At 41.1% G+C, this 72089-nt stretch overlaps 2 protein-coding genes across 2 annotated transcripts; both read left to right on the top strand.

Annotated features, from left to right (window-relative positions):
- The first annotated feature begins 336 nt into the window (after positions 1-336).
- Positions 337-2214, top strand: CLDN12 (claudin 12). Its single transcript, XM_009819926.2, has one exon. The coding sequence runs from the start codon at positions 337-339 to the stop codon at positions 1072-1074; it is 738 nt and encodes a 245-aa protein (XP_009818228.1). The 3' UTR covers positions 1075-2214.
- Positions 2215-17007: 14793 nt separating this feature from the next.
- LOC104259249 (pituitary tumor-transforming gene 1 protein-interacting protein) lies at positions 17008-48671 on the top strand. Its single transcript, XM_059818816.1, has 7 exons — positions 17008-17122; positions 20195-20247; positions 24370-24478; positions 28331-28439; positions 33035-33103; positions 40253-40299; positions 47127-48671. Exons 1-7 carry the CDS (start codon positions 17008-17010, stop codon positions 47174-47176), a joined length of 552 nt encoding a protein of 183 aa, XP_059674799.1. The 3' UTR covers positions 47177-48671.
- Positions 48672-72089: the final 23418 nt, after the last annotated feature.

The following is a 72089-nucleotide window of genomic DNA, read 5'->3' on the forward strand; positions in this document are numbered from 1 at the left end:
TAATGCAGTATAATGATTTGGAAGACATTTCAGTAGGAGTTTATGACTTAATGGCTCTCAGATTTTTCAAAGTTTCTGCTCATTTTTAGTGTCCTGCTTCAAGTACGCTCTGGGGTGGATGGGATGCTCAGTGCCTGTTATGTATTCAGCCTCTTTAAAGTATCTTGAGCATCCAGAGATGGGATTACTCAAATCGAGTCTACCAGCTACCACACAAGCTTATTAACCTGGCACAAGTCAACTGTAGTCAGTCCTGTGTCCATAAACTTGCATCTACCGATTTTTAATTTTTTAATTTTTCTTTTTAATTGCAGGAGACAACTTCTGTGGGCAAGCATGGGCTGCCGGGATGTTCATGCAGCAACTGTACTGGCCTTCCTCAGTGGAACAGCCTCAGTAGCTGGACTCCTTGCAGCAGTTCTGCTTCCAAACTGGAGGCAAATGAGACTGTACACATTCAACAAGAATGAAAGGAATGTGACCGTTTACACTGGACTCTGGATTAAGTGTGCTCGCTTTGATGGGAGCAGAGACTGTGTGATATATGACCCACAGTGGTACACTGCTGTTGATCAACTGGATTTGCGTGTTCTTCAGTTTGCCCTTCCGCTGAGTATGTTAACTGCTGTCTCAGCTCTGTTTCTCTGCTTGATTGGCATGTGTAACACAGCCTTTGTATCCAGCGTGCCAAACATCAAATTGGCCAAATGCCTCGTAAACAGTGCAGGCTGCCATCTCGTGGCTGCTCTCTTGTTCCTGCTTGCATGTGCCATTTGTCTCACTCCATCGATCTGGGTCATTTTTTATAACAGTTATCTGAACAGAAAATACGAGCCTGTTTTTAGCTTTGACATCTCTGTATTTATTGCCATTGCCAGTGCTGGTGGTCTGTTTTTCACTTCCGTTCTGCTGTTTCTGTGGTACTGCGCGTGTAAAAGCCTACCTTCTCCTTTCTGGCAACCCCTCTATTCCCACGCCCCTAGCATGCACAGCTATGCCTCTCAGCCGTATTCTGCACGCTCTCGCCTCTCTGCCATAGAAATTGACATTCCTGTTGTGACACGTGCATCTTAAGAAGACGAAGTCTTGGAAGCCAAGTTCGTGTGCTCATTCAAACCGTGAAAATCGCAGGCTTGATTCTCTCTGCTGCCTTGCACTGAGCATAATAATTTGTAAGGTCAAGTTTCCCAAGGTGCAAAGCAATGGAGACCTGAGTTCAGCAAGTCCGTTGCTGTTCTTGTGTGTTACTTCCTGACAAACTTTTTTTTTTTTAACTCTGAGCTCACTACAGACAAAATTGCTGCTAATGCCGGGACAGTACACTAACAGTAGTATCTGTTCATCCTTCTGCTTACTGAGATCAAAGCAGGTTTGAAACTTTTTGCTATTTGATAAGTTATTATTAGATTCTGACCACAGTGTAAAAGCTACATAGGCGGACCCTTGCACCTGTGCATTACCCAAATGCAGGCAGTGGAACTGAGTGTAGGGGGTTCACTGAGTTTCTTGTTCATCTAGACACACGTGTTTTAAGATGTGATGTCTGAAAAGGGTATTTGGCAGATTAATTCAGTTCTGTAGCACTGTTCGTTGTTTTCCACTGTATGCACAAAAAGCTACCTGCTTATGAACTTCTGCAACAGAATTAGTGTCAAATTACCCTTTATTTTCAAAGTAGCTATCAGGAAAAATAAAACTGATTTAACTAATAATGTTCTTCTGTACTGTAATAGCATTTTGTGAATTACTGGAGGCTAGAAACTTGTGAATTTTATTTCTAGTCTGTTTTTTAATGTTAGCAAATTCACTATATCTATTTTGTGATTAAAACAAAAACCACTTGTATTTAAAAATTCTGTTTAGAAGCTTGAATATTTCATTTGAAGGCCATCTTCAAGGTGGATTTTTGAGTAGGCTTTAAAAGTATTATTCAGTTCTGGAGAGAAATGTCACTCACTGCAAAATGGATTAGGAAAACCATGAAGAATTCTGAAGGCTATGAAAGACTCTTTTGGAACACTGTATGCAAGCTATAACAGCATCTCTCTAGGAAGGGGATTATAACCCTGGAAAGAGATTATTAAATCTAGATTGTTGTGGGGTTTTTAATGTATGTACAAGTAAAATGAGCTTGTGTATTTTTGCGAGTTGATCTCTATGGTTATTGGACTTCTCATGCTGTAGCTTATTTAATTACTGATTAAGACTTAACCTTTTCAGCCTTGTTCTTCAACACCTTTCAAGTTGAGCTATTTTAAAATCCAATTATTTTCTATGCTGTCTCCTCACAACTGGAGAAAGCTTCCCATTCCTATTTTCTGTAACATGAGGTTTTGAATAACTTCTGAGCTTTACCTTGTAGCTCTACAAGGATGAGGAAGGATTACAAATTTCCAACCTGGGATGTTTCTAAATAATTTTTTTTTCCTTCTAAAATGCAGAGCAGGTCAGTCCTAAGGATCAAAGCTTTTCAATATGGGCTTGGAAATTTGATGACAGTGAGTGTTATAATTAAGGCAGGTATTTGATTTGCTCAGATTTTGGCAAATTGAGATCTTGTGTTCAAGATGTCATTCCAGTAAGGAAAGTTATTTTGATTCTGGAGCTCAGTGGATATTTGTATTTCATTAATCCCAGAACAAATTTGCTTTGCTAAAAAAAAAAATCAAAGTTTTTTAATGCCATTTCTGCAAACTCATCCAAGGTCCTGAAAATCAGTTGATTTCCTTTTCCATGCTTTAGAAATAGGAACAAATACTGTGCTGGGCAAATCTTGTTCTGTTACAATCTGTGCGATAACAGTATATTAAGAGAAATAATTTTGTCTTAACTGGTAGGCCTCAGACTTTAGTGGACTAAGTGAGGAAGCTAAGCTCTGCCATAAATTCCGAGCATAGTCAGTAAAGTGACAGGCCTTTCAGAGTGCTTGATTAAATTGCAGTCTGAGGAATTAACACTGTAGATGATAAGAGAATCCTTAAGGAGAGATAGGCCTCTAAAGTTACATGAATTTAATACCCTCTTGGGTTTTAGAGGTATGATGTTAGATGAAGTTATCTTTTTTTTTTTCTTTTGATCAGCTCATGACTTGTATGGGATTAGAACATGTATAATGACATGCAAGCCAACTTTTTTTTCTTCAAAATTGGGCTTTGCTTTACAGTTGCTCTGGTTGTCCAACCATAGATATTGTTGCTGTTTCAGCTACCCATATCCTTAGATGCTTTGTCAGGTCAAAGCAAAGGGGCCGCTGGTTTGTGATTCTACGTCAGCTCACTTTCCCCATCGCTCCAGTGTCTTTTTTTCTTTGTGCCTTGCTTAAGTTATGAGTTGGCCAGTAAATGTTAGTTTACAGTCACCATCTGGTATGCTTTTTGAGCCTGCATTTACGAAACATTTTGATCATTTTGGAGGGACGATGAATAAATACATCTCTCAGTGACTTTAAAAGGCGCTGAATCTTCTACATCTCCAGAACAAGAAAGGCAGCCTGGCATACTGATGTTTTCTATGAAGAGTAAATGCAGCCAGTGTTTTGTTCTGTACACTTTAAATAGCAGGTGTCCCTGACAGATCTTTTGTGTTCTGACTTTGATTTTTATGCACTAAACTTTCAATCAGTATTTGCTGCTGCCTAAGCTGATGACTTGTTGCTTTGAAAATTATGTCTTTCCAAAAGTCTGAGATGGATCTGAGTTATGAAAAGTGGGGATCCAAAAGTTAGTGGATTCCAGTATAGGTTTCAGTTAAGGTCATCTTTATAAAAAAGACTGTTGCATCATGTTGTATCACCAAAGCACGGCTGGGTTTCTTTCAACAGTGCTGTTAATGTGAGTTTCTGCTGGATCCTAAGTGAAATTAACTGGAAGTGCTGTGCTGTTTTCCTCCTTCTTTACAGAAAGAGGTAGCCAACCTGTGACACTTGAGCTGCATACCACTCCAGCATTTCTCTTGCTAAAGTTACCATTGTGCCCAGTGGCAGGGCTGGGGAGTGACAAGCCTCCCTGGATTTGGGGAGAAGAATGCATGTGTCCTGCATGTAGCTCTGGCAGGGAACGCCGTTGTAAAGCAGTTAGCACCCCTGCCTCGGACCAGCTGCTCTTTCCTGGGCACTTTGCCATGTGCAGGACAGGCACTCTGGGTCTTGAACATGGGAAGACTTTAATTGGTGGCTCATGCAGTCAAAGGTTGGGTGCTCTGTGATTATGGGAATCTGTTTTTTTTTCCAAGCAATTCCTGTCCAACTTAAGTTGTGTTTAATTACAGTGTTGGTTCTTTTTATGTGAAACAGAAGATACGTATTTTTAATAAAACATTCTCATACGGATGCAGTTTATTTTAGTTAATTTTGTGGAAAACGGTAACTGCTAGAATATGAAAGACTTTACTTGTTTTGATATTGATCGCCAGACTGTTTCAGATGCCTTAACAGGCTTAAAATGTTGTGTATACTGCATTTTAACTCCCTAATTTTATAGGACTCCTGCTTTAAACAAAAAAACAAACAAACAACAAAAAAGCAACCCTTCTGTCACCTTCTGAAAGCTTGACTGTTATTTATAATTTCCCTTTATTTTTTATTGTAAGCTAGTCGTAAGAAGTACTAGGATTCCTTTTCCCTTTAAGAGGAGGAGAGTAATTTCCCTTAATCTAGATGATTCCCCTTCTCTGCCTGTGGCCTGGATGCGGGCTGGGGGCCAGGATCTTGTTCAGCCCCAGAGCAGAACCAAAGTATCAGTGTGACATGGAAGAGAGAGGACAGTCCTCACCCTGCGCCCAAAGCCCTGTCTCTCCCTGTGTCAGTTCTGCTGCTCGCTCAGCCATCGCTCGCCCAGTGCAGCTTGCTAACCCATCTGAAAACTTCTGTGCTGGTTTAGTTTTTGCCTAGACTGGTAAGATTGCCTAGACTGGTAAGATTTTGGACTTAATGATCTTTCAGGTCTTTTCCAACCTTAGTGATTCTGTGATTTGCATTGTGTTAGTGTCACACAAGAAAGGTGGTGGTGGTGGTATTAGCCATCCTCCTGCTCTCCCCTCTGCTGTGCCAGCTGTGCTGTCAGCTGGAGAATATGCTCCTGCCTTACATCTGGAAGTTGTTTGGGCGTCCCAGGGACTTGTGACAGTCCAGAACAACAGTAATGGTTAGTGATGCTTTGTTTCTGTTGTGTGCTGCTCCTGGCAACTACAGCTCAGCAGCGTTATGGCGATGCAATACTGAGTCTTTCCCCATTGCTACCGGGCAAAATACAAACCCTTTGGGTGTTAGAAATGCTGATGCCATAGTGCAAGTTCACGAACCCGTCTGAATTATTTATGCAGAATATCATGAGACTCACTGGTAATTCCTCTGTAGATTTCTAGCATAAATAATAGTAAGTTGGGTTTTTATCTGTTTGGGGAAGTAGTGTTTATATGAGAACAATTCTCATGGAGTAGGCACAGTATAAAGCAGTCGTTGCTAGTACTACAACTCACCTGAGAGGGTGGAAAAATGATTTTATATTTTCTGCTTCTGTGGGTTCATTTCCTCCTTTGCTGTCACTTTCAGACAGGCCTCCTGTTTCCGAGAGCTGGTATAAACCTAGGAACTAGTTAGGTGTTGACATAAAAAATGTGATGTAGAGAACTCAACTTCTCCCAAAACATGGGAGTGCCTCATTTTTTTTCATATTAAAATTCCTAAAAACCTGCCCCATATATTTGTGCTCACTGAAAACAAATCTCCTGGCAGATTTTCCCATTTTATTTCATAGGAATTGAGTTCACGTATGTGGTTCAGTAGGTATATAATGTTACTTATCCCTCCATGTACCTACTGAGCAGGCAGGTAACACACCTCAGATGGAGCATAAAGTTCTTTGTACCTTTTTTGTTCTACTGGTGCATCAGCATTCAGCAAGCTGGACACACAGAGGCCTCATCAAAGGGTAAGAGGGTGGTTGCTGATTTCAAAACTGCTTTTTATCTATGTTCCAAACAGTCAATTTGCTCATTCAGGTATTAGGCTGCTAGGGATGGGGGCTTTGTCTTTTGGGTGTAGCAGCTGCAAGGAGATGTAAAGGCTGAGCACAGGGCAGTAGAAATTGTGGTGAGCTGGAGGATATGAGTGGTTAAGGCTCCTTTGAGGGGAGAGACCAGAAAGCTGGACTGCAAGGGCAGGGTTGTTGTCCTAGTTTCTGTTCTAACGAAGAGAAAAATACGTAATTAAAGCTCTATGTATTTCAGTAAGCTTCACTCAGCACCAAAGACTCCCAGAATATGATAAGCAAATTTTGAAAACACAGCGTATGAATACTGCCCAAGCAGAATGTGTCCTTGGGAACCACAGATGTTGACCGAAGTGCTGAGCACCACTTCCTAGCTACGTGCCATGCCAGAAGCTGCTGTGTAGCCACCACTGCACAAGGTGGCATTTTAGCACAAAAGCTTGGCACTCTCCAGTCTCTCTGTAGTTTCACTACCCTGTATTACAACACTTCCACCAGTTAGAGGGTCTGTAACAATTGATACTGCACTAGTTTTGTTCCCAAAGCCACAACCTATTCATAAACAAATAGGTAAGATAATTTACAAATTCACATTGGAGTTTAAATAAATACCAGCTGTTATGTCAGAAATAAGTGGAGTGTTTCCTAAAACAGGACCTGGATGTATCTTAACTCACTGCAGACACTTTCTGACCTACTATTCAAAAGGCTTCAGCATGTGATTTTTGATGGGCTTAAGCAGATGTAAATATTGTCTACTAACAGAAGATGAAATGCCATCTTCTTGCTCTTTTTGCTATTTATCTTCTCCTCTGCTTATTTAGTTTTCAGCCTCCCAGGCGGCTAATCTGGTCTGCCTCCTGGTCACGAGCTCTACTGCCAACACAAAGGAGGCAGCGGGAATATGTGAGTGCAAGTAGAAGGGCAGGATGGCAGCCTCAGGTTGATTCTTCATGAAGCCTTACTTTGAGACCTTTATTTTCTCACTTAATGAGCAATTTACATTAGAAAGACTGTGTTAATTTGAAATTTTTTTAAGGTTGGTTGTGTTTATTAATTGTAGAAGTTGTTGAAAAATGCTGCATTTCGAGAAAAACACTGAACATTTATTAGCAAGGCAAAAAATGTTTCAAAGCATTTCAAAGTTTGTTCCCTTTTCTTTCATCCTAATTCACTTAGAAAGAGAAGGTATGGCAAGGAAAAAAGGCAATGAAACATAAAAAGTTGACTTATTGAATTTGAAGATTACACTGCTTTAAACTATGCATGTCTTAAGAAATCTGAACTGATAATGATATTAGTAAGGAAAAGAGCTAATTTTTTAATAGATTAATAGTGCCAGATATTAAGATATTTGCATTAGCTTATAGGTTAGATCTGAATGGTTTAGTGTTATCTCTGTTTGAAGAGTCATTATCATGGATGACTATTACTGCACTGTTTTGACTCTATTCAAGTCAGCAACAATAAAATGCTCAGGTTCTTTCTACTGCTGTGCTAAGGTGTTCTATAGACAGGTTGAATTTCCTGGCAAAAGTATCACCTTGGGAAGCAGCTGACAAGGAATTACATTCCCACAAAATAGGCTCAGTGGGAGGGCTTTTTTTTACAGTACAGCTGCAGATAAATCAGACTGCAGAAATTTGGCTGCCTTCTGTGGCTGCCTATTCTGCTTGATTCAATTACACATCTCCCAGAGAAGGCCTTGAGAATACAAGCCCAGTCATCAAAAAAAAAAAATAAAATTCACCTTTCTGTACTTTCTCAGGCTTGCGGTGCAGGCACCTTCAGATCTGACTTGCCATCTGCAACTGTAACCAAATGCTGTTGACTTCTGCAACTGCAGAGGTGAGGACATTTCTCTTGCAAGGAATTGGGAAAGTCAGACTAAAAACTGGGAAAGAGCTGGCTCTGCAAGCTTGGTGGCACACAGGCAGCCACAACACATGAGGTTTCTGGCATTGCGGCTGAGCAAATACTGAGGTGACAGTGGGGCTTTCAGCAGTTCGTCAGCTGCCGCTGCGTTACAGGATTCATCATTCATTATGGTACATCAGTTCCAGTTAGTTTGCATGTACACTTTCAAACGCCATGTGGCTGCACCTTAATTAGCCAAGGAGTTATGAGAACTTTGGGAACCACTAATCTCAGCAGCTGATGCCTATATGCCTCACTTGAGAAGTCATCTGAGAGCTATAATTCTCTCAGGCTCTCAGCACTAATCTGCTTAGAGCTCCTGTAAGAGATCTTGAACGCTGGGCAGAACAGAATTTGCTTGGACTAGATTTCACCACTCACAGTAAGATTCAAATACATCACAGAGACCTGTTGGTTTAAAACACAGGAAAAGAACTCAAAAAGGTCTTATTAGATAACACAAAACCAATATAATTTGATGAAATATGCCTCTGAGCTGCTTATGTATGCATACTTAAGTACAAAAAACCCTGCAGCTCTTGAGTTTGACACTCAAGTCAGCTAAGTAAATTACCATTTCTTGAGAAGAAAGGTTGCCTTTGAGAGTTTCTGTCCCTAGAAAATTGTCCTTTTCTTCTAAGACCCTTTCTATGCACCATAGCTGTCTTTGTTTCATGGGCAGCTCCATTCCCGAAAGAATTCCAGGCTCTTCTCCCTGCTTTCCTAGCCTGGGCAAGTCAGTTCTCTGGGTCCGGATTTCCACAGCAGCCCTCCAGTAGGCATCTTTTACAAGACCAGGTCTCAGGTGACACCTCCTGTTTTTTTGCAGGGCACCAGAGGTGGCATGAGGGTCTGTAGAAGCTTCTGTATGGTCTATTATAGATAACACAGCCTATGATTGGATTTGCTTCAATACTATTGCAAATTAGCAAACTAAAATTGATCATGCTTCCTGGGTTGGTCCTGGAAATTATTTCTTCTCACAGCTATTTTTACAATGTTTTGCATTTCATTTTGTTATTGATAATCCTCTACTGTAGTAATTTAACACATTTTCTTTGGTTTATTTCTGTGCCCAGTTGTCATACCTTTCTCCTAACAGGAATAAACACAAGTTCCTAATGGCTGAAAGCTCTTCATTTGTCTTCTTGAGCTCTTAAACTTGAAGCCTGAAGTGACTATTATATTTCCTGAAAATACTGTCTCTGTCCAACCACCACGCGTTTTGTGTCTCTTGCTGGGTAAGTGCATAACTGTGACTGAACATAAGAAGGGAGAATGTAGAGAAGGCAGGACTTCCTTTTCCATTCGCACAGGGATGGAGGAAGACACCAGAAATTTGGACATCAGGTTTGAACTAAAAATACCCATTCGGTATATGACCCAGCAGTAAACAAATCTGTCACCCACTGTTTAGAAAGAAATGGTCTGTAAATCAAAACAAGGATTTGATCAGAGTTGTTTTGAAAATGTCTGGTGTGTAAAGGCCCAAATTCTCGACATCACAGATCCATACCACAAGCAAGGAGATTTGGGCAGGATGCTGTGTCCGCTGGAACACTTGTAATGCTACTACCTTCTGAAACAGTAGTTCTCTGCTTTGGATAATACAGGTGAGTCTATATTGCAAAACTTAGTAACATGGTAATCAGCATTAATTTCTCTGTATCTTAACTTCTTCAAAGGAGCAAGATACAAGTGATTGCTACAGTCAGGGTACCAGGTTAAGTAATTCTAGGATGTGTGCTGGAATGATACATTCCTGTTTTTAAATAGGGGTATTTTATATTGCATATGGAAGAATAGAAAGGATTCCTTTTCTGTGACAGTGTAGAACTGGTATTGCACAAAAGTCCTGAAAAATAACTAGATACAGATACAGTTTCTTCTTAATTAGCCTGAATTAAGGCAATGAAGAGGGGAAGATAGATCAAAACTACAGCAAGATGTTTTGGTATTAGGGTTCTTGAATTACTTCAGTTGATTCAAGCAGAAAATTACATTAGCACTTTATATTGAAAATAACCAGAGCAAAGATATATGAGATAACAGTACTACAGTCTTTTCAAAGCTATATAGCATTCTGAACCAAATCTGAGTCTACAGCAAGGGGAAGAAAACCTGAAGTGCTGACAAGCCAGGAAATACACAGTATCAAGAAAAAGATCCAGTGTCCAACTGAAACAGTATGTTAACTCGTATGATATAGATTGTGAAATGCCAAGAGAAAACCTGGTCCCCACACGGTTTAGAAAATGGACTAAATAAGACCAGTTGTGTGGGTAAATACTTCTCCCATACTTTGGCATTAAATTGTTAGCTGATCTTTATCAGTTTTAACAAAATAAATTTTTCAGAAATTAGGTAAGGCCTGGGAAATAGCAGCCAAGGGATATTTTCAGTCAGTTTGTTAAGCCAATAGCTTCAATCAAGTAGAGTTATTCATTGCTGGAATGCAACAGGATCCTTCTTTTGTTGGGCTGTTTCATTTTGTGACTCTCCTGTTTACCCTACCCCAGTTGACTGTAGCTCTACAATGTCTCTTTTGCCCCAGCTATGACTGAGGAGATTTAATAAAGCAAAGCCCATGATAAATACAAAATATGCAATTAAGTCGTATTACATTAATTCATTCTGGGGAAAAAAAGCAGAATCTTGGAAACAGATTTCTCTAGAGAGCAACAGCAATGTTAAACAGCAGAAAGCAAAACAGCGGGATCCGTGTGGCATTATAGCCATGTTCCCAGGGAAAGCCTGGGCCTGGTTAAACCACAAGACAGAAGGCAACCTACAGGAAATCATGAGTTGCCTATCTCATTTCACAGCTGGATGAATGCTGTTCAGCACGGTTTTCAATTACAGAGGTGCTGTGGCAAGAGCTGTGGAATTTAGATTTTGAGAAACATACGGATGAAAGTCAAGTCATCCTTTAGTTATAATTGTGGTGTAGCTGAGTCATAGGGATGTCCCTGTGTGCACACTCAGTGTGCTAAACTCATTAACTCCCTGGGTGGTCCAGGAACTCCTCAGCTACTTCCTGCACAGAAGAGACACCCAACTGAGCAAAGACAAGGTGATAAACCCAGCTCCTCACCACCTCCGCAACAAAGGATTTGACTAACTCTTGCAGCAGATCTTCAGGTGGGGATTTCAGACAGTCCTGAGGATTCCTCCCAGGCAGCTCCTGCTGTCCCAAGACAAATTTCTACACCTAAATGTGCCATTTAACATCCTGGTTGGAGAATCTGGCCCTTCTAGAGACTCCTGGTGGTTCCTGATGCAGAACTGAGCAGATTGCACACAGATAAGATGCTTGTAAACAGTCTGTAGAAACCGTTCCTGTAGATGCAGAAATGGTCACACAGGACAGTCTTTTTATACATAGTTAATACAGTAAGATGTTTTAGTTTAAAATAATCTATAGCAATGGATAATGCATGTGCTGAAGTAGTTGCGCAGGATCAGGGACCAGCTGGCATGTAAGAACTGAGCAGAGAAGTGGTTAGGGGAGTCTCGTCTGATCCAGCGACTTTGAACCAGTCCATCTGATCCAAGTCGCTACACAGACTGCAACCAGCCGGCCTGTTTGGGAGATCTGAACAATACCCTATGCCAAGGTCCTAATAATTGTTTTTCTTAAACAAGTATTGTCCATTTTTTGTGCAACATTGCTCAGCTGAAAAACAAATCAGCCCTTCCATCCAAGAAACACTGCATTTAATGATCAGTCTTTGTCTAGATAAGTCCAATGGTTCTCAAAATAAATTAGTTAGCCCTGCTAGAAATGATCAGTTCAGTACATGTTATATTAGAAAATTCATTGCTCTCCCTTGTTTGAAATATTAAAGGGCTAAATGTTAACAAATGTTTATGCATTGCCAGGTTTTACTGAAATACAAGTTCTGAAGCACTTGGCTTGTCATTTTGGTCACAGTAGTATTACAATAAATCTAACAATGGACTATAATTCAATTAGACTGCGATTCAGTACTATTAACCATTCTGCAGAACAGTGCATATAGCAGTGCTATTCGCAACTATTCCTTTTAAAAAAACCCCTCAAATGTAGCATGGGCTGTGAGAGTCAGAAGGCAAAAATTTTCACCATATGCCTTTTTCGATGAGACTAACATTTTTCTCTCTCAGTATAGCCACAAGATAATTGAGTAATTATGTAGATACTCTTTGAACACTATGTTTACTCCCTAAATATTAAGTGTGTGGTCACCTGAGTATTGTGCAATGAAAAACAGAGAAAATCAGCTGCTACTTACCACCACCCTTAGCAGAGATACATTCCCCTAGGCTCTCTCCTTGCAAGCCAAAAATCACCACGGGTGCAAATCTTATTTCCGTGACAGCAAGGGCCCACATCAGTTGAGAAGACTGACTTACTTTAACTGTCCCAGTAGTATTCAGCTGATCATGCCTGAATTTATTAAGCCCATTTAACAGCCAATTTAATCTCTGGTTTAATCTCAGAGTTTCCCTGAAAGATGAAATTGGGCCATTGTATTTATAGCAAAATTGCAAAACCTTGAATAAAGTTTATCACTTCCCCTCTATACTGCATTGTTCTAATCCCTGCAAAAATTTGCTATATGTGTATTTGCAGGGCTGGAGCTAATCTGTTTATGATACTTACCACTTCTAATAATTAGGATTTCTAGGAGTTCTGCTTCAGTGAAGATTATTTATGGAAGGGTGGTTATTACAAGACAGATGGTAGATACTGACCTGGAAGATCTAATTTTCTTTATTTGACCTTGAGAAATAGCCTGAACTTGTGGCTGCACCTTTTCCTCTATAAAATGGCATTATTAATACTTTGAATTTTAAGTAGATAGTTGTAAGAGCCAATTTATTAAAATTTGAATACACTCTTAAGGATGACTATATAAAGGTGCACATTCTGACTCAGCAGATCTGCTCCCTGTAGGTATTTAATCACAGTTAGTACCCCACTTTAATTAAGTACTAGACCTCACATATGCCCTCTTGCATGACTTCAACAAGTCCTTAATATGAAGCCAACATGCATTTAAGCTGGTCCTGCAACTGGAAAAAAAAAAAAAAGAGGTCCTCCTTCTTCCCTGGGATCTTAGTCATGTCCTCACAATTCATCCTCTGCTGTGCCAGAACAAGAATTTGGTTCCCTGCTCAGTGACCCAGATAGGGTATCACTGATCTAGCTGAAAACCAAACTTTCAGCTGCATCAGTTCACTGTAAGACTGCAGAAATGTTTTTGTTCATATACCACAGTGTTTGTTGGATGCAAGAACAAGCATTCAGGGAGAGAGGAGCACAGACTGCTTTTTGTGGGCACACTGATCTAAGTACACATCAAATTGCAACCTGAAGATACATTCATGCTCCAGCCAGCCATAAACTAAAACAACCTTTTTGAACAACATATTGCTGGGGTAAAATGCCTTTTACCAGGGCCTATGTCCACAAGCCCAACACAGCAAAGAAAAAAAAGTGACATTTTAATCACTTACATGACTTATCAGCTGAATTATTTACGCATATTGTAATCAGGCAAGCTGGGTAAACTCATTCACGGTGATGAAGTAATACTGTCATTAAGGGAATAAACTGAACACGCACACAGACTTTGTAATTCATGTCACCTTTGAGATGTTAGTGCTGGTAATAATGAAAAATAAACCAGCTAAAAAAAGAAGACAAGACTCTGTCAGCTAAATCCGTTCTTTGTTCAGCTACCCAGTGAATGGCTCATTCAGCTTTTCTATCACAAGTGGGGAGCTGGAGCAGAGATGAGGAAAAGGGACCCTGGCCAGAGCTGCTGCTGAACATGCATGAGTAGAAATGCTGTTCAAAACCCCCGGCAGAATCTACAAAGCTGGCAGGAAAACCCTTGTTATCATTTGAAATGAACACGGAATTATGATAGAAAAAAGCAAAACCTGTTTAAGTTCTGAGATTTGCTTCTTGGTTGTAATCTTAATACATACTGCTTGTTGCAAACCCAGTTTCTTGGTAGATGACTTTTTCATGTCATCTATGCTCCATTTCCTGGGAATTTTTGTCTGCTGAGGGAGTGGTTACCTAATCAAGAAAAAAAGTGATTCACTACTGTAGGTGTAGCTATTGTGAGAGAATTACTGTAGCTGTTCATAAATTATATCAATGTTTTTGTCCCCCACAGGAATAACAAAGCTAGATCAGAGAAGATGAATGTAACCATAGTTCCAAAGAGCTCTCGGCAAATAATTTTTTTCGCCCACTCCCATAACTCTTTGCTCCAGCTAAAAGATACTTCCTTTAGAATAGCGATGCTAGAAGCAACTCAAGGAAAAATCACAAACTCTAGCTTGGAATTTGAGCTGTTTTATGAGAATTCATTCTTCATTGAATACATAAAACCATCCAAAACTAAGATATAAAAAATTAGCTAGTGGAATTCCCCTCTGCGTCAAACATTAATTCAGTACATTTAATCAAAATCATGTGGAATACAACACAAGCTTTTGAGAAAAAGAAAATTAATGAGAACAGCTATATAAAGTAATTTCAAGGACACTTTTAGCTCAGTGTCTTGCCTAAAATGGCAGTCAACAACAGATGCCTAAGGAAGAGTGTCAGAATAAAGCAATCATATAATGCAACTTCCTTGGCAATTGCACATAGCTTCTGGCAGCGCAGTTCAGGGACTTTCTGAACCAGAGGTGATATCCTGGTATTTAATAACTGTTAACAGACATATTCATGGAAAAAAAATCCAATCTTTTTGGACTAATCTAAACTTTTAGAGTCCTTAATATACAAAGACAGGGAGTTTCACAACTTAGCAATACTTTAAGCACTTTATTTTCTTCTAAGTACTTTTGTTTTCGATCTTCTACTTGATAATTGTGTTCAATGCCCTCCAGGTCTTGTATTACAGAAGAGTTATTCTGTTCACTTTTCCTGTGGCATTCATGACTGTGTACATCTCTGTTGTACGCCTCCTTAGCTATAGTCTATTGAATTATTACTATCTATGTAAACAGTTCCTTATCTTTGGTAGCCTTTGTCATTCCTCTATGTGTCTCTACTATTCCGAGAGCATGTTCCAAGTGACTCAAGAATATGGAAACAAGAAAAAAAGAAGTGTTTCAGAGCATAAAGATTTATGGACTTGAACACATGGCAAAACCTGGTCTTCAGATGTCCTTGCTCATTGCAGGGGGTTGGACTAGATGACCTTTAAAGGTCCCTTCCAACCCAAACCATTCTATGATCCTATGATTCAGCCAGCTGAAGAACGCTGAAGTCATGAGTCAGTGTTGTCCTATAGTAAGCTCAGGTAAAACCATCTTGGTTTCCATATGGCCCATATACCCACATTTTGACTTTCTTTTTCTAACACTCCCTGAAGACTGGGAGGCAGGGACTCTAGTGTTGCTGGCAAAAATCCAAAGATGATATAGGCAAAATGAAATGTAAGTAACTTTTGAATCCACAGTTTGAAACTTCATTTAAGGTAAGTGCACCTTCCAATCAGCCCCTGCTGAAACTGCCAAATCTCTCACAAAGCCATCCTGGTGCGATGTAGCACTCTGTCAGCTTTGAAGGCCGACAGCCTTAGAACCAAGCGACAAGACTCAGGTTTGTTCCCTTTAATTTGATGCACTGGCCTAAGTCACCGGGGTTACTAGCAGGTATCCTAATTCCCTCTGAAGAGTTTCCTGGAGCTACTCATCTCTTACTGTGTGGGATTTTAGGGAGATTAATCTCTGCAGTAAGGTGAATCAGGTGTCTAAAGTTAGGATGGCAAGGTCAACCACTGTGAAGAACATTCATCCTATTCCTCATTAAGGCTCAAGTGCATCTGCAAAAGCATCTCAAAGATCGAAGAGCTGCTCTCCCTATGCCTCCAAACCAACTGCAATACTTTCAATAATAACAATGGTATCATTACACAAGACTAATAAAAGTGGTCTAAACGCTGCCATGTTTGAGAAGGTGGGTCACAAGCAACTGCAGTCAGTGCTGACTGAAACAGTGCTGCATACTTGGAGGGAGCGTTTGCTTCCTACTTGAAGCAGAGTTGTTCAGCACTAAAAAAAACTACACTAGTACTTTGGCTATTGATTGCCCAATATCAAACTTCCCATTCCTGAACACGATCACAGAGAAGCTAACAAAGCTCAGCTATAGGATCACTTAATTAAAGCAAGGTTGGCTGTCAAAGCATGGCAAGATATCTCACTTCATTGGCCATTAAGGACTCAATTCAGTGCCTAGCCACAGCTGCCTAGGGCCATTGAGATGCCCACAGTTTCCTATGTGTCCTTACCCTGCCACCTCAGAGGGTTTGGAGTCTGCTTCTCTCATTCCTGTGTTGTATCTTGCAGCCCTACCTGGGTGTTTTGTATACGCCCGGGCACTTCAAAGAGTGCTGCGTGCTCTGTAAGGCCCCAAGAGATGGGTCACGGTGGAAAACCAACAACGTGATAATCTTTTAAAATGGGAAGGTCATGACAAATCTTCACATTCGTCTCCATCTCTTTATTCCCTCCCCTGGCCAGCCCTGTCTTGGGCATACCTTTGTTGGCTCGGTTGGCTTTGGCAGCTGCTGGCCATCCTGACTGAGAAACGACACCAGCAAGCAGGAGACAGGGCAAGGGATCCTTGCCACCTCCCTGCCCTCACAGGGACTGGAAAAGTCCACACAGCAAAGGCAGGAAAAAAAGAGGGTCAAATCCAAAGAACAATAAGCCATGAGGGAGGGGGAAAAGACCTGCTATGTCACAAAACTGAGCCTACAAATGACTCTGACTTGCAGTCACAGCCCGGCCGCTCGCACAGGTACGCCAAGGGGAGGCTGACCCACAGGCACGGCCAGCGCAGGCGCACGCACCGGGAGCTCACGGAAGGTGGAACACCCCCTCCGGGCGCCTGCGGGGGCGAGACCCCGGCCTACAAAGACGGCTCCTCGGCCTCCGCTCCGCGGGCAGTCCGCCGCGCTGCCTCCGCTCGCTCCGAACCCCACCCCACCCCTCCCTGGGGGCTGTTGGCGCCTGCGCGCGCAGGACGTTGGCGCCTGCGCGCGGTCGGTTCCTGGTGCGAGCGCGGCCCCGGCCCGGTGCGGCCATGGGGGTGCTGCGGTTGTGGCCGCTGTGGCTGCAGGGCTTGGCGCTGGTGTGTGGCCGCGCCGGTATGGGCCTGGCGCACCCCACCACCACGGCTCCACCAGCACCGGTGCAGGGTAAGGAGGGGCAGGGCGGCGCGTAGCCGTTACCTTCCTCCCCGTGGCGGGTCTCGCCCGTGGGTGCGGGCTGTCGGGTGTTCCCGCGGGGTTTCTCTGTAAAGGGCCGCGCTCGCCCCTGACAGGGGCTGCGGGGGACACGGCGGGAGGGACGGGCAGAGGCACCCGTTCGCCCCAAGGCCTGCAGGCGCCGAGCGTCGCCCGGGAGCGCCTTCTGGAGAGTTGGTGGGGCTCGGGGATTTGCCCGAGCCCTCGTCCCCTGCCTCAGAGCAGGGGCCGGTTCTGTGTGGCGGGAGTGCAGCCGCCCGTGCGGCTTCCGGCTCGGCTGCCCTCCCTCGCCACTGCTGGGGTAGGACAGGCAGCCTGCTCCCGAGAGGCTGCCTCCAAGCTTCCGGCCAGAGGAAGGGGCGATGGTACTCGGCCTTGTACTGCTGGCCGGCTCGTGGGGCCGTGGGGTTATCGGGAGTTCTGCTGCAAGGAGACAGCAATCGCCTGGGTTTTCTCTGCCCTGACTGATGAGGAGCAATGTGGCTTGGAAGGAGAAGTCAGTGGAGATATTCTTGCCATCCTGTTGGTTCTGTTGGAATTGTTTATCTTGTAGATGCTTTTGGGAAGCAGATGGTGAAGCTTGTCCTCAAATTTGGTTGCTATTAGTGGATGTGACCAGAAAGGTACACGTCAGGTTAGTTTGCATTAAATTAGGATATCTCAGGTAGATGTTGGCGTGTGTTGAGAGTCCAGTTTGAGGTGTTTAATTTCTTTTATGGAAGGGTTTGTACTTGGAAATATCCAACTTAATGAGACAACTAATTTGAGGCAGAAGAGAAAGGGAACTGTCGGTGTTTCTCAGAGGAAAGAACAAAAGGTAAACTGGCTAATAACTACAAGTTAATCAGTGTCTTTCTAGTAGTTCTGAGAAACGTAGGTGAAACCAAAAGGTATGCTTGGAGCCAAAAATCAGTCTGAAATGGTGGTGGCGCTCCATATGGATTCCCTAGGAAAGAACTTTTCACATGTTATTATCATTATGTGAGTTTAGGAATTTGCTCATGATACAAAGTTGGTTGTTGATATGGAAAAGGATCATGATATTATGCAGAAAGATGTGAGTGACTTTTAAGGAAAAAATACTAGAAATAAGATTAAAATGAAAAAAAATGGATTGTTATGCCATATGACTAGTATTATAATTTTAATCTTAAATTGAAATAGTTGGAAAAAAGTAGAGAGGTAGACTTGTTGACTCTCAGATGCATATCCATTACTGAAGTGATGATCTTGTGAAGAGAGATATGGCAGTTTTATGGTAGTTCTGCAAGACTGTGGGACCTTGTATGCTGTCCTGCTTAAACATTCTACAAGTTCAGCAGCTGTGTTCAACAGAGTTGGACTGGCACAAAACAGGGCTATAAAGGCTGTGGTGTTCCCTGTTAGAGAAAATACCTAAAAAAGTATGGCTTTAATTGCTGGAGCAGAAGGAAGGCTGAGGGTGAATAAGAGTACTTGGTGGAAAGTACTTTTATACCAGTAGGAGGGAACAACTGTTTAAGTTGAAGAACAGTGTTGTCCTGAGAATATGGGCAGAGAACACATTAAAATAAACTACCTATCAATAAGCTTACTGTAGGTGTTGAAAGGTTTCTGACTGTCTGAGCAGTTCCACTATTTTTTCAGTGGAATAATCCCACTTGAAAATTTTTGAGTTTAAACTGAGAATTCTTTCTGAATCCGCTTTTCACATTTTTTTCCCATGAATTGATATATGGGCCTTAACACTTAGGCTGTTTCTCAGTTAATTGGTACCAGATAAACTAGTAAGTGTTTTTTCTAAACAGATATATAAAGCTAATATACTGGTACATAAAATGCATTTAGTGTTAAGAGTTAGTACCAGAAAGGTGTAATATTGAATTATGAAAAGAAAATACTGAAATATGTAGTTATCCCAAAACATGCCAAGAATTTAGCTCAAATAAATAACTGCTTATGACTAATGCACTTATTCATTAAAAGCAGAATTGGATTCCTGATTCAGAGATTTTTGCCTCATATTTATGATATATGTGGAAATAATTTAGACTAGAATAGACTATTTCAGTTGGAAGGGACCCACAACGATCATCTAGTCCAGCTGACCAAGTTAAAGCATGTTATTAAGGCCAATCAAAAGTTAGTTTCATTAAATAATATTAAAAATTATCATAGGAATTACAATAGTTGGAACAAAATACAGGTTCACACCAGGAGAGGAAACTCCCCCTAATGTGTCAAGTAGTTAATCTAGGTAAAGACTATGGTATGTACACGGCCCTGTGGGTGGCAAATTATGTGTATGTTGTGGATAATAAAAGACCAGTCTTAAGATGATAAGCATGCAGTGCTTCTAAATGAAAGTCATAGCCTTTGGCTGGAATCCTCTGGGAATGTGAACAGCAGTAAATATTTTATTTTTTAGGGTAGAAGATGTTTTTTAAAATGAAAAAAATAACTCCTTCCACATCACTTGGATTTTCAAACTTCTGTTGGACTTCTTGTTGACCTCTTACAAAATAACGGTGTCCTATGTTTGGAAATATTTTTAATTGTTATTTAAAATAACGTTATTTGGAGAGCTTTATTTTTAAAAACCCTTTTTTCTACAGAAACAGATTAGTATCTATGGAAGCAGGACCAACCCTAGGTGAGGGTCAGCCTTTGCTAGCCTTCCAGACCTGCAAAACTTGGAATGTTGTCTAAATTGAAGTGTAAATGTCTTGAACTTCAGCAGAACACAGGGAGGCTCTTGGGTTTTTCTCCCATGTTGTCCTTAGAGAAAGCAAATTACAAGTAGGAAAGCAAGTTACAAGTAAGCTTAAATTGTTTCCCTAACTATGTCAGAGGTCAAACTTAAATGCTTTCTATCTGTTTGCTACAGTTCTCCTGGAATGGAAATACTGAACTTTCATTGCTTAAATCTAGATACAAGCAACAATGTTGAAGTAGAAAAAAGAAAAAGCTAAGTATTGTGTTAAGTGCTTGATGTTATTGAGGAAAAATAAATATATTATCTGTGTGTTTGGTTTTTTTTTCTAGTGTGTTCAGAGTTTTCCCAGAGGTCCTGTGAAGAATGTCTAAAAAATGTTTCGGTAAGATTTTGAACATCCTTTTTGACTGAGAATTTGGTGATGTTTTTTCCATTTAATATGAATTCAGATTGGGGTTGGTTTGGCTTTTGTTTTTAATGGTGAATCTAGTCAAACTACCCTTACTAAGAGGAAGTCTCTGTTCTTGTTTAAATGGTAGAGTCAACTGATGTGCTGCTTCCCCGCTGTCACACTCAATGACAGCGTGTTTTCACTTTGCCAGGGTTGCTCCATGATTTGGTCGCTCAGGCATTTCTCTGATTCATCTGGAGGGGATGGACAGTTGTAGAATCCAAGTTTCCAGTTTCATTGTACGCTCAGTGCTTTCACAGCACAGCTGAGCAAGTTGATATTGCTGCTGGTTTAGACTTATGCTCATTTTGCAAACAGCATTTCTTGTACGGTGAATGGGAGAACTGGGAAGTTAATGTAAACTAGAAATGCCTTTCTCTAGAGATGCCCCAAGCAATGGATTTAACTGAGGCAGACTGGATCAGTATTTTGTAGATGTTCAGACATCTTGGCCTCTCCACTGACTACATCAGACCATAAGTGCTTAAGACTGCCAAGCTAGATCTCTGTTCTGGTAGCTAAGTGTTTTGATTTCCAATGAGACTGCAATAAGGCAGACATTTAAAACACTAGAGTTTGTTTCTCTGCCCTTTGCTCAAAACCTTTTTGGCTCCACAATAAGGATCATGATAAATATGCAAAAGGTGCCTATCCCTGCAGAGTAGAAGAAACTCCCATAAAGTGAGAGATTGTTTTGAATTTTTCACTCCAGATGTCACTGAAAAGAAGTATTTTGTGAGTCTTTAAGTCACATAAGTTACTGCAAAACTTTTTCAGTAGGGGAAATTGAGAAATATCTAAACTTAACTGTTTTATGCTTGGAAAATACTGGAAAATTTATGCTGGGAAAGTTTTATGCTGGGAAAATACTAATTGCCTTGTACTGATGTGGTTATTGCATGTTGTCAGACCTGTATATTTGTTGTCAAGAGCATCGCATTGTGTAAAGAACTCCTCATCTTCAAAAGTATAAAGTAGGAAATGGAAAATATCGGTCATTAAAGATTAAATGTTCAGCACTATCACTGGTGTGACTGTCACTTCAAATAAGTGCTGCTGCAGATACATGAGCACAACTTTTGTTAGCCTCAGAGCTATGTGCTCACCTTGTGAGAGAAATATATTCTTTAACTCTGTTTGTGTACTGAAGACACTAACAGAGTTATAGATACATTATTATTAGAATCTGTCAAACCAATGACAGTGTCCAGGCTTGTTTTGGGGACAGAATGATGGATGATTCAGGGCAACTGCTTCAATAGCATCAGTGTTAACCTTGAAGAAAGGAGTTTAGACCTGATTCAGACAGACACAGACCTTAAAAAAAGGCTACAGAACAAAGCCATTAGCATTTGTGTGAGCAATACAAAAGCAAAGGATTGCTGAAATTACTTCAATTGCTTTAGTAGAAAAAAATCAGGTTTTCATATTGGTGATAATATAGATAGCAGCAGCAGATAAAAATGAAGATTAAACATTTGTTGAATAGATAAAAACAATTTCAAACAAACCCTAAAATGTAGTAATTTAGTTCAGTTAAATAGAATTATAATTAAAAATGCTCAAATTTTGTTTATTATAATTGGGTTGGTCTTTTAGGTTGGTCTTTAGAGTTGATGAATACCTATTTTCTCATGTTTTTATTGATATGTTCTGTGTGGTAATTTTATAGATATGCTGTTGCATTTAATCTTATTTCTTACAATATGGTACATTAATCAAACCCCTTACGTTATTTTTTCAGAGCTGTTGAATCCTGAAATTCAATTTATTTACTTCAAAGAAATATTTACTGCTATGACTAGCAGGTTACCAGGTGTATTAAAATTTGAGAACTTCATCTGTTACTGATAATGTGTAAATATCTATTGATTAGCATCTTGAAAGAGTTTTCTCTTCATGTTTCTAACTCCATATGACCGCGTGTAAGACAAAATACATAATGCAAGCAGTAGTTAAAGATAGGACTACATTTTAAAACGTGTGTATGTGTTGAGCCTCAGCATTCAGGAGAATTTTCCAAAGTCTTATTTTTAACTTCGGAGTAGTCTACCAACATGCTTTTCCCCTCACTATTTATTTTTGTCATTCTCATCTTTGTCCTAGTAACAGATGTATGGAATCTAAATTCTTGTGGCAAATGGATTTTAGGCAAGCTAGGCATTTAAAAAAAAGGAGTTAACAGCTATAGGAAATTATATGGTCAATAAATAAAGCCAATTTTTTTGAAGGAAAGGTGGGGATAATAGTCACTTGCATACATCTGTCTGATTATAGAGGAAGAAACATTCATTTCCTGTTCATTGTTACTATCTTATCCCTTTTAATACTGAGAATATGTCCTTAAAATGAGTGTGGACTGAATAATGTTGCACTTCGTTCTCCATGTGAGACTCTACTAAAATAAAGTTAGTGATATCCATCAGAGTGTGAACGTGGTTCCTAGCATACTCTGCAAAGGATATATGTTTTACCTCTAAATAAAATTTTTTTAGTATGCATTTTTAGGTTATGTAGATGAAGATCAAAGTTAAGGAAATGTTTCACCCTCAGGCATTTAAGCTTTTTTCTTTTTTCTAACTTGATTTTGACAATTAGCTCAATTTTTAGCATTGGGAATGAGTCAATTGAAATACTTTCTCTTACTTCAGCCTTTGCACCAGCCAGTAGCAGTATCATGTATTGCCTTTTGGGCTGCACACAGTTTTAGTGGTCACATGCAGTAGTCTCCATCAGAGTGATACAGTTGACCTTCCTGTGCTGCTAAGTTGTCACCAACAGTATAGTCATTCAGGTTAGAAGAGACCTCATGCGCCATTTAGTCTAGCCTCCTACTCAAAGCAGGGTCAACATTATATTCAAACAAGTTTAACAATGACTTTTAGTCTGCCCCCTGTAAGTCATTATTTTTGAACTGTTTATTCTTATTAAATAATTGATCCAATAAAAGCAAGCATGTTCTGGTCTAATATCCTTGATTAACATTAAAACTAGGAGGGCAGGTTTTTTGCAAAGATTATTCTGCCTTAATTATTTTTGTTGATGTGTCTTTATGGGTATGTTTGACTTGTACAGTCTACCAACTACTAAATATGAGTAAGTTTTTCTTGTCTCTTTCTTCACGTTTTTTAAGAGAGCAGAATCTACTACGAACAGTTTCCTTTGTATTTAACGTTTTCTAACCCTTTAGAACAAGATAACAGACTTCCTGCAGTTGAGGATGTATGACAGAGATGGTCTTGATAGTAGTTAGATAAAGCATAGTTCCTGCATGAGCTCTTTCTATAATGAATCCTAAAAAAACCTGTTCTATCAAGGATTCCTTTTACTGTCATCCGAAACCTCACTGGTTGAGTTGTGTGGTAAAGGAATTTTGAATGAGTATCTGTTTTAACAGATGAAAAACAAAACTTCAGGCTTGATGCTTAGTGGTGACATAAAAAGCAGAAATGTTGTGCTGCGTTGTAACTGTAAGACATGTAAGAAATCCAAAACTTAAAATATCCAGGTATGTAAATGTGCACATTTAAGGTACTCAATGCATTTTGTGACACAGGTTGGATAAGGCTGTATCTTTTATTACCTTGCAGCAAAAACTCCTGTAGAATTGTAAGGGTTCTTTATTTTTTCTTTCTGTTGATAGTCAAATACAGGGCTGAAGAAAGATAAGTGGTTTTGTATTCATCAACGATACCAGGTGTGTTAAAATTCTGAGCAGTTGGCTTTCTGCTTTGTATTTCTTAATTTCAGTAATTCTAAACCCAAAGCAATTTTATCCTGAAGTATACGGAGCACCTCAATATGTTTGCAAATATCTTCAGGCTAATGTAAATATTTATTAACTTTATTACCTGTAAGTACAAAACTTATTCACAATTCAGTTCAGGCTTACTTAGAATTGTACCAGGACTTCCATAGGTTTTATACTACAAAGCACTTTCAGTATATCCATACAGTACTGTACACACTTAAGAATTCTGTCTGTGGAGAGAGCACTAAATTGTAAACTGTTTTTGAAGATCAATAATTTAGGTTTTTGTTTCTTTTGCACAGTGCCTTTGGTGTTACACCAACAACACTTGTATTGATTACCCTGTAAGAAGCATTCTTCCACCGTCTTCATTATGTTCACTCTCAAATGCTCGATGGGGAGTTTGCTGGAGTAGGTACTAATTTTACTTTTGCTGTAGAGAATTATTTGAGTATGATTAGATTAAAGTAAGACTACTGCTTACTAGAGCTGTTTCCTGAGAATTTATTTGGAGGGGTGGGGGGGAAGGAGGCAGTGGTTATGATTTGGAACCATGATACCTAATCTTCTGGACTTGCAAAACAGTCATTGTTAAGGGTCCTTTGTGAACAGCCAGTATAGTTATGCTGATCCAATGGCTTTAAAACACTTGCCATGCAGTGAAGTTCTGTTGACCCTAAAGTCTAGACTGGGAACCAGTGATGTTGGAATGTTTTGGGTATTTTATATAGTCAGGCTTCACCTGTTTCTGAAACCATACTTCAGTGGTACAAAGAAGTAAGATCATTCCTGGTTGACAAAGGATGACCTTTCTTACCTTTTTAAAATTTCTTAATGATGGGTGATATGCCTGGATCCACAATTTTTGAAGTATATTCCAGTGGCAGCAGTGAACCAATACCACAGGGATGGAGACACCCAAAAATTATTGAATGCTGTTTTTGCTTAAACAGAAACAGTGTGGTCTGTGGATGCTGAAGGCAATGCAGTTAAGGTTAAAATGGAAGCTGCAGAGTGCCACTGTCTATTGTAGTGCTGCATCATGCAATTGTTCTTAGATTTCCTTTTGCTTTGCATTTCGTAATACAAAATGCAGTGCAGGGCATGTGCTGCCATTGGGGTGAAATCTTTGGAGCTATTCTTGCAATACTGTGTATACAGATCTAAATTCAGAATAGACTGGAACAGAGAACAAGTAAGACATTGGAAAGCTTGTCATATGAAATAAGAGTACCTCTTCAGTCCAGCAAAGCAAAGGCTTGCAGCTTTCTGTGTATTTGCTCATGAACACCAGGAGGCTAAAGCAGAAAAACAGGTGGGGATGAACTATCAGTGACCATGTTAACTTTCTTCTAATTTACAGTTACCACACTTGGAGCAGTGAGATTACTCTTTAAATTAGAATAGCAGCAGTAGTAGAAGATTGCTATAAAAATGGAGCATGCGAGTTTCTGAACACTACTACTTCGTATAATCCCTGCAAACCAAGGGACTAGGTTGGACAGTACAGGAAAACTTTACCAATTCTATGTTCTTAGCAGAAGGGCTCTGTGCTTTGTTTTGTGAGAGAAAGCATTTATACTTAGACTTTTGGAGGTTTTTAGAGCTACAGAAGGTGTATCATTTCACTGATAAGGCAGACTTTTAAGGAAATTGGGCTTTCAATATTACAGTAAATACTGTTACTATGAACTGTTAAGCAAGCTTTTTTCTGGAAAAAAGTGGGTTGACTCCTGCCAACAGCTAAGTACTCACACAGCTGCTCACCTCCTCCCTCCCCTGGCCCCAGTGGGATGGTGGAAGAAAATAGAAGAACAGAAGCAAGAGAACTCATGGATTGAGATAAGACAGTTTAACAGGTGAAGGCAAAATGGGGAGAGAAAAACAACCATGCAAAGGAAATCACTTGCCAGCTCCCACATGCGGACTGATGCCCAACCAGTCCCCAAACAATAGTCACCTTGGAAGCCAGATACCCCTTCCACTTCTTTTTCCTTTACCACAGGTTTTATTGCTAATCATGGCATTATATGGTGTGGAATATCCCTTTGGCCAGTTTGGGTCAGGTGTTCTGGCAGTGTCCCCTCCAGACCTCTCCAATCTCTTGCCTACCTCCAGCCCTACTCACTGGGAGGAACAGAGTTGGGAGGGGAAAAAAGATCTGAATGCTCTTCAGGCCTGTTCAGTAACAGCTAAAACATTAGTGTGTTATCAGCACTATTGTAACTCAAAATCCAAAACATGGCATCATACCAGCTGCTATGAAGAATGTTAACTCTGTCCCGGCCATACCTGGTACAGAAATGCATTTGTGCTCTGTCCTTTTGCAAAGCAGTGATTACTGGTATCTGCCGATACTAAGGGTGTTCTTGGCAGTTTACTCCTGCTATAGAAATGGCTTCTAGCTTGGGTGCCATTAGTGTTTCTAGACTGAATGCAGCTTAAACAGAGAATGGATCACCTTATCAGCAAAAAAGGTAAAAGTGGAAAAAGAAGAAAACAAAAACAACAACAAAACCCCCCAGATATGCATTTCTTTAATAGATTTTTTACAAATTATATGCAGCAACATGCCATGGGGATATATAGTTTTATTGAGACTGTCCCTTTCGGACACAGTGGGAAAACTAACTACTTTGTGAGTGTGGTGGTGGTTTTCCTTTTTGCGAATGAAGACATAAGTGTTGGCTCAGTGTTGCTGAAAATGAAGCTGAATATTGCAGCTTTCAAAGTCAAAAACAAATGACTGGCTTCTGGTTACAATTTTTATGGAATAAGACATGTTAACAGATATTAACCAGCAGTGAAGAAAAAAGAACAGTATAGAAGCAATGTCATACAAAGTAGCTTAATTGTATTGTTTTTCGTGAATAATAAGCGAATGAAATAGATAGTGGAGGCAGAAATGCAAACTGAAAACTGACAATCTTTTTCTGCACCTTGTTAATAGATTCAAAATACATTTTTTGCTTCAATTAAATGGCATTTAAAAATGTAAATAGTGTACTTTAAAAAAATTAAATTAAAATTAAAGCTATTTTTTGTTTTTCCTTCACTGAATGAAGTATATTTAATTGCTTGTTACTTGTAGGGGAGTAACAGAATGAGAAATGTGGTATGGTGAAATGTGTTACTTTCAAAATTTACATCTTTGGGATTACTTGTGTATTGTAACTAGAAACTATGTATTAATCTTTATTATAAACTGTACCCAGAAAATTATAACACAATTAAAAATATTTGCTGGGATCTAATCTTTGGCAAGACCTGTGAAGGATATTCCTTGGCCAGATGAGAGTTGGTGAGATCTGTAGAGAAGTAACAGACTCTTTGGCTTGTGCATGTGATCAGAGAGGATAGACCCTCTGAACTTCACTTGCTAAATTTGTCTGTCTTATCACTAGTACTCTGGAGCAGTAAAAAGTGCATGTGCAGCTACTTTGTATTACTGCAGAAGCATGAAGGTGCTGAATCTGGCAGAGTTCAGAGGGATTATGTGGGAGAGAGAAGACAGCTTCCCTTCCCCTTCCCATCATGCTTTAAAATACAGTGTGGGGAGAGGCGTTTAATTATCTCTGATACAACTTCCCTGACTTCATTTTGTCCTTTGTTAGGGCCTTTAAATAACTCCTTGAAGCTGTGTCTATCATGTTGGTTATTTTTCTTCTTGGGCCTTGCTTTTTTCCAGGACATCAGGTTTCTGATTCAGCTACAGTTGTTACAGTGTATGCAGTTAAAATAATACACCACTGCCACAGCCCCCCATTTGTTAATCGCTCTTTGGGTGTAGAAGATCACTTAGGAAGTTTTATGGAGAGTTTTATATTGGCTCCTTCAAATTCTCTGACACTGTCTTACTTCATTTTACTCTTTCTCTAACTGCTTCATGTAATGTGTGTACACTGATACTGCACCTATATGACTTTTTTGTTCATGCTGTGCATTGGCTAAGGTTGTGATTGGGAGGACAACTGTGGAAATCACACCAGTAGATATATATCATATAAAGTTTTACAGGATTACTTTAGTAATTTAGTGTATATAAAGAGCAATTTTACTTAATGTCTGTTCAGTGTAGATTATGCGTAGTAGTGAAATTCTAATGTGATATGCTGAGTTTTAACTGGGGTAGTTGTGCAGAACTGTGGGTTTGATTTTTTTCATACAGAGGTGAAAAAATGCTTGGGAAGGAGGGGAAGAATTATCAGAAACACAAATGTTAATGCTGGAGTCTAACGAGTTGAATATATTCATATTTTTCAGTAAACTTTGAGGCTTTAATTATTGCCATAGCTGTAGTAGCTGGACTCATTCTGGTGTCCATAGCAGTCTGTTGCTGTTACTGCTGTTACTGCAGAAGGCGTTCCAGGAGGTAAATACTTAATTTGTTTCTTTTACTAACTTTGGGTGCTGGTCTTCCCTACCTACAATTTTTACTCTCTAGTATACTAAGAATCTTTTCATTGGGAAGCAATTTTGGTCACTTTGTTTTACTTGTTTCAGAGACAACCAAAAAAGGTGTTTAGTAACAGGCAGTGTGACACTACAAACGATGCTGGAATGACCCTGAAGCGATGTTGTTAGTGGTAGCATCACAGATATGTTCTTTAAGCTTTACAGTTCTACATTTTACACTTCCTTATTAAGATTGGATGTGAAATATTTCAGTGCCCAAATAAATACTTGCTTCTTGTGATAACAGGACAAATTTATTTCAAGGCAAGCTCATGGTGCAGCAAAAAGGGACCAGGTGGGTAACAAGTAACTGAGCAACAATGTCCTACAGCACTTGGTATGCATGCTTCAGTTTGCTCTAAGATCTGTCAGTAGACAATCAGTATCTAAATGATGAGCTGTCTTTGCCAGTTCAACAAAATACTCTAAATGTAAGATGATACTTTTCTTGCTCCAAGATACTAAGAGTGACTAATTTTCAAGTAAAGTAATACTGCAAAAATTTAAGTGTTTTTAGATCTTGGAGGACTTGCAAAACTTCTCTTTTTTTCTACTGGCTTACTACTTTAATTGGTTAATATACTTCAAAGGGAGGGAAATTATAGAATCGTAGAATCATTTAAGTTGGAAAAGACCTTTAAGATCATCAAGTCCAACCACAAACCTAACCCTGCTAAGTCCACCACTAAACCATGTCCCTAAGTGCCTCATTCACATGTCTTTTAAATACCTCCAGGGATGGTGACTCAACCACCTCCCTGGGCAGCCCACTTTGGTGTCTGACAACCCTTTCAGTGAAGAAATTTTTCCGAATATCCAATGCAAACCTCCCCTGCTGCAACTTGAGGCCACTTCCTCTTGTCCTATCACTTGGGAGAAGAGACCAACACCCACTGCACCACAACCCCCTTTCAGGGAATTGTAGAGAGCTATAAGGTCTCCTCTGCTCCAGGCTAAACAACCCCAGCTTCCTCAGCTGCTCCTCATAAGACTTGTGCTCCAGACCCCTCACCAGCTTCGTCGCCCTTCTCTGGACACGCTCCAGCACCTCAATGTTCTTCTTGTAGTGAGGGGCCCAAAACTGAACACAGGATTCGAGGTGCGGCCTCACCAGCGCCGAGTACAGGGGCACGATCACCTCCCTACTCCTGCTGGCCACACTGTTTCTGATACAGGCCAGGATGCCGTTGGCCTTCTTGGCCACCTGGGCACACTGCTGGCTCATATTCAGCTGGCTGTCAACCAACACCCCCAGGTCCTTTTCTACCAGGCAGCTTTCCAGGCACTCTTCCCCAAGCCTGTAGCGTTGCATGGGGTTGTTGTGACCCAAGTGCAGGACTCGGCACTTGGCCTTATTAAACCTCATACAGTTGACCTCAGCCCATTGATCCCTCTGCAGAGCCTTCCTACCCTCAAGCAGATCAACACTCCTGCCCAACTTGGTGTCGTCTGCAAACTTGCTGAGGGTGTACTCGATCCCTTCAATCCAGATCATCGATAAAGATATTAAACAAAACTGGCCCCAATACTGAGCCCTGGGGGACTCCACTTGTGACCAGCTGCCAACTGGATTTGGCTCCATTCACCACAACCCTTTGGGCCTGGCCATCCAGCCAGTTGATAAGCAGCTAAAATCGGTAAGTCAGTGCTTCCATGGGAAGTGATCAGTGCTTATTCCCCAATGAAACATCTGGAAAGCCTTGTTTATTGGGACAGCACAATATGCTTCCTTATGTCACTGAAGTTTTAGAGCTCAGGTTTCTGGGCAGTGTAGTTTCAGCTAACTCTGTTCCTTTTGTCCTTCAGTACTACTCATGTGAACAAAATGTGGATGTTATTTCTTGATCTGAAATAATTTCTATAATCAAGTACCTGAAATTCATTGTTCTTAATGGAGGGTTATTTTTTAAAGAATTTATGCAGCTCTACAGTGTTTAGTGCTGACCTTTAAGCCAGAGAAATATGGTGGCTTTCAGAAGAGGAGAAAACAATGGTAAATAATGTGTCATTACCTTTTCTATTCCTTGAGGAAGATGCATGCACCTGTTCTGCTGGTAGATTGGTCTTAACAAATCTGTCCTAGTGTAAGAACTGGTAACTTTTTAGCCCTGTGCTTGATAAGCCCTGAAGATATATAGAACTGTTCTAGATTTTACATAAGATCTGCCAACTTGCTCTGCAGAAGAACAGAGTAGGCCCCTGTGGCTGATATGCCAACAAATAGAGCTTGATTCTTGTGAAGAGAGAGATTTGTGCCAGACTTCAGTTTTAGTAGCTAAGTCAATCAGTAACATCTGATTCCAAAAACAGAGGGTTAGTTGACAGTCATCTTATGCCAGAACTCCGAAGGTGCCAAGCTTAATCTTCTGACACTCAGAGGATTTAGAGGTCTTGTCAGAGTGGGGTCCAGCTTATTTCAGGAGCATTCAGAATGTATTACACTGGAGCCTTATATATTACTGGCTTTAAACACACTGATTCTCAGCAGGAATTCTTTTGCTGTCTGCTTCCTCAGTTTGGGGACTCCTTTTCCCCAAAAGAAACTTTTTTTAATGAATCAAAGAAGGAAAACTTGTAGAAATGTAGTATTAGATCTGTTTTAAGGACTTCTGAGCTCTGAGACAACACAGGTAAGGTGTAACCTTGTTTTGCAGAAGCATCAGTATTCCTTCTGGGAATTTTAAGCTGTGTTTAAATGTTTAAGAAGCCAACACTTGTCCTTCAACACAGAGAATACTTAGTGCATTAATCCCCACATCAGTAATGTGGCTGGCTCACCTGAGTCCTTCCATCCCTACCACAGGAATCCTAGGACTATTGTTTCAGTTCATTACTTTTATCCTATATTTGGACTTTGAGAGTCTGGTTCCATGCTCTTGAGACATAACTTTTCATGAAACTGTACAAACAGATTCTCTTGAACGTCTTCAGTTTAACAACCATTTTTTTAGTTTTTATAATTTCAGATTTTCTAGATTTTGAAGAAAAACTCAATTCCTTCAAAGTGTCTGGAAGTCAGAAGATACTTAATGCTTCTTTTAATTATAGGGATGAAATATATTTTCTGAATCCTATACCAGCATTTTATTGATTTGGTGGGTTTGTGTTTTGCAAAACCAGTGTGAAGTGAGACTGTTACATAGTTATAAGACACTGGAGTCTCCAGTAAAGTAGTTTTACAGAAGGGTGCCCAAGAATGGGAGCTTCTAGTCCTCCTGGACATGCTAATATGAGGAATTGATTAGTTTTACAAAAGGATCTAACATAGTTTTCCAATAAAGGTGACCTATTGCATGTGTTTCCTACTGCTAAACTCCCCCAAGATTTTTCTAACTCTTTACGTGGAAACAAAAAAGGAAGAACTAGAAAATTTGTATGTGAAACATTACATGAATTCTGAATTACTGGATTGTATTTGAATGACTAAGATCTTCAAAGACATGTATGGAGTGATCAAGCAGATGGAAAAACTGAGTTCAGACTTCAAATTCTGGTAGCTGAATTTTGTATGTTAAAACATTTGTGCTATAATTAACCACTGGATGTCACTCTTGCTTAACTTCTATGTTGGTTGCTGCAGATGTGTGGTTCTGTAACTATCCATTTCTCTATCAGCCGGTGTGTTACTATTGTAAATATTCCTATCAACCATCTTCAGATAATAATTTTTCAAAACTGAATGTACTAGCACCTGGAAAAGCATGGCAGGTGTCCATTCACTAATCCTTGAAGAATTGTCATTAATTCTGTCAGAAAAAAAAAAACAGACAAATAAATATTGTTTGGCATTTGCTTTAGAGTTCTACAATTCTTATATGGTGTATCTAATGGCTAAAAGGAGCTGAGCTTTCTCCAAAGCAGGTCACAAAGCTTAAGTGCATGCATTCAGTAGATCATATCTGCACATGCACGGCTCAGATGTACTGTGCAGGCTCAGCATTTCCCAGAATCACACAGCTGATGCACTCAGGTAAATCCTTGGTCATTCCAGAACAGGGAAGGCAGCTGCCAAGACAACTTATGCAGACTGCTTTCCTGGGGGCAACTTGAGATTGTATAGTGATGGTTGTTGGAAAGACAAATTGTTCTAGCATCAAAGGCTTATGAACCATCAATCTTCTTCCAGGGGGCAACAATAGACTTAACTATGCATGTGCAGTACACTTACTCTTAAATGGGGTGTGACATGTGGGGAAAATGGCAAGTAGGACTCCTGCTTCTGGAACAGTCTGCAACCTGTTCCTAAGAGACTTTAAATTGTCCTGTGGAGTCTGAAGTGTACATTGCTACAGTGGGTGAAGCATTTGGGTATTATAAAATGTGAAAGGGTAACTCTACAAATTTGTCAGTTACACTTATTCAGCAATGAAATCTTGCATAGCTGTGAAGAAGTATCTCGGGTCAGACTATAAATCCTTCTTGAAAATAAGTCAAATGACTAAACAGTGATTGCCTAGCACTGAAATTGCTTTTTCTTCCTCTTATGCTTTCCTTCTCTCCCTATTTTTGTAGTAGACCAGATGAAGAAGAAGAACGGCTAGCTAGAAAGAGAGAGGAACGAAGACTACAGTCTCTTCAGAGGTATGTCTTGACAGCTTGATACATAGCTATACACTTCCTGGTGATATAGGAGTATTCTGCCCTTCTAAGGAATACACGGAGTACTAAACAAAGAGGCATTATGGAGTTAAGCACGACAATGTCAGGTTTCTACAAAACAGGGTTTATTGTGAGATTTGTGAACCTGATTAGGAGCCTGTATTTCCATAAGTGAATAGAGAGTGAATAGGTTGATGCTCACTGTTGCAGGTACAAGTGCTCTGTGTCAGCCAAAAGCAAACAGGAGGGATGTGTCTGAAGTATTGTCTAGTCTCTCCTGGACTGATGACTGTCTGTGGCATGAGTTAATGCCAAAGTGAGGCTGGGATACAGAGGGGAAACCCACTTTCTGGACTCATTTGGTGTCTGGTTCTTTTTCTTTTAAAATCTGGCTGGGAGAGTTAGAGAAGTTGATAGTGAAATACCTATTAGAAATTTTGCTCAGGCATGGAAGACTTCAGCTCAGATCTCACTTTAGATGTAATCCTACATTTCCATTCTCTCTGTTACACTGTGCTACAGCTTTAGGAAGAAGTGCAAGAGTCAGCAGTGATACAGTACTTCTCAGTGAGAACAGTATTCCTTCAGATGTAGGTTTTTATAGCTTAGTTCTCCAGTGACTGTTCATGGTTTTTACATTATTCTTTAGATAACAGTTTTTATAGCTAGGACCATGATACCTGGTAGAAGCCCAGTGTACCTTTTGAATCATACTTCCTTTCATGGTCTTGATTTTGGAGATTGGAGGACAACCAATGGATCAGGCCCAGCCAGCACAGGTTCATGAAGGGCAGGTCCTGCTTGACCAACCTGATCTCCTTCTATGACCAGGTGACCTGCCTAGTGGATGAGTGAAAGGCTGTTGATATTTACCTGGACTTCACTAAAGCCTTTGACACTGTCTCCCACGGTGTTCTCTTGGAGAAGCTGGCGAATCGTGGCTTAGACAGGTGTACTCTTCACTGGGTGAAAAAACTGGCTGGAGAGTCGTGGTGAATGAATGGAGTTAAATCCAGTTGGTGGCCGGTCACAAGCAGAGTCCCCCAGGGCTCAGTTTTGGGGCCAGTCTTGTTTAATACATTTATCGATGATCTGGATTGAAGGAATTGAGTGCTCCCTCAGCAAGTTTGCAGACGACACCAAGTTGGGTGGGAGTGTTGATCTGCTCGAGGGTCGGAAGGCTTTTCAGAGGGATCTGGACAGGCTGGATCAATGGGCTGAGGCCAATTGTATGAGGTTCAACAAGGCCAAGTGCCGGGTCCTGCACTTGGGTCACAACAACCCCATGCAACGTTACAGGCTTGGGGACGAGTGGCTGGAAAGCTCCCTGGCAGAAAAGGACCTGGGGGTGTTGGTTGACAGCCGGCTGAATATGAGCCAGCAGTGTGCCCAGGTGGCCAAGAAGGCCAACGGCATCCTGGCCTGTATCAGAAACAGTGTGGCCAGCAGGAGTAGGGAGGTGATCGTGCCCCTGTACTCGGTGCTGGTGAGGCCGCACCTGGAATCCTGTGTTCGGTTTTGGGCCCCTCACTACAAGAAGGCCATTGAGGTGCTGGAGCGTGTCCAGAGAAGGGCGACGAAGCTGGTGAGGGGTCTGGAGCACGAGTCTTATGAGGAGCGGCTGAGGGAACTGGGGTTGTTCAGTCTGGAGAAGAGGAGGCTGAGGGGAGACCTTATCGCTCTCTAACTACCTGAAAGGAGATTGCAGAGAGGTGGGTGTTGGCCTCTTCTCCCAAGTGATAGGACAAGAGGAAATGGCCTCAAGTTGCACCAGGGGAGGTTTGCATTGGATATTAGGAAAAATTTCTTTACTGAGTGAGTGGTGAAGCATTGGAACAGGCTGCCCAGGGAGGTGGTGGAATCACCATCACTGGAGGTGCTCAAGGAATGTGTAGACGTGGCACTGCGGGACATGGTTTATTGGGCATGGTGGTGTTGGGTTGATGGTTGGACTTGATGATCTTGCAGGTTTTTTCCAACCTTAATGATTCTGTGATTCACAGTGGATTAGCTTCAGCAAGACAACAGGAGAGTCCTAACCAAACTAATGCTAGGCTTGGAGCTGTTATGTGTGGGTTTGAATCCCCACAGACTGCCAAGGAAATTGATCCGAGGTTTGCCGCTTCCTGATTATGTTCCCTAAATACTTGGCTGCCAAGTAACAGGTGGGCACCTTCATGGCCTTGCTGATGCCTGCTGTTATCTCCTGAGCTCAGATTCATTGCTAATATGAGCAGGGACTGCAGGGAGCAAGCTATACTTCCAGATGAGATGCCTTGGCGAGCTTTTGCATGAAGACACTAAGTTTCTATATTACACATGTGCATAAGAGGTCAAGGTAGGTAGGCAAACATGCTTGATTTGCTCAAATGTGTTATGTTTCTGACTGAGCACAAAAATGGGAGCCAATAAGGTTCTCTCACAGATGTACCTACTGTTGCTTGTCTCTTGACTGGCAGGAGCTGGGAGAATTGCTCATCTTAACTCCATGCAAATCTGTGTTCTGGTTCTGAACTGCCGGGTTATAAGCAAATACAGCAACTGTTTGCCCTGAATCTGACAATGGTTATGGCTCTGAAGCAGGTATTGTGATACTAGGAAGCAGAATAGATTCTGTTGTAATGGGTTAAATTGATCCTTTAGCCTTGTACAAAATGCCTAGACTTGTTGGCAATAGAAAGAATTGGAATAGGATACAATGGGGATGTTTAACGAGAGAATTTTTCAGAGCTTGACTTAGTGCAAAGCTTGAATGGTTAGTTTTGGTTTTGTTATATTTTTTTAGAGCTATTACATACTGTCAGTTTAATATCTATTTCATTTTTCTACTAGCTGTTTAATAGTTTAGTAGCTTTTAAACTTACCAAATTGTATTTGTTCTGCACAAATTTTATTTTTCAGACTTACTGTTGCACTAATATGTATTCTGCATTTGTACTTGTTTAGGAAAGTAAAGTTTAAAAGTAACTTTCTGCAGAGGGAGGATTGAGAATTAGATGTCTCGTAGTGGAGTTGAGCTAAAATTACTTTTCTGAAAATACATGTTTTTAAGTCTAATGGTGCCACTAATTTAACCCTTTAGAATGCCTTTATGTACAATCTACTTCTGATGTAACTGTGAGCTGCTGATGGAAACAGCATTCTTTTCTTTCATGCCCGAGGCACAACATTCCTTAGCTCTATGCTATGCCAGATTTGTTTAGCAGGAAGCTATTCACGTTTCTGGGGTTTGAGTTTTTTATTCTGTTGGATGAGTTCAGTGAACAGTCTCAGTGTGTATCCATAAGATTGCTGGGATCCACAGGATGCAAGGACAGCATGAATCCAGGGATGGGAGAAAAGCAAAGAAAGCACTTATTTGGGGACAGTAGAAAGCAATACTTGCCCTTTTACCATTGCAAGGTAGTATCAAACTTTATCCGAGAAGAGAATGGATGCAAATTTGTTTTCATAAACATCTTCATTTGTGAGCTGAAAGTATCATACCTGAATGCACAGAAGGGTAAGGAATAGGTGGCCAGTTCAGGAAGTATGCTCATCTGTAGTCATACCACACAGCTTATCAGATAAATGATGTTGAAGACTTGTAATGGATCAGAAAAAAGGGAAATTCTCCACCAGCTAATCCACTTCTAACTAGTCATGGCACAATAGGCAGAGTACTAGTGTGAAGGTGATGTTTCTCATGTAATCGTTTTCTTCCCTTCTAAAGAGAAGAGATCCTGTGAGGAATACCAACATTTTGTTGTATGTCAAACCCATGTGTTTTGTTGTGGTGAAATGTACATCCTTAATACTATGCTATGTTGTTCAGTTAAATCAACACTATGTTTATTATAAAGCAAAGGCTCATGACCAGGTGTGTAGGGGGTGATTGCGTACCATAACCTTTCCACTGTGATTTGTGTATTGACTTTAAATTCTTCGTACAGTTAATCTGTTGGAAATCTGATACTTCTGGAGTGTAGGGTTTTCTGTGCACACACAGAGCAAGTGGTGTTGTACCAGGCAATTAGCAACGCAGAACTAAGACCAACTCCATTCCTGAGTTAAGCCTAGGAACAAGGATCGCTGGGAACAGGCTGTTCTACCAGGATGATTGCTGCAGCCTTAAAGCAGTAGCCTTCTTTCCTAGCTTGTCTCAGGAGTATGTCTGTGAAACAAACTGTTCTAATTGCAGGAGAGCTAGCAGCAGCCCTGGAATATTTCCCATGTTCTGAACATGTGTACCTGTTGTGTGGCTGGGGAGGGATTGGTTGGGTCATGGGAAAACACAAGGAGTAGACCACTTCCAGCAACCAGAACACATCACCCTACCCACTGCTTGCTTCGTGTAAGTCCTTAGGAGGTTGAATTGCTAGTAGCAGGCTGTGGAACAGATTAATACCTAGATGGCTGTTAGAATGAAGAGTAAGGGTAATAACATTGGCCCTCTGCTTGTCTTCAAAAGGAAGAAACTAGCTGCCACTTCACTGAGAAGGTTGAAAGTCACTGGTTATATCTAGAGTTGGCACTTGATAGTGAGGGGCAGGAAGGGAAGGAAACCCAGAGCTCAGTTTTTGACTAATACGGAAGGAAAACAGGTATCTTATTGCATAGCTCTAGTCCTTTATTTGACTTCATGTCATCTCTAACATGAAAAATCATTTTTAAACATAGCCTCAAGTAGTGAATCTTCTTCTGTACACTCATTTACAGCTGCAAATACATGTACATTTGTATATTAGATTTATATAATTTATAAACCATTATTTATGTTAAGTTGATAAACCAATGAAAAGCAATGAGATTGTAAATGAGAAAATGCCAAGTATAATTTGATAGTGTACTGGTAAGGAAGAACAAGGAGTGGGGACAGAGAAGGAAAGGATTGCAGTTCATGATTTTCATACTTAGTTCTTCACAGATGATGTGAGTTGTTAGTTGGCTTACAACAGTAGGGACAACTTGCATGAAGAGCCAAGAATTTAGCATACAGAAGATGGAGTAACAGCAGTAGTATTAAGAAACAGAACCAACTCAGAAGACTGCAAAGTGGCTTCAGTTGATCATAATGCAGAATGTGATCAGTGCAGTAGCCACCTCTGGGTGGCTGATTCAGTTTCTGCCTGTTGAGAATTGCGTCTGATACTTCTCAGTTGATATATTCCTAAGCCTTATTTACTGTACAAGGATTTAGTCATGGATGATATGATATAGTCATGACTGCCTGTCAAAGCTCAAATGTTTCACAAATATTAATGGTTTTACCCTTCAAACTTAAACAATGTAAGAATTTTAGATGTTTGGTTTGTTTTGAATAGCCTAGGGAAGTTCCCTAAGTGTTTCTGAGGTTTAAAGCCTATACAGCCTGACTTTTTTTCCCCCCCTGCCCCTTACCTTCTTGTGTAGATACTTAGTGCTTTTTGTGTTCAGGGCAGATTCAGACAGACTGCTGCAGTACTGAGATTTCAGTTGAAACTGCAGCAGTGAGTCTCTATTATTTCAGACAAGGTATGCAAAACAGTTAAGAACATGCCATAGTACTACAAGTAAAAAAACCTAGTTTGAGGTCACATGAGAACTATACAGAAATAAGGACTGGCTTTATACAGGAGAAGCCTGCTTTAAGCAGAATCTCTGTTCTCTTCCTGAGATCTCTTTCCTCACATACTGTCTTGCTTTTATGCAACACAAAGCAGGGATCCTGTAGTCAGGTTATCCTCAGTAGGTAAACTTGACTCCTCTTCCTGTTCTCTTCAACCTCTCAGTCCTGACTTTCCTCCTCTAGATGAATTTCATCTCATCACCCTGATTCCTCAGTTCCTCTTCCTCCTGTGGTTTGAACAGGTTGCTTTGTTTCCTATGCTGCCTGGACTGAATAATGGAAAGGGATATAAGGGAGATGGGTGTCTCAGGGAAATAGTGGAAGGTTTTGAGTCAGTCTTTCCTGTTTCTTTTTCTCAGCATGCTTTATCTGCACGCTTTCCAGAAGTGCAGTTGCAGGGAGAGGCCAGTACAGCCCTTCACCTCTGTAAGAAGTGGGATAATTGCTTCTAAGGACACAGAGGATCTGATTAGCAATAGGAATTGTTTGGAGGTGGAATATGCATAGGGCAGATGGGATCTTTTGGTGAATTAAGCTGCCACTGCTTAACAGCTTTCTGCTCAATATGTGCAAATTAGAATCGGATGAAAGTCACAACTTGTCTAATTGGGTTGAATTTTGATAGGGGCAACAAATGGTGTATTTTTTTGCTGGAGGAACATTGTTTTGCCAGTTTCTATGTCCTCTCCTCAAAACATATAGAACCTGGATCATCCTTGTTAAACGGTTGTGTAGAAGCTTTTTTGTTTGTTTATAAAACTAAGCAAAAGAGATGTTACCTTTGAAATATAGGAAAATTATCTGAGGAATGATGGAACAGTTTCCATTTAAACTTCCTTCTTTTTTCCCCCTTCACCTTTGCAAAGGGAAGGGGAAGAAGAAACTGATGTGTCAGGCACGTGGTTTATGTGAATAATTAAAGATTGGCAATATTAGATACAGTCTTAAACTGTCTTATGATTAGACATCATAACTAGAAGAATCCAATTTTTACATAGCACAATATTTTAATTTCTTCTCTGCATGGATGGCATGCTGGATTTCAGAAACTAGTAGTTTTCACTTATACTTGCTGTACTGCTTAAACAAAACAGTAATACACCTTTTGTCTTTTTAGAACTATTTTATTGACTTAGGATTCTGAAGAACACTGTATTCACAGCTAAATTTTACCATTATGCTCCCTGCTGGAAAGCATTAGGGAATCTTCCAATATTGTGCCTTGCTTATGTATAGACAATTATCTCAGTGTGTGTATGTGGACACATTACTTCTGTATAGAAAAAACAATACTTTCCCTTATGCTTGCAAATGTCTTATTTTGACATTATTGATTAGTGAGAGGTTATAGGGAATCTTATAGATACATGAAGTGTATGTAGAAAGATAAGATATATAAGATATATAACTGATAAATGTGATTTTTTTTAATTTATAATTGCATACTAATTTAAAAAATGCTATTGTCTCTTTGAGATGTAATTACCTTTTGCTTACAGCTCAAAGCAGTCTGAATGTTTTTCTGATGCCTTTATTTGTTGCAGGAAACAAGAAAGAAAACTGAAGCATGATGAAATACGTAAGAAGTATGGTATGTGGTAATCTTGTTTTGGTACTCAGTATCTAATTTGATTCCTTTTTCCTAATTATTATTAAAATTCACAGCAGAAACAACCTGCTTTATGAACAGCAGAAGTAATCAAGCCCAGTTTCCTACTGATGTGTCTTCTGTCACCTGAACACCTGATCTCATCACTATTATGCTCCTCTTCTCTTCCTGCACTGACTCTCCCACTGAGCAAGAGACAATGTGCTGGATGGGGTGTTTGCTTGGGGTGGGCATTTAAATATATTAAAATAAGTAGTTCTTTCTGTCTCTTACTAAGGAAGAGTACTGATTTGCAGAGTGGGGCAGGTTTGTTTGTTCTTGAACTTGGTAAACCAATCTAGTTGAAATTGGCTAGTAGACTCATGGTTATTGAAGGATAGACTGATTAGCAGATAGCAAGCTTTTTAAATCAAGCTTGAAAAAGAAGGATGGAGGATGCAGCCTAATGTAGGGATTGAAATTGTTGTGTTTTTCTTTGTTTTTAAGTGGTGCTGTGGTCCAGCAGGAGAAGCCTATTGCAAGACTGTAGGACCTGCTGTGTTGTATAGGAGGCTCTTATTATCCAGGCTTGCCAGTGCTTGCACTTTTCATTCTATTTGTTCATAGGGTTAATAGCACTGTGTATTCAGAGACAGATATGCTAAAACTATGCTGCACTTTTTATTATGCAAATTGCACTAATGTCAGAGAAGGTGATTCTAGGGGTCTGAACAGTCACTCAAAACTGTTAATTTTCATCTTGTTAAACTGATTGGCAGAGTCTGGGAATGCCTTCATGAATCTGTAGCCTGCCGTTTGGCTGATGCAGAAGTGATACAGACAATCTCTATAGGGAATTCTCTGCCTGGGGAACATTTGCAAAAGCATGGTCCTTTGCTGGAATGGAGGGAAAAATTCGCTGTGAAGCTTGAGCTACAGGAGGAAGAATGTTGTAGAAACCAGAAGTAATTTTTGTTAAATGTTAGTTATGAACTTCAGTCCTGTGGTATTTTATAGGATAATTGACCCTGTATCCCAACCACAATTCAGTTTCAAGAGGTTTGAGTGGTTGACAACAATAGTCCAGATTTAAAAAACAAACAAAATCCAAACAACAACATAAAATAACACCCACTTTCTGTGTTTGCTTCTCCTTAAAAGAGACCTTAGAGTCAATCCCAAGTTTGAATCATTGGGATAGATCTGGTGAAGAACTGAAGACAATGGTTATGTATCCAAAACAACATGCAGTGCTCTATACAGTTATATGTATAACTTAGCTGTACTGCCTCAAGGAGATCCAAAGAGGAGGTCCTGAATTCAGTGTAGCAGTTAGTGTACCAAAGTAAGACACTGGGGTTAAGTGGTGTTTCAAAAGGTTGTGTTCAGTTATATTCCGCTTGTGAAACTAGTTTGTCTCTGGATGGTTCTACATTTTAGTGAAGACAATTCTGTCTTTGGTGCTTAACTTTCAGACCTTTACTTGTTGGAGTACTTGAGTTTCCTGAGGAATTTAACTGCGTAATTCTGTGCCTCTGGAATAAATACACCAAATTCAACAAATCTTGCTTGTAACTATGCTATGCACACAGTCATGAGAGCTAGTGTCATTTTTGCCTCCATTTGAAGCATTTTAGTCTATCAATGACTTAGTTAGAAACAAGTTCATACATTCATTGTGTTAACGAAGCTGTACCTTCTTATAAGGAGTCAGGCGTATTTGTTTGTTCATGCAGTTATGTTTTGCAATGCAGTTTACCTGCAAAAGATTGTAATTCAACTATAAAACTTAAATTTCAATAGCAAATTTCTATATAAAGTTTATTAATTGACAGGTTTGCTTTACTGCATATTCAAAGATTAATTTATACTATCAGATATATCTGAGGCCTGGATTCTCATAATTTGGTTTTGTCCTGAAGAAAAACCTAACTCTTGCATGAATAGTTGGCCCATACTGAAAGAATGCAGATAACTGAGGAAAAAAAGACAAAATATAAATTCTGAAATCCCTAAATATTATTGCTGGTGTATATAGTTTACATTCTGATAACATACAGGCAAATGGTTGTCAAAATAATTCAGTGAGACATAATAGACTAAGTCTTGCTATAGCCTTGGATCTTCTGTCTTAATTTTTCACTGTCTAGTAAATACGTATGTTAGCATATTAAATATAATCTAATAAAATTGCTGCAAATAATTATGGGGACACTAGATTATTATACACTCTTAGGCACTACAGAGAGGATTCTCAGTTAAGTAGGCATGGATGAGTGGCAGAATGACAATGACTTTTTTAACCTGACTCTGTAGATTAAGATGATCATGCCTGAAACTTCAGTATTTGGTTGGCTTTAAGAGAATGCCTTTTCCCATTTCATCCACCAGCTTTCCTTACCCCATTTAAATGGTAATTACACATTTATAATGCATTGCAGGTGTCACTCTAGCCACAGTCCTTTGGGAGCATTGGAAGCAATAGAGAGCTTTAGCAACCAGGAATACACACTTTGAATTGTTTCTTTGTTGCACAATTTAATAGTATTTTTCATTTGCTCACATATGAATGTGATATGATTACACAAATTATATGTTGACTGTTAGAAAATTGTAAAGTAGGATTCGGAGTACTTTGCAGATTGTATAGTATACAAAGGAACTACAATTTAATTGCTACTGCATTTGCTGCTATTGTATGTTCAGTATAGCATTAGTGAGAAGCTGCTTTATTTATTTATTTCAGGATTTTGCCTGGTATTAGTGGAAGGATTCTGTCTCCATTTTTAAAAAATTATTGCCTTTCATGATTTTGGACTTCCACACTACTTGCTTCAGTTCTACAAAGGTTTTGATGAGCTAATTTAATGATATGTAATCCTATCTCCTTTATTTCATATGGGACATTGATTTTTATATTCAGTAGTTTGTCACAGTAAATGTTCCTTCTGTTCAAGATAGATGCTTTATCTTGACCTTCTTTAGTGTTCTGAATGCAAAGCAAGGAAACCTTGTATTGCTATACACTTAAAGCTATTTAGTTTGTATGTTAAGAATAGAGTTGTTAATTTGGGGGTTAAAAATAAAGATGAAAAGTGTAATAAGGGGTTAAGAGACATAGCATATCACAAACTAGTTCAGGTTTTTTTGCAGCATATACAGTGTCTTGTAAGTATTTTGCTTGTTAATTCTGTTTTTGGGCAGGGCTGATATTGAAATCTGACCCTCGTCACAGGACTGAGAAGCTGCATAGTTAGCATAGTACATAATATGAATGACTATGCTAGAAAGAGGTACTAATTTCTTACAAATGCTTTGTCATTTCGTACATATTAGGAGGCCTCATTACTTCATACAAACTGATAAAAATGCTTGACTACTATACCTTTCAAATTTTTGAGTGTTTCTTAAATACTGCTAAGTAGGTCAAATATTAACCTCAAAATGCAGGTAAATAGAAGAAAGATGTTAAAGTTCTTGTAAGTGTCCTATGTGTCAATATTCAAGTTCAGTAGTAGTATGTAATGGACTTTATTGTAAACAATACTCCTGAACCTATGAACATCTAGCTTCACTGAACCTCTAAGTGTAAATTACAAGTTGGGTAGTTGCTCTCATGTCAAATGGGGAAACAGTTGAGCAGGACAACTTATGTCTGGTTCAAGGCAGCACACGAGCTTTAGCTGAACCAGACATGCTATCCAATTAGCATAGGCTTGCAGCTCCTCTTTGAGTGTCAAGGCTAAAAGCAGCTGTGGCAGCTGACAGGAGCTTTTTGTCATGCTCCTTTTTTGTATGTCTCTCTAGATTGCTTTTGTCTGCTTATTGGAGCCTGATACAACTTCTTCAGTAAGAACTGGTGCAAGTGATGAGCTGCTGTCTCCCTCCTCTCACTTAATGTAATCTTACGATTTACTTAGAATGCTGAGGATAAAAGAAATTTAAACACTGGATGCAGATTTGAAAGCAAGACTGAGTAAGGTCTATCAGATGTTGTAACCTCTGGTTATCCTCATTTGAAAGGAGGGCTTGCCATTTCTTTTGGAATGCTTTCTTTCCTGGGAGATAAATTACCGAAGTCGCAACTGATAATACTCACACTGGATTGACCCATAGTTCTTAAGGCCTGTTTAGTTCCAGTATTGTACAATAAAACAGATCAGAGAACTTTAACTTAATTACCACCAATCAGGCATTAGTATGTTTATATCTGTTAATTCCTAAACATAATTCAGTAAAATTAAAGCAAGTACTACTGGGAATGGCATTTGCAATAAAGAGTAAAAATGACACATTCACTTGAAATATGAGGACTAGTTATCTAAAATGGCTTTTGGTTGAGTGTTTTGAGGCAGAGACAGATAAAAGTATACCATTCTGAGGAACAAAAATAGGAAAAGTTTATCAGTAATCTTATGCCATCCTCTGATTAATTTGAAATTGGCACTACTGGATGTAGAACATCGTTTCCATTGGATTTCAGCTATTTAAGCTGCAAGAGAACAGTGTCTATTGTTTTACTGTACTACTTTCAGACCTATGGAGTGTCAAGTAGGTATCTTGAATGAAATACAAGACAGACATAATAAGTATTTACCAGACTATAGAGAGAAGTATGCAACCTAGGTTAATTTTGTCAGGGATACTGGTACCACCTCTTGCCACTATGGAAAATTTTTTGAAGTTTGATGCCTTGATTTCTAAGTGGAACTTAATGAGTGCGGGGAGTTTATGAAATGCCAATTGTAATAAAAATATGATAACTTCTAGTACTGTTGCTAATTTTCTGTAAATGGTGTGTAGATATATTTTGTATTTGGAAAGGGTGAAATACAGAAGTACTGCAAAAAGTTTTGAAAATTGGACTACTCAGTTGTCTTTAGGTAACTAAATACATTAGGATCTGTAGATATTAGCTGCCAAAGTATTAACATGTCTGGAGGAAGGAGTGGGTGGTAGTGGTCTGGAAATAAAGTAAATGTTTCTTCTCTGTATTTGGGTTGGGCGTTATATTAATGGAGGAATGTTACCTGAAGGTACTAAAGGTTGAATAGTAGGCCAAGGATAAGAGCTTTTTATTGTGTGTTAACTTACTTGTCAGCTAGAGTAGGCTTAACAGACATTACAACTCTGTTTAAACGCATGAAAGGTAAGATTAAAATTTGAGAAGTAACTGCTTTCTAAAAGTTTAAAAATATAAAAATTTCCAGGTCTCAAAATATTGGAGATAATTCTTGACAACGCTATCATCTAACCATACTCTTATTGCACAAATGCTTAAAAGGTTATTTTTTTAAAAGCAGTTACAGAATGGGGTGGTACCTTTGCAAGGTACTATACCAGGTAAATAGAATGTATTTCATGTTACCTGGCCGAAGCTTTATAAATGTGACTGGCTTACCCTTTCTTTGACAAGTAAGGGCCATTACCTATGAGGGCTGGTTTTGATACTAAGTTTTTACGAATTGACTGCTTGTAGTCTCATCAATTTGAGTAATTGTAGGATTCTTCGTACTTATTCCTTAATATTTGCTGTTCCCTTTCAGGTAATTAGTTGCAGTTACTGATATAATAATCAGCACTAAGCAGTTGTGCTTCTTGACTGACATCTTAAAATAACCTGGCAGTTCAAAAGAAGTGCAACAACTGAAACAAGGTAGACAAAAGTACAGTCTGCATTCAGTCTGCCATTAGCTTTTGACTTTCAGATAGAACAGTGAATATCCAGTATCTTGTGTGCAGATGCATGTGGAAAAGAGGTATGGTATGAAAAGGTCTGAGGGGAGTTCTTACAAGATTGGGCAGTGACTAGTGTAATTTTTCTCTTCCACTATTGTGACTCTGAACATTTGTGAATTGGAGTTGTTTGGCTTAGCTGTGTTCTGTCTCCATGCCCTAAACAAATGAGCTAGAGAAGAGCCCAGGCTTGCCAGACAGAAGTATAAAAATCTTGGTGGAAAAGATAGCGGTAGTGTTCCTGTTCTTTCACAACAAAAGGTCAGCCTCTGGACTCTCATGGGACTCCTTTATTTTCAGTATGCACTTCTGCCTAACCCAAATCTGGTGTGTGGTTTAAAGTCTCTTTGAAATAATTGCTGTTTGGAACAGATTGCTCAACTAACCCTTACAGAAGATGGTATGCATATCCAGACACTCATATAATTGGATGGCTTTGCAATGCTTTCTGTGACAGTATTCTAGTAAAGTCACTAAGAATCTTCATGATGGAAGCATGCTGCAACCTGGATTAAATGATGCTCTTGTTCTGGTCCCCAGAGGTTTTAGTGCATGTAGAAGTGATCTTCTTAGATATTATTAAGCAGTTGCAGAAATGCTGTAAGTAGTCGAACGTGACAATCATTGTGTATAATTGAAGTAGAACTAAGTCAAAGTAGCAGCATCTTACATTCTAAAAGGATGACAACCTTATAATAACTTGAATTTATAAACTGGCCAATCTGAATGTTCTTCCTGAGCCATCTCTATGCTTAAATTTTTGTATACTTTGTGCTCTCACAAATGCTTTTTGTAGGATATACCTCACAAATGAGATGTTTTTTTCTGTAAGAATTTTTCATAGAGAAATGTTCTCTCCCTGCTAAGTCTTGAAATACCTATTCATGATAATAGTCTGAGAAATAAGAGTGCTTAAGAACACTTTCAATTTATTATTATGCTTGAGTGTTTGGGTAATAGAGCAACTATTACAAGGCAAGAATTGCCTTTTAGTTTTGTTATATGGAGTACCTATTACAGTGAGGGCAGTAACTCAAGGTTTTTATGTAATAGTGGTAAGAAAATTATAAATGCAGTCCTGTTTTGTTTTACAGGTCTTCTCCAGGATTCTGATAATCCATACAGCAGATTTGAGAATGAATAAAGCTGAGCACCTTCCACTAGAGCTGAAACTCCAGAATACAGGAAGATAGTTTCTTTTCATTTGCCTTCTGGGTTCTTTTTTTCCCCAAAAGGTTTTTTTTCCTAGTTGTAAAACTAGGAGTGGATTAAAGACTTCATGAAATACATGTTTCTATCTTCTACCTATATGGAACTACTTTTTTATAAATGCTTTTGGTTGTTGAAATGTTTGATTTAATTTTTTTTATGGTGACATTTAAGTGTGAAACAGTATCTTCCTTCCTCTTAAAACTGTATTTTATTACTTGATGTAGGTGGGTAATAGTCACAATCATGTGTTTGAATTCAGTCTTAACTCCCACTTAAACCGTTGTTTCCATGTTCCTAAATAAAGATTTTTCCCTATTAATCTTTTTTAATAAAAATAGAAGGCAACATGGCAGTACAGCTTCACCTAGCAGAAATAGCTGATGAGAAAATACTTACATATTTACACTTTGAGAATTGGGTGGAGTTTTTTCCTCTGGAAGAAGATCTTCAAGAGGGTAATGTCTAAGGGTTAATATGTACTTTAGATATATCACTGATGTGAAAAAGAAGTTATTTCAGTTAGCAAAACTGGAAGAAGGTCATTCTTGAAATAAACATAGTTATGTGTGCCTAAATTTAAGAAGAAACATTGGCCTGTGAAGACTTTCTTCTGTAAGATTAATCTATAATTACAAAAAAAACCTGAAAAAAGTTGCTTAGACTCTGCAGTTTGACCCTGGTCAGCAGCCAAGCACCACCTAGCTGCTTCTTCCCTCCCTACAGTGGGATGAGGGAGAGAATGGGAACAGCAAAAGCAAGAAAACTCTTGCATTGAGATAAAGACAGTTTAAGTGAAGAAAAGGAAGATGGGGGAACAAGTCATGCAAAGCCAATCACCACCTTGCAGAACTAGATCTCTGCCCATCCTCCCCTCAGTTTTTGTTGCTGAGCATGATGTACAGCCTGGAATATCCCTTTGGTCAGTTCTGGCCAGCTGTCCCAGCTGTGTCCCCTCCCAGCTTCTTGCCCACTCTGGCCTACTTGCAAGAGTGGGGAGAAAGGAAACCTTGATGCTGTGCAAGCAACAGCAAAAGCCAAAGCACTGGTCTGTTACCAGCACTTTTCTAGCCCCAAAGCAAAGCACCATATAGACTGCTATGAAGAGAGTAACCTCCATCCCAGCCAGACCCAGTACAGCAAGAAAGCAGTATTTTTTTATTCTTTTATTGTTCTTTTGATATTTCCATAATGTGATTTATTTCCTCTCTCTTCTCATAGAGGTGTTTCATTGAGCATTTTTACTAGCTTATCAATATGATGCAACAAGCAAAGAGCTCTTCTTCCCCCCCGGTCTAATGCAAGTTCCCATTTATTCTGTACACTTTAAATAACCTCCCTTGCTGTATATTATCCATTAAACAAATATACCATATTGAAGATGTTTATGTTTTTATCAAGGTTCCTAAAATAAATACTTTAACATCTTTCATTTGGTTCTGTTTAGTTTTGTTGTTCCGTACAATTTTAAATTAACTTGGTTTAAAGGAAATTATCAAGTATGAGTTTGGGAGAAGGGAAAGGATGTGCTTTTGCTGTTTTTCTGACAGAAGAATAAAATCTTAACACCACATAGGTGTGGTCGAATTAAATCTTGCCTGTGGGTGATGAGGTGAACTGCCATTCCATCCAGTGCCAAAAAAAATTGTCTCTGCTTAGGCTTTAGTAACTATCTCTTATCACTGATTTTTGGTACAGTGTTCACTTCTATTCGTTCACTGTTTTTACCTCTGTAAACAGTTTCTCAGGATTTTATATAAAAATGTTTCCCAGTTCCTGAATCTGTATTGTAATTAGTGTTAATGGAATAATAGGCCAGTTTTCCTTTTTTCTTAACTTGTATTTAGCACTTTATTACTAGGCACTATGTTTAATTTCATATGTTTCTTCATCTGTCAGCTTTTGTCAAGTCTTAAGTATTACTCAAATGTCTGTCTTTGAAGAATGATGGTCTGTGATAAGAGTGAGTTGATAGTGTGGAAATAAAACATGCTGATGGTTTTCCCTGGAGATAACTTTTGCAAAAATGATGAAGGTCTGCCTGCTGTCTCACGACCCAAGTAGTGACATTCCTGACTTAATAGAAAAGCATTTTTCTTCAGCACCTGCTACACTGTATGAAGGGCTGTCACGTATTCTAACAAAAGGGGAAGGAGGGGCAACCTTTCTTACAATTTCAAAGACAGCAGAGTACTTGGAGAACAAAAATATTTTGAGAATATGGAATGGGTGCTGCATTGCTGGAGAATAGTTGTCTTACATTCAAAGAGAAGGTCGAGTGAAATCCGTGCAATCTTATACACTGTGTTAGCTTGTCATTCCTGAGCCATGGTTGTGGGCATCAAAAGGTAACAACTGTGGTCAAATTTATCTTAACCAGATTTGCCATATAGTAAGCCTTAACTTTATAGTGTAGGCTATAATTTATACAAAATGTCAAGCTGGATATCTAATACTGTATAATTTTGCTTACACAGTTAAAGACCAGACTGTTAATTTAATGAGACTATTGTGGACAGCAGCCTTAAAGCTTAATAGAAAATGCAGACATGCCCAAACAGTTCCCAGACTTTTCAGATTACTGAAGCTTTTTTTTGCTGTGTTCATTAGAGCAATTAATTGGATGGAAAATATCCTTATTTCAATACATTAATTGCAGCCTTCTCTGCTTTCCTGTATGTCAGAATTTCTTACTTTTACAGAAATACTGGATTTGGCTTATCAATAGAAAGTCTTTGTATTTCAGTGTAGCCTCAAGTAATTGGGAAAACAGCTGTAGAAAGAGGTAATATCATATCTTTGGTTCTCAGGTATGTGAACAAAGGCATTTATCATTTCCAGTATGAACTTTCCCTCTTCCATGCTTTTGCAACAAAAGAGATAAAAGGGATGCAACATATAAACAAAATGAAAGTAGGGAAACAGCATAACCGAAGCCTGAGAGCCATAATATCTCTGCTAATTATCTGTTTTTCTCAGACCTTCCTTTCATTCACACTCTGTTTTCCCTTTCCTCTGTCTTTACACTTTTTATTTTAGTGGGTTTTGCTTGTTAATTTTAGTAGTGACGGTATTACTGTCTGAAAAGAAGAGCAATCTCAGAAATGAAAAAGTTAAAATGTGTGTTTATCTTTCCACAGAACAGAACTTCCAGTATGGAAAACTCAAGTGGGTCAGCTTTAAGGGTAATGTTGCTGGGTATGATTTATTTATGTAAAGAGAATTTTAGTAGATTGAAGCATGCTGTTTTACAGAATCACAGAATCACTACGGTTGGAAAAGACCTGTAAGATCATCAAGTCCAACCTGGAAAAAAAAAAAACAAAAACAAACAAACAAAAAAAAAACCACCACACAACAACAACAAGCCACAACCCACCCAACACCACACAGCACCATGCCCATCAAGCTACATCCCACAATGCCACATCCACACGCTCCTTGAATACCTCCAGGGAGGGTGATTCCACCACCTCCCTGGGCAGCCTATTCCAATGTTTCACTACTCTCTCAGTAAAGAACTTTTTCCTAATATCCAGCCTGAACCTCCCCTGGCGCAACTTGATGCCATTTTCTCTAGTCCTGTCACTCGTCATTTGGGAGAAGAGACCAACACCCACCTCTCTGCAACCGCCTTTCAGGTAGTTGTAGAGAGCGATAAGGTCTCCCCTCAGCCTCCTCTTCTCCAGACTGAACAACCCCAGTTCCCTCAGCCGCTCCTCATAAGACTTGTGCTCCAGACCCCTCACCAGCTTCGTCGCCCTTCTCTGGACACGCTCCAGCACCTCAATGGCCGCCTTACAGTGAGGGGCCCAAAACTGAACAAGGGATTCGAGGTGCGGCCTTACCAGAGCCGAGTACAGGGGCACGATCACCTCCCTGCTCCTGCTGGCCACACTGTTTCTGATACAGGCCAGGATGCCGTTGGCCTTCTTGGCCACCTGGGCACACTGCTGGCTCATCTTCAGCCGGCTGTCAATCCACACCCCCAGGTCCTTTTCTGCCAGGGAGCTTTCCAGCCACTCGTCCCCAGGCCTGTAGCGTTGCCTGGGGTTGTTGTGGCCAAAGTGTAGAACCCGGCACTTGGCCTTGTTGAACTTCATCCGGATGGCCTCAGCCCATGGATCCAGCCTGTCCAGATCCCTCTGCAGAGCCTTCTTACCCTCAAGCAGATCAACACTCCCTCCCAACTTGGTGTCGTCTGCAAACTTGCTGAGGGAGCACTCTATCCCCTCATCCAGATCATCAATAAAGACATTAAACAATAAAGACATTAAACATTTAACTTATCTTAATGCAGGAATGTACTTTTTGCCCCTTCTGAAATCTTTGATTTGATGATGAGTCCATTAAGTTGTCTGCACCGTGTCTTGCTTAATTGTTATTTGATTTTTAAGTAGGCATATGGAAATAATTTTGAAAACCCCTCAATTTTCTGTTTTGTTTTTTTTTTTCTTACAGTATCTTCATTTCAGACTCCCATACATAGTTTTCATCATCTAGCCTTTCAAAAAATCAGTGTGCCAAACTGCAGTTTCTTACTACACCAGATACGTGTCTGAGGAGTAGCTCTGAACTGCATGCCAGTGTCTTGCAACCCTAAGATGCCCCGAACTGAACTGCTGAACATGCAGTTCTCTAGATTTTTAGTTGATCCCGAAAGAAGTGGGAGAGAATCAGCTAGCATGCTCTTCCCCTCCTTCTTCTGAGTGTCAGAGGCCAAACAGGAACAGAGTGAAGAGGAAAGAAGACACTGAGAGGAAATGATGGGGAGATGATCAGGGCGGGAGTGGAGAAGTCAGTAGTCTGGGGAAGATGGTGAAGTTGGCAGCAATTGCACATGGTTGTGCCGCCAATTCCTGCCTGTCTCCAGGCTTGATCACCTTTGGTTTTGGGGCTCTAATCAACCAGCATCTCTGACTGCTCTGTGCTTCAAAGTGTGAATAGGGGAGGTTTTGTGGGTGGAGGCTTTTCAAAGCTCCTGTGTGCTCTCATCTTTCCTAAGACAGCAGGGCCAAGTTTGCTGTCGATTGACTGATTTATCCATTCTGTTGGCCTGGTCCTAGAACAGCCACCTGGAGGACAAGAAGGAGGGAACACTTGTCAAAGTAGGTAGAGAGTGGCATTTCGTGATTGACGTATCATTATCTCCAGAATATTCCTAAAGCTGGGTTTCTGCTTGGTGATACTTGACAGAATCCTCTGAGGCCATTCCCCAAATGCTGCTTCACCCAAGGGTCACGATTCTGATACCTTCAAACAAAATTCAAAACCTATAGATCCTTCATTTGTTTTAATGGCTTCACATGGTTTATACTCAATCTCTGGCTGAGCAAACACGTTTAGTCTTTGTTGTGGCATCATTAAGGCTTTGGACTTGGTATGAGAGGATCAAATGTTTAAATGTTTGGAAGTGTGCATTGGCTCTCAAGCCCAGAGCTCTATTTTGTCAACTCCATGTCATCTTCATGCCTGGATCTTGTCATGTATCTCTGGTTATGTGTGAGTTCAAGTGCATTTGTCCTCGACAACACACTTTAGTTATCAAAAAAACAATCTCTGCTTTCTTTTCTGATGCTGAGTTCCTACAACAGATATTAAATGTCAGAGATGAGAACAAAATTCTTTGTTCCACTCTGACTCTTTGTTGCTGCTTCAAGCCACGGTGAAATGGTGAAGGCTGGGCAATGTGCAAGCAGTGAATGAAACAAACCACCCATGAATGGGAAAAGTTGTGAAGGGAGGCAAAAGGGAATAGATAGTGTGGAAACAATAGACCAGTGGTCAAAAAAAGGTGTTTTCTTTTGCACATCTTTGATGAGATTTGCTTTTGTATTTTGTTATGTCCTGTCATCTTAAATAGAAATCAAAATACGCAGCTACATTATATTGTCATATCAAACATTCCCATTCACTTGCTGTATCAATAACCAGGCTTACTGTTTATAGGAAGACTGGCTGAAAATCACACTTTCCTGACCTATCTTACACAGTGTACAAAGAAACTATTTAGCGGTGTCTTAGGTGAGCTTCCACAAAGCAGGAAGAGCAGAAGGTAAGTTTAGCCCTAGAGAAAACTGCCAGAGGATTTCAGCAGCTTAACAAGTTTATCAGTCTTCTGACTGAATGTCTTGACCATCAGTATGTATTATTAATCAAATGGAGTGACTTTTCTCTTGCTGATATAGCAATTGCTTCTAAACAAGAAAAAGTAATAGAGGGCAGAGTTTTTGAGCTGTCACTTTGAATCAAGTGCTTGCATGGCAGATAAATGGGTAAGAAAGTAAGCAAAGTCACTTTAAGAACCATGTAAGCTTGAATCTGTTTGTGTATTAACATGATGAAGTAAGATGCAGGATGAAGATAAAAGTTATTTGCAGTCAGTCCAGAGACATGGGTTTTTTTCTTTTTTTTAGCTTTGACCTTCAGTCCAGTCTGTGCAAGGAGCTGTCAGGTAGCAGCACAGCAAAGATGATTAGGAAATGTTTAATTACCCCAAGTTGAGGAGGATTTTCATAGCATTCTTTCTGTCACAGTTCCTGAGCTCACTACATCTCTGACCTGCATCTCAAGGGCAACCTTTCTTACACCCCTACTTGTCACCTGGCTTGAAATAGAATCAGGCACTTGGTGTTCTCAGACCAGCCCTAGTTACTTATTTCCCATGCATCAATTCAGGAATCACACACACATACCACTCTTGCCCTCAAGGAGAACGTCCTTCAAGCTCCCACTACTTCTTTTCATTACTTCTTTTTACTCTGTATGAACTTGACACTTCTAATAACCAGATGACCTCTTAAGTCCTCAGCCCTGGCAAAACAGGTTTGCAACTTTTCAAGGTGGTATTCTCCAAGGTGACAATTTTCTCTATTGTATTGCAGAAATATTAAAGTTTTCTTTAATGCTGCAGTCTTCTTCCTGTATGTTCTTGAAGTTCGACTAATCTAGATCACTACAGAGTGAATTCAGATCAGTTAAGCACTGGAAAAATGAGATTGGTATGGAAAAGAGTCAGCATGGCATCTGCAAAGGGAAATCCTGCCTCCCTGACCTCCTGGGTTCTAGGAGGGTGCCGGTGAGCACACAGATAAAATCCATCTAGTGAGTATGATACAGCTGGATTTTCAAAAAGTCTTTTAACTATTGCACACCAGAGGTTACTGAAGGACCAAATTTGTCTGAAAGCTTGTTAGAGAGCAAATAATTTTTCAGAATGGAAAAGATGAGCCTTAGGGTGTTCTAGACTGTTCCAGGGATAGGTGCTAGAACTGATCTTAGCCAGCATGGCGGTGACCTAGAGAAGTGGTGTGCAATGAGATCTCCAAGTCTGCTGATGATAATGCAGGACCAGTTGTGACAAAGTCTGTGGCAAGACCTCACAAAACAGAGTAGGTGGGCAGATGAGCTTCAGTGTAGACAAATGTGAAGTAATGCAGCTGAGGAAAAATACCATGCCTCCATGATGCTGAACTTGGAACTGGCACCTACAGCTCAGGAGAAAGATCTGAGAGTCATTGCTGACAATTCTCTGAAGTTATACTGTGGCCAAAAAAAGCTAACAGAATGCTGAGTGTCAGGAAGGGGATAAAGGGGTGTCAGTTTGTTGCTACATGAAACTTTTTGCTTTATGAGGAGAGCCTGAATGGCTGGATTTCTCCGGACTTGAGGGAGAGAGACTGAGGAGAGAGACATGATTGAGGTTTACAGAAATCAAGGCAGTGGATAAGGTGAGCGTGTAACTGTAATCCCACATGACCAGAACTAGGACACACTCAGTGAAACTAGTAGGAGATCAGTTTAAAAGAGATAAAGCCCTTCTGGAGTTAGCTGCTGCGGGGCTATGGAGACAGACAGTATCAGAAAGTTCAAAAATGAATTATACAAACTCCTGGACAGCTAGTCATCTTTAGTGAAAGAGCTACTAAAAGGACTTCACAGACTTTATGACAACGTTAATAAAATTGTGGATCAGGGACAGTACGAGAGGAATGGTCTGCAGAGTTTGCACTTTCTCCCTAAAAAGCAATTCCTTTTGCCACTGACTTCTAATTAATTTTCTTTACAAGCATTGCATAGCTTTTTTTGAAAAGGATGTTTTGTGGCAGAGCTGACACTGTTGCAACAGACCGGTGAAGATCTTTGATGCTTTATTTGAACAGCACACGGCCAGAGCCTGCAGGACAAAGGCTTCCCTCTGCCTCAGCTCATTTTTGGGACGTGGGTTGCTGGTACAGCTATGCTTCTTTCATTGCACTTACAAAGCAAGAGCAAGCACGTGGGAATCTGCATGGCACCATTTTGTCATGGTTGCATTTCTGGGCAAGCTGGTGAAGAGACGGCTCACTCATGCCTCCACACAGATGCAATACCAAGTGCAGAGTCGGCTCCTGCTAGAGCTTGTGGTCTGAAAAAGTATTTCCATCCTTGAGTACCCACCAGCAGAGATCAGATGCTGTGGATTAGGAGGGACAACTTCTTTCTGAGTTTTAGACTTCATGGTCGCAATTATGTCACTCAGCTTTCCCTCATGGATGATTGTTTGTCTGATGCAGTTTTTGCAAAGATCCAAATGTCAGCATGGCAGTTCCTCCTGAATGTCCCCAGGCAAGGGGAATACTGCCCAAAGGGACCATTGATCTGACCCAGGAGAGAATGGGCTGCTTCCCATTTCTCTTGCCTGAAGCCATTTGTGTAAGAGTTGCAGATGATCCCTTCCACTGTGCAGACAACCAGAGCTAATCTTAGCCTACGCATGTCAGAGTAACACTAACTGGTGAGAAACTCTTCAGAGAGCAGAAGTCGGTCCCTAAGAACAGGGAGCATTCTGCAAAACGTGGAAGACTTCATAATCTGCTGTAACTTCTACTTTTTTCCTGCATCATCTTTCCCGTTCCCTGTTTGTCACTTACTGCATCTATTTATCTTCTTGCTTGTTTATCTAATAATAAGAGCCTTGAAGTCCTTGCTGCTGCTGCAAGAGCCTCTTATCTCCCATTTATTCTGGAAGTTTGCTTCAGATCTTGAGAAATCTCCCCTGTCATGATGTACTCTGATATCTTCACAGGTTTTATTTTGTAAGACATAAGTAATCCTTTTGGTTGTGCTGAACTTGAATTTTCTGCCACGTATGTTCAAGAATTTAATCTCTGTTTATACATATGCCACTAATTTCTACAAGCTGTGGTCTTCCATCTCTTCTGCTTTTCCATGGTGTTTCACAGCGGAATGTCACAGAGATGAGAGGCCTCTTTTAAGACTAAGCCATGTTTACATGGTCTCATGCATATTTCTGCACTCTTGTCATATATAACACAGCACGCAGCTTGCCCCATGATACGCAGCTTACTTTTTCCTCCCCCCTCTGTATTGTTTATGGGCTTTAGGTTCGTAGTTATCTAGGCTGTGCTAATCATATGAATTTGTTTGATTTCACCAACTGATTTTTTGAACAGTTGGTGAGAAAAGAGGTAGAGAAGTGTGTAGAAATCAAGTTCGGAGCTACCTGCAGCAAAGAGTGACTAGGTTTGATGTCCAGTAAACTCTGCTTCCAGTACGTGTCTCTCAGTCACATAGTGAGACTGAGGCATTGCTTTAAATCACTGGGAGTCTGCACTGGTCCTACATGCCCTGTTGGTATGACATTTGAGGTCCCATTCCTGTGGAGGGTTAAAAAACAAAGAGCGTATGACCAGAAAGCTGAGCAGTGAGGCCAACTGCAGAGACCATGCTGGAAACCACTGAGCTCGTAGAGTTGAGCCGATGGCGACTGGGGCCAGAAGAACTAACCTGTGTGAAGAGCTCTCCCAGCATGCTGGCAAAGGAGTCTGTAACCAAAATCAAATACCTCACTATTTTCAGATTTCAGTTTCACTTTGCACTTTTCTCTTTATTCATTAATAGCATTAGAGGCACTTTCAGAAATCCCCCATCAGGACTAATTTCTTACTGCTTAATGTGCTGTTACACATATGGTAATGGGAGCTTTATACCCGAATAATACAGAATAAAAACATTTAGGAAGACTTTCATTTAAAAAAGAGACTTAACATCTATCCTGGCATACTAAAGTCATGACTAGCTGTATGCTCTGATTAGCTGCTGCTTCTGCTGAAACACGCGCTTCATTTCAGTGCTCAGCTCTGTCCTCGAAATTGATTCACAGGAGACTAAAACTGGATGTAGTTGATATGGTGAATTTGAGTCAGTGGGATCAGCTGGACTACGACTTCTAAGGGGGAAATACCTCCCGTATACCCAAATTATGCTGAGGTAGTCAGGATCCAACCTTATTTCCAATTTCCCTGTTACCTGAATTTGTCTGTAACTGCCATTCCCACCTGTGAGGAAAATCGTATTTTTTAAAAAAAAGTCATGTTTAAAAACAAATGAATCAACATACGAATATCTGCGTGAGGCAGAACCCCTCAGCCATGATCACTGTTGTCTTTATTACACGTCCGTGTTCTAGGAATATCAGAAGCACCAGCTTCATCAGACCATAACGTGCTTGATGTTGCCAAAATAAGTTAATAAATTGTCCCCTACAGCCTATCGTGCATACATATGGGCATCTATGTCATTTTAAGAGGGTGTTTAAGGCTCAAACATGGGGCCACGAAACTGAAAAAGAGAGTATTTAAGGCTATCCCAGTGCTGAGCTAGTCCCCTCATCAAATGTAGTATATGATGGTTAGCCAAAGCTGCCCCGGCTGATGATATTCCAAAACTGGCAATAAAATGGCTGGATGCAGAAAATCCTCTAGCACAAGGGGTTTTTGCCTCTCAAAGTTGAAATAAGAGCAAGGGATGGTATAAACCCCTGTTTCTAGAGAAATTTGGAGAATCCCTTTTTCAGTGGGTTGATTTTTGATCAGTTGCATTTTGTTCGGGGGCTTTGCTCTGGGCTGCGGCACACTGTGCCAGCCGTGCCTAATTCTTAACTCTGGATTTCATCACTCTCTGTGTCTGTGCAAAAATGTTACTGTTCTTTTAGCTCATTTCTTTTTACATAACTTGCAGTAGTTCCAGTTACTCACCCTGTATTTCTGTAAGTGGCATGAAACCCCTAATCGCCCTATTAGAATGTGTAATGATATTGTAAAAATCCCTATTAAACTGAGCAAAGGAATATTTAAAAAAGCTTTTAATAGTAGTCACTAGATGTGATACTAAGAGGGAGGATAGATACATGAGGTTTATTACATGCAGATAACATGGTACTTTCTAAATTGAACTTCAAAGGACTATGCCCAGTTTATTAATGTAATTACTTACATGAAAAATTATCAGAATATAATGAATAAATTAAAAATGTTATCTATACAGTATGTTATCAGCCTAGTTCTCAGACTGGAATTAAAAAGAACACGAAGAATTACAAGAATTTAGGCTCTTACTTATTTTCACATTCACATGGCATTTAAAATACTTCTAGATCCTTTGTTAAAGTGTATTATAAATCAGATGTAGATAGAGGAAGATAGAAATCTCTTTGCTTTCATTTGGAAGAATACACGAATTCAGTAAAGTTTTCAGACATATATTGCTGGATTTGGCAACTTAAACGCTAGATTCCTCTCCCTCAGAGAATAAATCAAGAGCTTAGAAAATGTTGGGGGGGGGAAGGTAAATAAACGAAACCCTTCGACTCCTTTTGCTTGCCTACGCTTAAAGGTAAGCTTTACCGTGTATTAACCTTGAGACAGTATTCTCATTTTCCCACGTTCTATATTGTTTTGCCTTAAACTATTCCAGGCTTATCAGCATGCCTATTAGTAGCGAGCATGCCCTGGCTGGGCCTTCCTCTCTCTCCCCTATGTCAGCGGCAGAAGAGGGGAGGGCCATGTGGTACGTTAGTGCAGAGCCTTCATCTGGCTGCAAATCAGTCACTTGCGGGGGGGATATTATTGTCCCGCAGAATCAGTGCCCGGAACTGGCTGACTGAGTGGGCACACCACACCAGGCTCCGTGCGGCTGGCCGGGGGGAGGACCGGAGCATGCAGCCGTGCAGCGTGGAGCTGCAGCTGCCTGCACGGGGGCTGGCTTCGCGTACCTGGGGAGCTAGGCCATTTGACGAAAAGCACGTGCAGGCTTAATTTTAATTCACGAGGAAAGATTTTTCTCTCCAAAGGTTTTTTTAACCGTGGAAAACATGAATATATAACCTCTGCAAATACACATAACTATATCAGTCAGAGAAGGTATTTCATGCCCCCAGGCTAGGCACCACCAAATCTGGTGATCAGACAGTCCTGTAATGGACTTGGATCCTGAATATGATGGAATTGTTCTACAATGTTGGTTTTAATCATTGCATTGGTCATTACTTTTCTTAAATGAGTATCGCAAGGGAACTGTCATTTGAAGGAGTGCATAGTTAGATTAGGATGTGAAGCAAAAAAAGGAGCCATAAACCTATGTCTTTTATTACAAATTTCCTTCCTGACATTCTTTTCAGTACACCAAATAGATTAAAACTGTTTTAATTTTTTCCGTTTATCTCCGTTGCACCACCTGATGAACTCTTATTCTAAATACAGATATGTGACTTCAGCCAAATTAAGACAGACACATGACTTCAGCCAAATTAAGACAGACAAAAATATACTTAATGAAGGAGCATACTGAAGTATCAAGGAGCATAACTGGGGAATTGGAACTTGTAGTGAGAAACAAAGTATTGGGTATCTTTTTAATTCATTTGGAACACGGTAACGCAAGTCGTCTCTTCAAGTTATTCTCCTAAGATCTATGATACAAAACGGTGCTCATTTACTTAATATGAAAGCTGCTCAGCTGGACAGAAGGCTAGATGCAGCCTGAGCTGCTTGTCATTACTGGGAACAATGTTCTTGTTGACATCAAACAGAGACAGTGAATCACAACAACTGAATTCTCTGTTTGAAAAGATAGATGATCTTGGGACAATACTGCACCACAGAAAGCCCTGCTAGGTCACTGGCTATCACTTTCCAAGGCCAACCTCTAACCCTCAGTGTAAAAGGTTAAAAAATATAGACTGATACTGTGGAATCATCCTGTTTCTAGTAAACAATTAAAAAAAAGCACATTTAGACACCACCAGCCAAAAGTGAACTTGGTTAAATGAGGGAAAATGTCCATCCCTGTACAGTATCTGGAGCTGTAGAACGCGATGAACCCTCTGAGAGCAGCAGGAGGTCTACGTGGTTGCTGTGCCTTGGAGCACGCTGGAGAAGGGTCTGGCTTGTAGCGAAGGTTGGGCACTACAACGCTGCTGTTTTGAGAGTCCAAAACAGTCAACGATCTAGAGAGTAGCTCTGTCACGCAGTAAATAAATAGTGAGAAGTTACCTGAGAGGCGTGTATCACTGCTGAGGAGTTCTTTTCTTCACTCTGATGCAGCTGACTGTTTGCAGCTGAGGATATCTTCATGTTCCTTGAAGGACCATGTCCTTCACCTCCTAATCTGTTTTATCCTGAAGAATGTCCAGAATATACTCCCTTCTCTTCTGCTTGATAGTCTTTTATCTCTGCTGTTGCTCTAGTAGCAAGGAGCTTTTTGTGAGGACGTGGGTTATTCTGATTTACCGGCTTTCCATGTTTCCTCTTCTTGTTCTCACTAGCAATTGAGAAATAGAGTGTTAAATTTTCATAGAATGTAAGGTTCTTCTATGGCAAAGTAGCTCTCTATGAACTGGGGGAAGTAGGTGAAAAGGCAGGTCTAAGGCAATAGAGATTTTGTTTCATTTACTTGAGGTGGAGGAATGAGAGCTTAGTGTCACCTCCTTTGGGATGCTTGGAGCATGACATGCAATTATGTGAGCCTTGTTTTGTGAACTCAGGAAGCTGGAATTATCAGGGGCTTTTCTTAGGACTGTATAACCCATAAACTTTTTTTCTAAAAGACATTTTTCTTAGCAGGGACTCTGTCAAGCGAAGCTTTTGCCAGAAAAAATTACCTTGCAGGGAATTTGTCTTGCGAATCGCTCCTCAGGGACCTTTTTCCCTGGGTATACACACTTATTTATATTGTGTTTCACTTTTTATAAATCTTTCTTAGAGATATATCCATTGTGGATGATCGTAACTGCAAGAAGAATTTCAGAAATATTGTAAATCCTTCAGCAAGTAATGTGGAATTACTCACTTTCTAAACTCTAAACAGAATCACACTGAAAGTTCTGTCTATTTTATCACATTTTATAGGTTCCTCCTTATAAAGGAGAAACATAATATAGGTTCCTCCTTATAAAGGAGAAACATAAAATGCAAATTCTGGAAAATTCTATACAAGTAAATGAAGTCCTGCTAAAGTACCTTGCGACTGGTGAATTTTTCTTATGTAAACTCAGAAATAAAAATGGGAACTAGTCCTGAATCATCTACTTATTTTCATCAATTAGATAAAGAGTTTACGTACTTAATTTCAAGTTTGAGGGTAGCTGACATAAATGTATACTAGGCTTGAAATCTGTGGGTTTTAAATTTGATCTTTAAATTCTCGGTGAGATAAATAATGAGAAGTTATAAACTCTGCATAAAGTTAGTTGCAATACTGCATGTGTTTTGGGATCAGTTCATTACTGATGCAAGCAGATGTGCTTTGTAATAATCCATGTTTACATATAGACCAACAGCAATAACGAATTTGATAGGTCAGCAAGGCACTAGGATCTCTTAGTATCATTAAATTCTGAAGCCACCGTGCAATTCTGGCTAGCAGCTTTGCAGGGATGACTCACAGGTCTACCTCTCTGTGCCAGGCTGACTTCTTTCTGCTCAGATCTCGGCCTGCTTCTCTGTTAACTCCTCTTGCGTGTCCCAGTCCGCTGCCTTCCTCTTTATGTGGCCTTCTCACCCACCCCTCTCTGACTTGCCTCTGTGCCTCCAGCTCTGGTACCTCAAAACCACGTGTTTTGAACAAGCTGTTTCGCCCTTTGAGAGCACTCCCTCCACCCAGCACGTCTCCACAATGTTTGTTCATGATCCTATGCTTTCATTGCCTATGGAGAGCTCTATGTTTTAAGAGATTCTTCCAAGAGGTGGCGGGATCCCAGCGGGGACTCTGCAGTACTGGTCAGCTGGTGCTCAGGCAATGGGTAAAATGGGACTCCGGATAGCACAGGCTGCCAGGAGTGAAATAAACTAAGATGCCATTAAATCTAATGCAGATGCTCTCTGCTTGTTTCTTGCTAGCTTGTATAAAAGACACTTCATTAAAATAACTTGTGTTGTCACCTGGCTTACAGGTCAGCCACCTCGAGTTTTCACAGCACTGCCCTGATAAGACTGTCACAAGTGCCATAATTAGTTGGTATGCCTGGAGTCCGTCACAAATTTAATACAGTAACCTGGGCTTTTCTCCTCCTAATTTTGCAGGAGGTCTCACCTTTTAGCATTTACTGCATGAATTATTTAAAAAAAGTACTGAGGGAATTGTCACATCTTATTTTCACAAAGGTCCAGGGTCTTTAAATCTGGCAGCTCCTTCTTGTTCAGTGTGGCTTTTCCTCTTCCTCCATGCAGCTAAAATCCTCTTCATCTCACAGGTTGGCTGCCACAAGCTCCTAGCCTTCAGTTTTGACAAAGGTTCTTTATCTTGCTTCCAAAACCTGTTTTATAGGTCATCTTTCCAGCTTATCATCCTGAGTACTTCTTTCCCCCTTTGTTTCTTTCTGCTGCCTCTCCATCTTCTGCTGTATTAAACACCCCCGCCTTTCAAAACTCCTAATTACATAAATCCATGCACTTCTTCAGTTCTGCTGTGGCACCAACCCCTGCCTCTAATTAGTGTCGCCAGCTCCTCTTCAGTCAAATTTTCCTTAGAATGTCTTTATACTTTCTCCCTAACTCCTGGAAGCAGTGCTTTAAACAAGCACAAAGCCTCTCTTTCATCTTCCTCAAAACCTCATCTTTCCTGGGAAATATACTCCACAGTGGCCACTTTGCTGTGCCTTGTGCTTCTGACTCATTTTGCAGGTGATGGGTGCTACCATCCTCCAACTATCACATCTACTGTGACAGTCCTCCACTGTAAATTTTGACTGCAACACTTTTGCAACGGAGACCATATCTGCATTACCTGCATGGGTATCAATTCTATAAGGCCCCTTATCACTATGTTAGTCCCCTAAACAGCAACCAGAGCCTATACTGCTACTGCATTGTAAGAAAGACCTGGATTGAGAGATCTGGAGCACTGATTTTGTGCTGACTCTATGAAGACCAAACATATTGCAAGCTGGTAGTGAAGGAGAGTACTCAGTTGTGATTTTGTGGTACTTACTTAATTTTGTGCAGTGCTTCGTTACCACAGTGATAGGAACTAAATAAAACTGCAAGATACAGTTTCGGAAACCTTCACTCAGTGGAGAGTGGCATGTGGGCTGAACTGTTTTTAACTGGCTTAGGTGCTGATTTTGGGATAGAGCTGAGTGGAAAGAACAAGCGACATTTGAATACATGCCTGAAGTCCATCTAGATTTTAATGTTAAGAGGGCAGATGTCCATTTTGACAAAGCAGCCTTTCATGTATTACCCTTACAAATATTTTGTATAATTTTGGGGGGGAGTTTCCTTCTCCATGGGGAGGTAACAGACCCATTATGTTCTGTCCTACAGATTCAAGCAGTCCAAAAAGGAACAGAGAGAGCTGAATAAACAGGGTCCATCCAATACGCTGCTTCTCTAACATGCTTCTCTAATGTCTGGTGTAAATCATAGTCATCGCAAGTGTCTAAACTAGATAAGAAATGGGGAAAAAATCCAAAAGCAAACCAACAAATAGTTGGAGAGATCTTGGAAATAAAGTAGGGTTAATATTTCAAGCTTGTTTTCACGAGATACCAGCATATGGGTTTATAATTTTACATGTAGTGCTTAAATGTTCACACCCAGAATCAACTGGGTTTGTGTGCCTATGATGTGTTTTCAAAATCATGGGTTACCTACGAGAGGTCCCTTGCCCATGAGAAATTTCCCCTGTCTGTGTATGCTAAGTTCCGTGTTTTCCCAGGCCGAGTCAGCTGGGCTTGTAGGTATAGAGGCACAGACCGTCGAGTTGTACAAATAGTGCTACAGTTCTGATGAGAGCCAAGGATTTTGCTGCAAAGAAAAGTTGTGATGTTACAGTAAACACCCTTCATTCAATATTTATGATAAAATGACGATTCACACATGCGTTTTGAGTGCATCTAAATGGATCAGCCTCAGCCCTCCTACTGTTTCATTTTGCATCATTTTCATCATGAGAGTATTTGTTGAACATCTCAGTGACTTCAGAGCATTGGGATCTGATATCACAATGGTTGAGGCCATTACATTTTAAATCCCATTTTCCCTTTTACTAAACTTTTGTCAAGATGGTATAAGAAAATGAGCTCGTTAAAAGGTTTTTCCACTTATTTCACAGGAACAACATTCAGCATCAATGCTACGTTGCTAGGTAGCCAGGTGATCTTAAACTGGAAAGCATCTCAGCTCATAAATTCCTGCAAATCTAACATACGTGTACTTGCCCAGCAGAATGTCTGAGATTACATAATTTATACAACAGCATATATTGTAAAAGCTTTAGGTTTGGAATCAATACTTATGTTCCTTTGTTAGTTTGAAGTAGGTAGGTTTCTGATACATTGTTGTTTCTGATACATTGTAGTTCATGATTTTTTTCTCTCCACTCTGTATCCTCAGTGTGATTTCCCTCCATCTGTGTGTACTAGGTCTGGCTGGGATGGAGTTAATTCTCTTTATGGCAGCTTGTATGGTGCTGTGTTTTAGATTTGTGACTAAACCAATGCTGAGAACACGCTAATGTTTTAGCTATTGCTGTGCGGTGATTGTACAGCATCAAGGCCACCTCTGTTTCTCATGCTGCCCAACCGGTGAATAGATTGGGGGTGCACAAGAGGTTGGGAGGGCACACAACCAGAGAGGTGACCCAAACTAACCAAAGAGATATTCCATGCCATATAACATCATGCTCAGCAATTAAAGGGAAAAGAGGGGATTTTAGGGGGAATCAGCCATCTTTTGTTCAGGAACAGGCTGGGCATCACTCTGCCTGGGGGAGGTGGTGAGTGATTGCCTTTGCATCACTTGTTTATTGTTTTCTTTCTTCTTCCACTTCTCCTTTGATTATAAAACCATCAGCCCACAAGCTTTCTTGCTTTCACTCTTCCTTTTTTCTTCCCCTGTCCAACTGAGGGTGGGGAATATGAGCAAGCTGCTGTGCAGTGCTTAGCTGCCTGCTGGGGTTAACCCACAACACTGTGTCATGGCCAAACCAGGAAAGCTCATACTTCCCTAGAAATGCAAGTGTACTTGTGTATGCCATGAGGAAGCTGCCTAAGAGGGACAGGAACTACAAGCATCAAAGTTCAAGGTGCTGTGTTCCACCTGCAGCCATTTCACCCGTGGTGTGATGGTATAAAGTAAGAAGAAAACAGAAAAGAAGTGACCGCGCATGTCAGTACACAAAATAAAGTGACCATAAGAGGGTACTGGAGAGGTGAAACCACAGGTGGTTCAGCAGGTCACCTCTAACCAGCAGCTGGCCATAAGGCACCAGGAAAACCACGCTCTTCCCATCACACCTTTGGAACCATGTGTGTGAGCTCTAACTCATCCCTTCCCACCCCATGGAGCAGGGTCTGGCAACAGCAGCCAGGCTGGAGGGGCAACATCTGAGCCTGTTTGCCCTCCATTCACCAGCAGGGATGCATGGAATATCAACAGGGGAGATTTCCACAGGTTAATAAAGTCTGGGATTTAATAACAATCACCAATAAGGCAATACACGATACGCCAGCTCTGAGAGCTTTTTGGGGGAACAAGTTATGGTGTGGACGTAGATTACACAGGTACTATTCTGCTATTGCTGAAGTTTAATTTTTGTCACTAATGCATTTTGCTAGTCGAGCTTAAAGGTCACATCCCTAAGGATATGGCACCGTTTGTGTTAGCAGAGCCTGGCTTTCTCTTCGGATAACAGTCATCTTGGATTGAGTATTACTAGAGGACAAGTGAAAGTGAGACTGTGGGGGGAGGGAGAGGAGGGGAGGTGTTATGTGGCTTTACATCCATCTTCATCACCAGAGGGTCACGAAAGGATTGCTGTGTTAACAAGCAACACAGCTCCTAGCACTCGGACACTGCAGACACTGCAGGAGAGAGAGATCTTTTCAAGGTGAGCAGACTGGCCTAATGGAGAATGTCTCCAGCCAGGGAGATTTATGAAGATCAACTTTATACTGGCAGCAGAAGGCCTGGCAAGACTGTGCTCTCTCTGGAGGAGTTACGCTATTTCAGCCCCCCAGAGAGCCTCCCTGCTCTCCTTGGGCAAGCCACCTGAGGCGAGGGCTTACTCTGCCCACATAACACTCCAAATCAATGGCATTAACTACCTCTTCCACAAACACACACTGCTTGTTTATGTGCTCCTAAGGTTTCTGAAATTCAAACACTTGGCCCAGGAATGTAATGCAAGTACACTGCCTTTCAAGAGCCCCTAAGGAGAAATGTTGGGGGGGGACACAAACACCGGGATTTAGAGAGAGCTCAGACCACATAAAATCACTCTGTAAAATCAACAGCACATGCCCTGAGATTTGGAAAGTGCACAGTTCTGCATTACACCCTGAGCCACCATCTGCACCATGCATCGCGGATTTATTTTTTGTCGTCTCATCTTACCCTGCAAGTAATGAATAGGGCAACCGTGGCTGGTCCATCTGCAGCAAGGAGACTGCTGGCACGCCCTGTGCTCCAGGCCCATGACCGCACTGCTTATAGCCTCAAACAATGTGTTACTTTACACAATAATGAACAAACTGCCAGCGCTGCTGTCTCCCCTTCTTCAGAAATAACAAACCCAACCCATACCTCAGTGCAAACCATTTAAATGATGAGGTTTGCTGGCTCACATGATGCACGTAGGCAAATGTTTCCTGTTGTCCAACTTGCAAGTGATATCTTGGCAAATATTTTTCCTGCACTTGATAATCCTTACATTTGCAGAGTGATTCAGCATGACTCAGTGGCAGCAGCAGAGGTCAGGATTCGTGGTGAATTCTTACCAAAGCCAGGCAAGGAGATGCTGGGGTCATAAAGTAACTGCAAGCAGGTTTTTATTTAGGGTGTATCTTTGGGGAGTTGATGTGAGAAAGGATGCTGTAAATAAAGTGCCTGGCTTTTACAATGCAGATGCCCCATTAAATGCAAACAAGCTTTAACACGGTAGAGGCTTGTGGAAGAAGGCAGCAAACAGCAATATTATTTAGCATTTTTTTCATGTTAATTTTCTTATGCCACAAATTGTAAGACTTAAACAAAAACAGAGCTGAAAGCCTGCCCCTACAAGGAAGCAAAACGTCATCATTTGAATAGCTGCTATCTCTGTGGTTTGCTAATTGCGCGTTTCTGCTTTACTGGTTTCCTGAGATGGGTGATGGAAATACAGACAAGAAAAATAAGAACCACCAGCTTATGATGAGCTTGATCAAAGCTACAAAAGTGATTCCACATTCCTGAATTCAATGAATTTTCAACACTAGTGCCCCTGGAAACAGAAGAGATTTGGGTGGGGGAGAGAAAAAAGGAGGACTTTAAGAGAAATATTTCTATCAACTAAAGACCATTGAGGGAAGAATAACACAAATTGAAGCATGCAGTTTGAGGATCTGTGCACAGCTTCAAGCTTGTCCTTCCTCTGGTGGAGAAAGTCTGTGTAACATCTCTGCTGACTGAGGTTGTACCATTTTCAGAAGACAAGGCCTGGGTTTCTCTCACTGGCACCACACTGATGCCTAATTTAGGCAAAATATTCATTGATTTAAAAGACCCTGACATATTCTTGTAGATCACTCCCAAGCAGCTGCAAAGCCAGATGCTTGTCAGAAATTCTAGGTTGCTGTGCTTCTGTCAAAGAAAGCTCAACCCACTGTGGCAGCCTGGCAGAAGCTTGTCCTCCACAAGTGATAAAGTCATAGTTTACCTAGAAATAGGGAGAAAAATGGGAACATTGTTCCAAATTCACTAGGTGCTAGTATCTAGGCTAATTCACTAGATAAGACATTATCTTAAGCATAGTTAATTACAGGTTCCTCAGAAGCTCTCAGAAACAATATCCCTAATTGCTGAAAGCAAGCCGCAGACTGAATTACAGCGGTGTTGGTACAAGGCGTGAATGGCATGCACGGAAAGTGCAAAGGGCTCAGATGTTAAACTCAGTTTCAGCTCCTGGACCAGCATATTTTATTTATGACAATGGCATTTTCCTCTCCATGCAGAGCAGGAATATTCACCAATATTAACGTCAGATTTAAACAAAGATGAAACTATCAACAATTATTAAGGATTTAAATGTCATTTTTTTACACTGACTGAATAAAATATCCTGAAGTGCTTGTGTCCTCCCTCTCTTTCTCCTTCTAGGCCCCTTGTCTGTTTCTTCCTAATTTTTATTTCTCCTCTTTTTCCCTGCATTGCTCTCTGCAACATTTCAGTTTCTACTCTTTCTCCATTTCCTTCCATAATATGACATAGCCAACATTAAAAATGCCATTTTAGCTCCTATTTCAAAGATGTTAACAGGGTCAACAGGATTCACACTTCTGAAAGCCTTTTTAATCAAACTGTCTGTAGATTCGGGGGTTGTGCCTAAGACATTTTACCAGTGTTATTGTACTGCTATATAGGAGGACAGTTCCCCGTTATCTTGCATGCCACAAGAGATACGTGCATAAGCACATATAGTAGATTGCAGTAGATAATAGATTTCCACCTTGAGATGCTACATACTTGCCACCACTGCTACATTGCAATAGAAAGGTCTGATCCCAGAGCTTAGAGGTGCAGATGGCTTGAACCCAACTCACCTAACCACTTGTCTAGACAAATGTGCTTCTAAAATTGAGTTAACAACTCTTAGCTTGGACACCGTCTAATCCCAGTAAATTGCATTAACTAGCCTCATTAAAACCCAAGTTCATTTTAACCAGATAACATGCATTAAAATACAATTTGAACCACGCAAACCTGGGCTTTAAAATGTGTTACCTAACATATATTGTTCTCGAAAAGCACCTACTTTATGTTTTAGGCTAGACATGGCCATCCATCTTGATGGGTTAAACTGATTTATTTTTCAATAATGTTGGTTCAATTGAGTTAACAAGATCAAAAGCTCCCAACACTCATTAAGTTGCAGGCTAATGCACTTGAAGGCATGTTATCGGGCTGTGCTTTGAGATGTTAAGTGGAGAGGAGCCCAGGTTTCAGCTTGACGGGCTGGGTGCATACTTACAGCAAGGTGCCCTTTTCCTACCAGCTTCACCACAGCTACTGGGGCAGCACCCCACCCAGCACCCACCCAGAAATCAGGCCGAGAGGGCGCCTTCCTCCGTCGTAAAACCTACACAACTTGCACCCGCCTTTAAAAGCCGCAGTCCAAGGGAGAGCAGAGGGCTCCCCGGCCAGGAGCAGACCTCCACGGGCCCTCGGCGTGCCCCACGCCGGCGGACACGGCGAGTTCTGCTGGCTCGGGGGATAACGACGCGCATCCCCAGGAGACCGGACGAAATAGCTTGGGGCGCCGCCAGCCCTGGGTGGACACGGCGTGTTCGTGCCCCCGCCAAACGCTACCAGAAACGTCTGCCATGCCGCTCCCGTCCTAACGGCTCCCGGCGAGGACTGCCACATCGCTCCTCCGCTCGGGACGCGCCCGGAGAGAGCCCTCGGCGCGGGCCCAGCAATCCCCGCCTCCCCCCTCTCGCCCCCGCCGCTTCCTCTCCCGGCCGCCTCACCCCGGCAACCGCCCGTCCCGCCGCCCGGGAAGGACGGGGGGGGGGGGCGGCCGCGGGCTGCGGGGCGGGCGGGGGGCGCCGCTGGCGCTGGGGGGCTGGCGGGGGCCCGGCTCCGCCATCGGCCAGCGCGGGCAGGGCCGGCCGCCTCCCCCCGGCCGCGGCGCGGGGCTCCCCAGGCTCCGCCTCCTCCTTTCTCTCAGCGCACCCTCCTTCCTTCCCTCCCTCCCTCCCTCCCTCCCTCCGCCGCTGCCCGCAGCCTCTCGCCGGACTTTCCTTGCACTCCTCCGTCTCTCCTCGGCACTGCTCTGCCCCCCTCGCCCTCCCCGCCGCGTCTGGCTCTGCCGGGGCGGCCCGCGGAAGGGCGGGCGGGACGGGGCTATGAGCCGGGCGGCGGCGGCGGGGAGCCGAGCAGCAGCAGCCGCTGCCGCGGCGTAGGGCTCTTTCCCCGGGCGGGGCCGGGGCTGTCCCGCTGTGCCCGGCGGCTTCTCGGGGGAAGGGGGGAGCCCCGGAGCCGGAGCGGGGGTCTGTCCCCCGGAGTCGGGGGGAGTGGGGCTGGCGGCTGGCGAGCGGGGGGGTGTCGCCCCCCGTGTGTGACATGATCGACTCGCAGTCCGCCGAGAAGATCAGCAGGATGAAAAAGTTGCGGAGAACTTTATCGGAGAGCTTCGGCCGAATAGGTGAGTCCCGCACCCCGGCGGCGCTGCCCGGCGCCCCGGGGGGTTCCCGGCGGCGGAGGGTGGGGGTGGCCTCCTTGTCGGGCAGCCCCGTGCCCGCCGCCGCCGAGCAGCCGGGCAGGGGCGAGGGTGCCCGGCGGTGGCGGGTGAGGGGTCGCTGGGTTGCTTGTGCGGCGGCGGGTTGAACGCTGCAAGGCTGGGAACACCCGCGCCGACGCCGTCCCCGAAAAACGTTTCTTGGGAAGAAAGCTCGGGAAAATAACAGCTCTTTCTCGGCAGTGCCTGTGCAGCCCCGGCAGTGCTGCATGGGTCTGTAATGGAGTTAGCCCGAAATAGGCGAGAAAATACAAACTATACATGAGAGGTGGCTAGTGTGCTTCCATTGCCGAATGGAAACCTTGGCAAAAAGCAAATGGTTAATTTCGTTTTGTTGCCGGTCTGGTAATCTGTTTTTTGTTCGGGCTGAACGTTGTTTTGAGTTGAGGCATGAGATGCTGAAGCAGATAACGGCGGCGCAGTGATTTAGGAGACCAGACAAAAGAAGTCTGTCTGTCATCTGCTGCGAAGTCTTGTCGTTCTTTCACTGACATAAAGCATCCTGAGGTAGCGTTCTCTGGACGCTGCTGCCGAGCGTGTTATCTCCCGGAATCACCACATTGCGTTTGGTTTTGACACCAGTTTATTTTGCAGTTGAATTTCTTACCGAGAACAATGCCCCAGAGTTCTGGTCTGCTCGGACTGGTGTTTCTTTTGGTCTTTGGCACACTATGTTGCTTAATTCACTGTTCAAAACGTTAATTCCCACTGACAGCATCAACGCGCAGCTGAGCAGGGAGAGAAGGTACCTTAGGTGTGAGGTATCCCCGAGCTGGCTGGGCAGAGCAGCTGCAGGTAGTGCCCGAAGCCGGGCAGCAGCCAGGATGGGCAAGCAGATGCAGCAGACCCTGTCCTTGCAGGCTCTCTGTAAGGGCCCTTCCACAGCCCTCACCCATCGGTGGTCCCACTGGGACATTTTCCCTTGCAGTCGGTCTCGCTGGCAGACATGGGTCAACTTTCAGAGCTGCTTTGTCCCAGTGAGAGGATGCGAAGTGCCTGCTCTGCAACCATAAGCTGTGGCATTTGGTTCTCCCTCCTTAGCCCTACCAAGGAGGTGCCCTACCAAGGAGGTGTGCTAAAGTACGTGGGCATTATAATTTTTCACATGTTGTGTATGCTTTCAATGCGTTACCTTTAGCTTTTAAGGACTGTAAACTTTAAGTGTAGGATAATGTTTGAAATCCGGTATCTTCTATTGTTGTACTGCAAGATGAAAAAAAACTGAGAAAAGCTCATTCACATTTGTAAACCAGAGAGTTCAAGGGTAAATGCTAAGTTTCAATTGTGAAGCG

The sequence above is a fragment of the Gavia stellata genome, chromosome 6 (genome assembly GCF_030936135.1).
Source record: "Gavia stellata isolate bGavSte3 chromosome 6, bGavSte3.hap2, whole genome shotgun sequence".
NCBI lineage: Eukaryota > Metazoa > Chordata > Aves > Gaviiformes > Gaviidae > Gavia > Gavia stellata.

What these genes read in the sequence shown, in the direction of transcription:
- CLDN12 (XM_009819926.2), top strand. Translation starts at nt 337, where the DNA reads ATGGGCTGCCGGGATGTTCATGCAGCAACTGTACTGGCCTTCCTCAGT.
- LOC104259249 (XM_059818816.1), top strand. Translation starts at nt 17,008, where the DNA reads ATGGGGGTGCTGCGGTTGTGGCCGCTGTGGCTGCAGGGCTTGGCGCTG. An exon ending in TGCAGAAGGCGTTCCAGGAG is followed by an intron (nt 28,440 to 33,034) that starts GTAAATACTTAA and finishes CTATTTTTGTAG; the next exon opens with TAGACCAGATGAAGAAGAAG. An exon ending in AGACTACAGTCTCTTCAGAG is followed by an intron (nt 33,104 to 40,252) that starts GTATGTCTTGAC and finishes TATTTGTTGCAG; the next exon opens with GAAACAAGAAAGAAAACTGA.